The following is a 72089-nucleotide window of genomic DNA, read 5'->3' on the forward strand; positions in this document are numbered from 1 at the left end:
GACGTTCTTTATGAATGAACGAGGCAATGGGTAATGAGTCCAGTGATTGCGCTATGTATCATCTGATGCATTCAGAATTAAGCGTATGATTTTTCGTGAGATGGAAATGATCTAGGTTGATAGATCACGAGCATTTCTTGGGTTAAGTTCGCCCTAATATTCGATTCCAGTGTACGAGAAAGCTGTCAGTAGTAAGGCGCGAGTTGGTGTCAATAGACTACTAATAGTTGTTGGTGGTTATCGGGTATAGGTGTGTTGAACCAGAGTGATTTGGGTATTCCAAGTGTTGGGAATAGTAGACTTGTGGCAGTCGAGTCAAAAATATTGATCGAGCCACATAGGTTTTGATGATCAGTGGTAACCTGATTTGAGTTTCACTGTTGAGCTAAGTGTGAGCCACTGTAGAATCGATGAGGTCGATTAGTTGAGCCCAATCAGTGTTGATCAGAGTGTAGCAATTAAGAAATACTTGGGAATTATAGTGCTTAAGGGGAATTGTATCTGGTACAATCTCAGGCAGTCGGCGATTTGAGTAATTTAGTCTCTAGGGTCGCCAGAGATGAATAATTCAGGATTTCTATAATCGGGGATGATTGCAATTGGACTAGTTTGGACAAGTTAGGCGATAACTTGTCAGTAAAGACAAGCAGGGGAGTTGGTGGTTTCCCAGGATTATGCGTTCTTGTTAAAGAAGAGACTGATATTGATTCCAGAAATTGCTTAGTGATAGCAATTGCGTACTCGGGTTGAGTAACGGAGGGGATCAGGATTTCTGCTTCATGTAGGAATTTCCCAACAACAATATCAAGGATGGTCAACAAAGCATTTGATGAAGTGTTCCGGTGATGACGTCTTAATGAACTGTGGGGTTTTAGATCCAATGAGTGTTGGAAAAGCTAATGGACATTAACAAGGAGACATCAGTGGTCTGATCGTGATATGTGACATTAGCTAGGATCTAGTTCTCGGGATCTAGCAGGATGTGCCACTAATATATCAGCATATGATGCACGATGCATTTGAACAAATCGAGGTAACCGATGATTTAGTCCTCTCAGTGGTAGGGCTGATCATTCCTCTAGGGAGAGAATTGACTGTTGTGAATCCATTGGGATTTAGTTTCCAGGATCAGTAAGTTCAACCTTGTGAAGTTGGGATGGGCGACAATGATATCATCAGAGGCTCCATGGTGAGTTGTACTAAGTGCAATGACTGTCGAGTTTCAAGATGAAATAGGAAGTGTTTCCATATTTATGTGCACTGTGGAATGTCCCAGCCGAGCATATTGGTGGGAGCTTGTCTTAGTCTTGATGTGTGTATAGTGATTGCGAGTATGTATAACTACCAGGAGGATGTCCATCGATTGAATTCATGGGTGAATAACCTATGGTCGAGATGATGTAGATCATCAGAGGTGTGATGAATTCCATTGCAGTGTATGCATGGCTTCGCAGGCCAATGGTTAAGAGATGACTTAGCGTCATTAGTGGCGAACGATGATAGTTTTCATCAAGGCATAGTGTTGAGTTATACTAAGAGACATGAACTGTGATTAGTACTAGACTGGATGGTCTGAGTTCCCAGTAATTGCTTTGGGAAGCTTGTTTTGCTTCAGAGTAGCATGGGAAAGATAATCAGTCTAAGGAATCATGCGAAGGAGTTATGTTGAAGTGTGAATTTGTGGCGACTAAAATTATCTTTGGAAGAATTCGGACTTTGTTGTGTCGGCTCTGTGTTGGGATTGGTGTTTCCTGACTAGAGATGTTGAGCACTGAGAACTTTTGGAGCCATTAGATGGTTAGATTCCGTTAGTGATTCAACGAATGTCGTAAGCCGGTCAGGTTATGACTTGGTCTTCGTCAGTCTAAGATTTTTATTGGGACGACGATCTCGATTGAGTGAATGCTTGTATCCTTCGTAATCAGGGAGATCGTGGTCAGGATGGAAGATGTATCAGTGTTGAGATACATTAGTGCCAGAGAAGTTCGTTTGTCATCAAGTAACGCATCAATCTTAAGTTGGGAGAATACTAATGCGGTTCAGCATTAATGGAGCTTTTAGGGAGTTCGACAAGAGTCTGAATGTGTCGGAAGCTATTTCGACCAGACACTCAAGAAAGTGTCACTAATACGTTCTCGAGGTTCTACCCTAGATTTCGAGGATGAAATCTTTTAAGGGGGGGGGGGGGGGGGAGAATGTAGTGACCCGTATCTGAAATTAGCGATTAATGAGTAATTAATCATGTAATCATGTTTTAGATTAATAAAACATGATTAAGGAAATTTCAAATGGATTAACGGAGTCCAGAAATGGAACCAAGACACTCGAAAATATTCGGGAAGATTCCGAGTCTTAGACAGGATCGGAGGCTCCGAACCTGAGTTCGGATGATCCGAAGTGTCGAAGTTTGGAGGGCCTGAGGTTGTTCTGGAGGGTAAGTTCGGACGATACGAAGAGGGATCGGATGGTCCGATCTTCATCAGATAAGATAAGATAAGGAAATTATTTGATTGGCTGGAAGTGAGTTCGAACGATCCGAAGTGATGGATCGGACGGTCCGAACAGTGTCTCGGCCAGGTGTCCGAAGGAGTGACGTCATGAATGACGTAATATCGGGATTGGACGATCCAAAGTCCCGATCGGACAGTCCAAAGTGCTATCAGGTGACAATTTTCACGGATGCAGAGTACGGACGGTCCAAAGATAGGATCGGACGGTCCAAAGACAGGATCGGACGGTCCAAAGACAGGATCGGAGAGTCCGAACGTGTTCTATAAAAATGAGGTCTGAGCTCCTCATTTGGTGCGAATTCCGAATTCCTCCCCTTCTCTCACGTGGCTCTATTTAGGGCTTTGGGTACTCTTATTTTAGAGTTGGAGTAGGGGATATATTCTAGCATAGTCGGACAGTGTTTGACATGATAGCGGAGCAGTGCTCGTGTAGTGGAGCCGTGCTCGAGGCTGTGGAGCTGCAGCAGGGGTGTGCCCCTAGTTGCGGGATAGTCACCATCAGTGGGCTGAAGACAGATGCAGGTATAACTATGACCTTCTTAAATTATTTAGGAATATGCAATAGCTTAGTTAAGGCTTTAAGAGCTTATTGAATGATGCATGAGTATTTGCATTGTAGAGCTGATGATAGGCTTGAGAACCTAGAGTGGGACTGCTAGGAACTTCCAGTAGTAAGGTACGCAAGTACTGACTGAGATGACCAGCATGGTATATATTATATGTGTTGCATGAGTATGTGCTACTTGTTTTATATGTTTTACGGCTTTAGCACATGCATGATTTTACGGTTGACTGCATCTGGTATGATGTGAGTCATTGACAGTTTCCATCGATGAGGGGTTACTACTTATGGATTCATGTCTGGGGACACTCAGCCCTTAGTTTTGCTATCACTAAGAGTGGCCACGACGGTGGGTTTTGACGCTATAGTCGGTAGGAGAATATGGGAGCGGCACCGCGGATTAGCTATCCGGCACAACCCTGCATATTCTTGGCGCCCTGAGTATACTGTTTTACCCTGGTTTTAAATACACTTATGTGTTGCATATATTATATATATCATTGCTTATGTATTGGGCTTAGAGCACACGTCCAGTATTCTCTGTATGTCTGGACACCCCATTCCACGGGGCAGGCGTAGGTGCAGGATTGAGCACCAGGAGCTTGGAGTAGCCAGTGACCAGTGAAGACAACAGGATTAGCTGTAGGTTTTATTTAAGATTATTTGATTGGGTTGTATAATCAAATTTGTTTAACCGGTTGTATTCTGCCGGTCTGCTTTTATTTAAGTCTTCCGCAGCGATTTATGTTAAATGCATGCTTAATTTTGCTCTAACTCTGATTAGGTAGTAGATCCGGGTTGGGTCACTACACATACTCTAATCGTGAAATTGCCTTGAAGGTTATGCGAGCATTTCCCAGAAAATGGGATATCAAGACCATAGCAATGAGAGAATCAAAGGACTTAAGCAAAATAGAGCTTCATGATTTGTTTGCTGATCTCAAAGCCTACGAGTTAGAGCTCGGAATCAGAACTAAAGAGGAGCCATCTACGTCTAACCCTACTAAAGCTTTTACCTCAACTGTCGCACCTCAACTGATTAAGGAAGCACCATCAAGAAAGACAGCTGAGCAGATGAGCAATGAGGCAATGTCTATTTTTATTAAGAAATTTGGTAAGTTTATGCATAAGAATCAAACAAAGTTTAATAAACCTCACTATAAACAAGACCATACAGACGATGGTCCCTCGTGCTTTAACTGTGGCAAGAAAGGCCACTTTATTGCAGATTGTACCAAGCCCAAGAATGTTGAAAAGAAACAACACTATGAGAAGAAGAAAGGAAAAGAAGGAAGAAGAACCTTCAAGAAGAAAAAAGAACAAAGAGTGCTAGTTGCTGATGAAGGAAAAAGCAAGTGGGCAGAAACTGAATCTGAGTCATCTGGTTCAGATAGTTCATTCTGAAGAAAGTGAGGATGAGCAAGTACAGTTCCTAATGGCCAACTCTCAATAGGGAGATGACGATAATGAGGTATTTGACTTTAACTCATCTGAATTTACACGCGAGGACTTAGTACAAGCACTTAATGACATGATAAATGAGTATCAGAAGCTCTCTATATCATTCGAGGAAGTAAAAGCAGAAAAAACAAGTCTTATTGACAAGTCAAGAGAATCTAGCTTCTTGTAGCGAAAGATACTTGATAGTCTAAATACAAAGCGAAATCTGCTAGCAACTGAGAATGATAACATTAGACGATTATTCCAAGTCACTTTGAATGAAAATCAAAAGTTTCTTAAAAAAATCAACTCTTGGAATAAATCTTCTACCTCGTTAATTAAGATACATGAGAATCAGAAACAGGCAGGTGACAGAACTGGCCTGGAATATGGTTCGAATGATTGTATTTCTAATAAGGAAGGTACTCAATCGTACACTGGTAAAGACAATCCTGATGTTATAAGATTTGTCAGATCTAGTACGATATATGAACATAATGAACCAGAGATCAATGTAGAACAGTCAATACGTTATGAGAGCAAGGCTAAGCACAGAGGGCTGGGTTATGTGGAACCATAGAATCCTCGGAAAGGAGAGACCCATTTCAAACCAAAGCTGAATAAACAAAGAGAGGGAAACCGATCTAACTTTAGTCAAGCGAGGTTTGAACAAATTCAATCTAAGTACAAGAATCATTGGGTGACACAGTACCAGTACTTCAACTGCAGGCCTATTCAAAAGTGGTACAGGCTGAACAACAAAGATCAAAAGTTCAAACAACACATGGTAGTATCTAGACCACACACAAGCACACATAAAATCCCTCAACTGATTCACTTTTTGGATGCACACACGGGTAAGCCCATCTGGGTAATTCAAGTGTGGGTCCCAAAAAGACTAATCCAGTTTGGACCCAAATAAGATAAGGGTAACATATTCATATGTTTATTTTGCAGGAAATAAAATCAGTCGAGAAGAATAAAGTGGTAGAAAAGACTACATGGTATCTCGATAGTGGATGATCCAAGCACATGACTGGAAACAAAGATTTACTGTCAGAAATCGTATACTACAAAGGACCAAAAATAATCTTTGGTGATAACTCTAAGGGTCCGTTTGTTAAGGTAGTTTAGGCTGGATAATGGCTGCCAAAATTGGTTTATCATTCATTTGGTAGTATGTGAAAGAAACTAAGGTAATCTATCGTACATGAGATTGGGGTGTATGAAGGAGAGTTAAATAAACTCACGTGTGTCGTGTGTATTAATAATCTATCTTTCTATCCTCTACTTTATTCCAACAATACCCCAAACATTTTCCGCACAATTGTCGACTTCTTCTCAGATTCGTGTTTAGGGTTTTATTTCTCTCCACGATTTCAGGTAAATCCGATGCTGCGAAATTAAAATCCAAGCATATGTGTAGAAGAACTTTAATTCTCTGATACGTTTTTCTCTTCTCTTTTCTAAAATTTCTAGGAAGAGGAAGAACCTCTGCTGCGTAGATACATGTACCGATAATCTTTGTTCAAGGTATCTCTTTTGAATTTTTTGTTCAGTATTAAGCGTCATGATTTTTTCTGGGTTACAAATTTTCACAAATTATATTTTACACAACGTTTGTGGTCTCATGTCAATTTTCTTTATTTTTTGTGATCCTCTTTGAATATATGTTTTAATGAGGGTGAAATTCAAGTGTTTTTCTTTTCTGTCTACTATAATCCATCGAAGTAATGAATGATGCTGCTCACTTTTTAGATCATCTGTTACATACGCACTCTGTATTTTGGTGTATATAAAGGCACATTAGACCATTTTTGTAAAATGCTCTTCACGATCAAATAAGTGAAGACAGTGGCTAATTCATTTTGAAAATAGTCAGAGCTTTTTGGATATACCATTTTTAAAGATTTAATATCAATTTGTATAATATATATTTCATAAGCCCAAAATTCTGGTCAAAATTAGGATTTATGGCCCTTCTAAAAATGATTAAAATATTTGTGACACTTTTTTATATGACACTTTACCGAATGCATATTTTAAAGACTTTGTCTTTAAAAAATTAGAAGTTATTTTGTTGTAAATGAGCAGCATGGTTAACTTATTTTTTATTTATCTAGTGTGAAATATCTTGGAAGATTGGCCAGTATACGTAGGCATATTGTACTTTTTGTGCTGTTGCACCAAATCATGTGTCACTCAATGCTAATGTTGTTACTTTTGAGACGTTATTGAAAAAAAAAATAGCAAAACGACTCTGTGAGAGGCGTAGAACAGCAGCATTGTACAACATGACCCAAAAAATTAGTATGCAGATGAATAATTTGCACAGGATTATTAACATAGGATATGTGCAGTGTGTGGTGAACTTAAGACTGAATAGAAATGCGTTCGCACGATTATGTTACTTGCTAAGTAATGTTGGAGGGCTAGTGGAGTCAAGATATGTGCGTATTGAAGAGAAAGTTGCAATGTTTCTTTTTATTTTGGCTCACCACAAGAAAAACCGAGTGGTAGGTCATGACTATGTGCTTAGTGGACAAACAATTAGCACCCATTTCCATGAAGTGCTCCGATCAATTCTGATGTTGCATCCTATACTACAAGTAAAAGCCTCTCCGGTTGACGACACTTGTGGTTCAAGGTAACCTGAACTACCTGTTTACATTTTAATACAAAATAAATGTTCATGTTTTAATCGAAATTCATATTGTCATTGTACAGGGATGCCTTGGAGCGTTGGACAGAACATATATCAGTGTTAATGTACCAAACATTGACAAGGCATGATATAGAACCAGAAAAGGTACAATTTCAGTGAACGTTCTTGGGGTTTGCGATCGTGGCATGAAGTTCATATATGCACTCACGAGGTGGGAGGGATCTGCAGTAGATGCTAGAGTTCTTCGTGATGATTTGACCTGTGATGAGACATTTAAAGTTCCTAGAGGTAAGCATAATTTGACATTCTTAATAGAAAAATTCAGAATGTACACTTTTTGAATTAATACGTTTTTGCTTTCATTTAGGATGTTATTATCTATGTGACAATGGATACGCCAACATCGAGGGATTTTTGAATCCTTTAGACGAGTACGTTACCATAGGGATGCTTGGGAAAACCGTGAAATTGGTACACAAAATTATAAGGAGTTATTCAATTGGAGACACTCTCAAGCTCGAAACGTGATTGAAAGAACCTTTGGTTTGCTGAAAAAACGCTGGGCCATACTTCGAAGTCCTTTTTTCTATCCATTCAAAACACAAAACAGAATCATATTGGCTTGTATGTTATTGCATAACTTCATTAGGTCTGAGATGCCTGATGATCCCCTTGACGAAGCGCCCGACGAGGCTGTGACTCCAACACATGAGATACAAGATGAATTCATAGACAATTTTGAATCATCAAATGTGTGGGATATATGGAGGGAGAACCTTGAAATTTTGACGTGGAACAATTACGCTTAAATTTAATTTTCTGGTGTTCTTATGTTTTCGTATTAATGTAGATGTGAATGTATTGACTGGATTTCATTCTTCGTAATTAGTGAACTTTATGGTTGTAAATTCATAGGTTGTATTTTTAATGTGATTTGTTAATCGTAGGTTGTTCAAGTGTTAATTCATTTGTTAATATTTTAATGTGATTTGCAGCCCAAAACTATGAACAGTATATTGACTTTTGGAGTGTATTTTATGCATTCATCATGCAAAGTGGAGCCACTGCTAGGAGATGTGTACCCAAGGGAAGAAAAACTGATAAGACTAGACGTACTTGGAGTGAACTTGAAGAAGAGGTTCTTGTTCAAGCACTGAAAGATGCTTCAACGGAAGTTTGGAAGAGCGGCAACGGATTTCGGCCAGGGTACTTGGGTTTCCTTGAAAGTCGTATGAAAACAGCATTCCCCGAAGCCAGTCTGCGTGGCAATCCACATATTCACTCCAAAGTTCACGTGTGGAAGAAACTGTTTGGTTCTCTGGTGGCTCTTTTAAATAAGAGTGGAGTGGGATGGAATGATACTGAGAAGACGATTGAAGCTACAAATGAAATCTGGGAAGCACTCATTAAGGTAGTCTTTCTTACTCTCACATTTCTTATTACTTAGCACTGCCAAAATTTATTTTGAGGGTGTCTATGGATTTCTTAGGCGGATAATGTATGCACCCTTAGACACAAGAGGTGGATCTATTACCATGATTGGGCAGAAATATTTGGAAATGATCTGGCAAACGGTGTTACACGTGATAACTTTGTGAGTTCAGTTCAAGAAGTTTTTGCAATGACACCTGACATACCAAGAAATTCAGGGATGAGCCTTGAGGATCTGTTTTCTGTTGATGAGGGGGCAGCTAAGTCAATGTCTGTATCTATGACGGCCTCAGCCATGCCGACGTCTTCTGTTAAATCGAAAGGCAAGAAACGTAAGAAAGTGGATTTCTGGTTTCAACTGCAACCCAAACAACCATGTCATATTATTAACGCATATGAGAAACGTTTATACCAGAAAGTAAATGAGCAGCATTTGTATATGAGTTATTGTATGAGCTTCATTGAATCCGTATTCTGAAAATAATTATTAGAAAGCTTGCAACATATCTGAGGAACAAAAAAATAATACTAATTATGATTTCACCTAAATTGGGTAGAAGCGTCACGGTATCAAAATTGTGAACTAAATTATGCTATATTTTGCCTCCTTCTGTCATTATTCTAAAAATGGGAGCTTCACCATTACTGCGTTCACTTCTAAATCACTTCTAGTTATTTTACAAAAATATTGTGTTTTTATAAATTTCAAACACGACATAATAATTTCATTGCAATTTTCAAGACCATCAACCTAACAGATCTGAGAACCAGAGAAGATATATCATTCCTGGACATTATCGATGAGCGAAGATAATTGATTAAGAGGCTAAGAGAACCATAACCATGTAATAATTCTGCAAAGATTTAATTAACAGCTATATGAACAAAAATTTGTTCGACCACCCTGAATACGATGTGTTTAACAGCATTTCACATGATCTCAGTTACCTGGAGCAATGTTCACCACACTTGACAAAGTGATGAAGGCTTGATGTCGAAGAAACGAGAGGAATGGTAGATCTAAGACACCCTTTACAAGTGCTCCGATAATATTAGGCGAATTATTGGAAGACAGCCGACAAGTGCTCCGATAATACTTTCTCTTCCAAATGAGATATAATAATTGAGGGGCTTTATTTTAAAGAAAAGGTGTGATAGGGGCATTTTGGGAATTAAATTATTTTATATACCTATCTCTTAAATTATCATATCAACCAAATAACATACACACTAACATATGTTAATAATCATTCCAACCAAAAACATAACTATTCAAATATTATTTAAATTATCCATTACATATCAACAAAATTATCAATATCTCGATTATCCCATCTTTCCAACCACACGCACCCTAAGGGTAAGACCGTGGGTAAGGGTAAGATTATCCATGGTAATATTGTTATCAATGACGTGTTACTGGTTGATAATCTATGTTACAACTTTATTAGTATTAGTCAATTATGTGATAATGGTCATATGGTTGAGTTCCACAAACACACATGCACAATCAAATCTAGTAAGGGTGAAATCATGCTAACCGGAATAAGAGAAAAAAACACATATAGGATAAATTGACAATGAGAACAACCATCCTCCCCTACGTGTTTTGTTGCTCAAAGTGATAAGCATTGGTTATGGCATAAACGTTTGAACCACTTAAACTTTAAGTCCATTAAACACCTGAGTAAACATAAACTGGTTCTTGGCTTGCCGAAAAGAGATTTTAAAAAGAACAAAGTATGTTCAGCTTGCCAACTAGGTAAACAAGTGAGTGCTAATTTTAAAACCAAAAGTTGTATGTCTTCCTCCAAATGCTTGGACTTATTGCACATGGATCTGTTTGATCCTATACCAGTCAGAAGCTTATGGGGAATGAGATATACTCTGGTCATTGTGGACGATTACTCTCGATTTACTTGGGTAATCTTTTTGTCTTCCAAAGACCAAACAAACCACTCACTTGATTAAAATTTTAAAACGTTTGCAAAATGAGAAACGTACTCGGATAGATCGGATCAGGAGTGATAGAGGGACTGAGTTCTTAAACAAAACCCTTGGATCCTCTCTAGATGACCAGGGAATCAAGCATGAGTTATCAGTTGCTCATACCCCACAGCAAAATGGTATTGCTGGGCAAAGGAATCGCACTCTCAAGGAGACAGCTAGAACTATGATTTCTGATTCTAATGTCTCTCAAAGACTTTGGATTGAGACAATTAATACAGCTAGTTATACTCAAAATAGATCTATGATTAGTAAGAGACATAACAAGACATCTTATGATATCTAGAATGGAACAAAACCCGATTTATCATATTTCAAAATCTTTGGGTACAAATGTTTTATCCATGACAATGGAAAACATCATTTGAAAGTTTTCGATGCAAAAACATATGAAGGCATATTCATTGGTTATTACTTAGTCAGTCGAGCTATAGAGTATTCAATAATAAGTCACTGACAATAGAGGAAACTATTCATGTTATTTTTTATGAGTCTACTATACGTGCAGATCAATCTCAAATAAATCTTAAGGATCTCACAGATAGGTTTGAAACAACTGTTCTAAATGATGAAAGCGATAGTGATGAACCTCCCATCAGAAGAGTTGTACAAGAGCCCTTGACCGTTGAACCAATCATCAATGAAGACCTACTCGGCCAAGATCATGAAGAACCAGTGGTTGAGGAGGATATTGTACCACCTGACAACACAGCTAGAGTTGATGATGATGCTCCAAGAAATTAGGATACAAATCCTCTTGGACCATGTCTCCGATGGAACAAAGATCATCCACCTGAGCTGGTCATTGGTAACCCTATTGCTCCACTTAGAACAAAACAACAAATGATTGATGAATTATTGCATGCAGCATTTATATCACAGATAGAACCCAAGAAAATTGATGAAACTTTACAAGATGCTAGCTGGATTGAAGCAATGCAGGAGAAACTAAATCAATTCACCTAGAACAAAGTATGAAATCTGGTTCCTCGACCAAACAATCAAATATCATAGGAATCAGATGGGTGTTTCGCAACAAACTGGATGAGCATGTAACAATAATCAGAAATAAATTTAGACTAGTTTCTCAAGGGTTCAGACAAGAAAAAGGAATTGATTTTGATGAATCATTTGCTCCAGTGGCAAGACTTGAAGCCATTCGAATATTTTTAGCCTATGTTGCCTACAAGAACTTCAAATTATAACAAATGGATGTTAAGTCAACATTTTTCAATGGATTACTTCATGGAGAAGTCTACGTTGAAGAACCACCAGGTTTTATCAATCCGCTAACTCCTAATTATGTTTTTAAACTTGTTAAAGCACTTTATGGTTTAAAACATGCATCAAGAGCTTGGTATGACACATTATCACAGTTTATACTAAATCATGACTTTGTGATTGGAATGGTCGATAAGACCCTCTTTAAATTCAACAAGGGAGATCATATTTTACTTGTCCAAATTTATGTAGATGATATCATATTTGACTCAACTAATCCAAAACTATGAGAGAAGTTCTCTAAGCTTATGCATGAATAGTTTGAAATGAGCATGATGGGCGAGATAAATTTCTTCCTCGGACTACAAGTTAAGCAACTTGATAATGGTATCTTCATCAATCAAGCCAAATATACCAAAGAGTTTATCAAGAAATTTGGAATGAAAAATTGTTCTACTGCATCAACTTCTATCAGTGCTTCCATTAAACTGGATAAAGATGAAGCAGGAGCACCGGTATAGGTAACTATGTATCACAGACTTATTGGATCCTTATTATATCTCACAACAAGTAGACCAGATATCATGTTTGCAGTATGATTATGTGCTAGATTCCAAGATGCACCTAAACAATCTCATTACACAGCCGCTAAAAGAATACTTAAGTATCTTAAGGGAACTTCTAACGTGGGTCTCTGGTATCCCAAAGACTCAGAATTTAACCTCATTGGCTACTCAGATGCAGAATATTCCGGTTTCTAGATTGATCGAAAAAGCACTAGTGGCTCATGTAAATTTTTGGGAGATAGACTTATATCATGGTTTAGCAAAAATCAAACGTCTATCGCCACTTTTACTGCTGAAGCTGATTACCTTGCAGCTGGTAGTTGCTGTGTCCAAATATTATGGATACAACAACTTTGAGACTATGGAATCCAATCGAATGAAGTTCCTATCTACTGTGACAATACCAGCGCAATTGTTATTACCCAGAACCCGGTAATGCATTCAAGAACCAAGAACATTGATTTACGCCATCACTTCATTAGAGATCACGCCTTGAAGAAGGAGATTCAATTGGTTTTCATCTCTACTGATCAATAGGCAACATACATCTCTACTAAACCACTACCGGACGCTAAGTTTTCTTTCTTTTGAAATATGCTTGGCTTATTAGATTTAAATTAAATCTCGCATGAGTTTAGGGGGAATATTATCTCTTGTTTATTTAATTTGTGTTGATTATTTATTTGGTCATACGCAACAACAAACTTTATTCCAGAGGTAAATAACAACTACAAAAGCAAGTTTATCATTCTTCACGATATGCAACAATAGCACTTGCAATCTCTCTACCCACTGAAGAAATCCACTTGATCATCCACCTGGTCAGAGAATCCGAGACATTACATACATAATCATCAAAACAGATATTTTGTATCTCATCTCGTTTTGCTAGGAGCATCAATAGAAGGAACCCTGAGGGCTTGAGCACATCCCCAGTAGAATAATTCTTCAAGACACGCCTATAATGACGTGTCATAACCTTATAATGCATTGCAGTTTCAGAAGAACTGGGCGGATAGTCGAGAGTTAGATGATGTCAAAGCCTTTCAAGAACATTCCACACCTTCGTAACTCTTAACATGGATCTATCTTCGTACTGCTTCGTCAGGATCTCAAACTCTTCAGGAGTGCATCTTTCATATGCATTCCAGCTTGGCCCAGCAATTTTACTTGAATATATTTTTGTTTGCTAATGAATTTTGGTAACTTGTACATGGTTGTTACTTGAATTTATAGGTGAGAAAGAGAAGATGAAAAGTCCTTCAGAACCAAACGTCAGATGTCCATTCAATGCTTTTCATCTTGCAGGGTTCATTATGGAACCACTTCATCACGTGCCTACAATCACTTAATGAGAAGCGTACCAGTCTATATTGATTTTGGAGAATCTCTAATATCATCATTTTAGTATTCAATATTAAAAAAATGTTATGTGACGTATCTGTGCTCACTTAGCAAAGAAATTTAATATTTGCGTAATCACATCACACATAATCCTACATGAAATCTTTTACCTAGTATCTCGGTAATTATCTTTTGACTGCTTACTGTTTCAGAAAGAAACTAACACAAGAAATGCAGGAAAATAAAAATATTTTATTCCAGGGCCTCAAAGGCCAGTACAGCCTTTGTTATTTCCATCTCTACAGTCGTCTTCCACACCCTCATGAAGGTAGAGAGTTCCCTGGTAGATGATTGGAAAAAGCCAATATCCTTAGTCCGGATGAGCTCCAGCTCATCTCGTTCTTTGTAGTGCAGGATCAGATAGACACCCTCATAACTGATGATGTCATCGGTACGGGTTGTCAACAACACCACTTTATATTGTCGCTTCCGAGCAGCAAAGCGACGAGCCGCAACAGAGGAACATGGTGTGAATGAGCAGAAAAATGTAGTCAAAGCTCCTCCAAATCTTCCCATTCAGCAAGGACCTTCTCAGTAACCCTCTCCTCATAGTCTATCTTGCGAACTCGAGGCAAAGCATCGTTGAATTCAACAAACAAATCTCCTTTGGGACCAGACATCTTTGCTATATTCTTATTGCTTAAAATAACTGACTGTTTAACCCTTCAAACATATTTGTATTTATAGGAGCAGATTCAGAAGGTAAAGGGTCAGCAAGGTCACACCCAATCATCATATCAACCGTTCACAAAAATGAACAATCACTACTATGACTGATGACTTGCCTTACGCGCCACCCTACCCAAATATACATTAGTACATGGCAGTCATTGGGACTCGGATCAGCCGTCACTTTATACTATCTGTATAATGAATGTCCTTTCAATCATCATTAAATCCTACATGACACATAGACTTTGAAATTGAATCTCTACCATCCAAATTCATTTACGCGGATAGAACGCGAAAATTCAAAATTCAAAATTTTATATTTAGTACCGCCGTGTCGGATTATCTCTCTTACCTAACGCAAACATATATATACATATATATTTTCACATTCTTACTCTTACAGATTTCTTCGATATTTGCGTAGTTATTTCTCAAAATCATCCACAAAATCACTTGATCGTATCTAAGGTTATTTTTGCATCAAGAAAAAGATGTCGATCCAGAAGACATGTTTGGGGATTCATTTCGATGAAATATACTCCGTCAATTATTCAGAAATCACAAAGATCTTTCAAATGCTTGAAGCTTCAGGACTTCGGAAATTTCTCGAACATTGTTCTACTGTCAACTACAGTATCATGAAGCAGATCTTCGCCACCGCATAGATCAATCATGGCAGCATATCTTGTATTATCCATGGCTGGAGATTTGATTTCAATCAGCCATTCTTCGGAGACACTTTTGAGTTGCCCGCCAAGGGTTTGGCAAAATGCTCAGACCTACCAGATGGAAATTCTTCATTTTGGGCAGCATAATTTACCTTGGATGGTGCATCCATCAAAGTCAATGGACTCAAGCAAAGCTTAAAGCCCGCCAATTGATTGTTGGCGAAAATCGTTTCCAAGACTCTTCTTGCCAAGGCAGGTTATTATGACAAAATCACCCTTGAGAAATTCCAATACATGGCCTCAATTGCATCTAAGCTGAATTTCAACTGGTCATCTATCCAGTATTCCACCCTATGTGAGATGATAAAGGGTAAAGGACAATCAGAGGGGTATGCTCTGCAAATCTGCTACATACTTGAGTTGCTCGGCGTTGATTCTTCGGAATTTGAGCCACTGCACGTATCCAAATGGCTCAATGCTGTGACTATTCCCATATTTCTTCAAAAGAACAAAATCCTCGCCGATAATCTTCGAGCAATCAAGCAATAAATTGGAGCTCAACAACAAGCAGCAACCACTGGAATAGCTAAAATAAAAAAGAAATGATTAAGGATAAGCAAGCGTATTGTCAATCTTGAATCAGATGAAGCAGAGGATGATATAGACAACACTCCTCTTGTTCAAGAATTTGGGAGTTCTTCGCCCTCTCCAAAGAAAAAGGAAGTTCGTGAAGGACCTCAACCCAAAGTCAAAAAGATAAGTTGTTATCAACAGTCACCACTCCAAAGATCCCAACATCATCGGTTGAGATCGAAGAACCATTAGTGCAGACTGTTAGTTCATCGGTTGAGGTACCTATCTCATTTGTAGTGACACCTTTGTCAGCAGCAGTGGTACAAGTCTCATCGATTGAAAAAGGCATTCCGTCGGTTGAGATCACTATCTCCTCTACCGAAGTTATCCACCCATCAGTTGCAGACACCATTATATCAACCAAAACTCCATACACAGTGTCTCATGCCAGCATCACATTGTCACCACATTCTACTCAGGTACATCTCCTATAACCATGCTACCCACCACTACTGATAGCACTGCAGTAACAGTCGCAATTGTCTCATCTTCATTAATTATGGAACCGACCCTTTCTCCAGTTGAGGTGCCCACATATACTGATCAACACATCAGTGCACCTTTGGCTTCTTCTTCATTTCCATCTAAATACTGAGCCATTTGCTCAGGTAACCTCGCTTAAGTCAAACATAGATCCCAAAAACAAAGGTAAAGGTATTCTTCTACCAAAATCAAAGGCACCATCAGTTGCCAAAGTATAAGCTATGCTCCTTCTTTCAGGAATTCTTCGAGCAGTTCGGTTCAGGTTGAGAGAATTTGATGAATGGTTCACATACAGAACACATGTCTCATATTCTCAAATTCTCAAGGAAAAAAAGTTGAGCTATCTAGCAAAGATTGAATACAAGATGTTCTGTAGTAGCCCGGTTTCATTTTACAAGATTAAGTGATTTTAAACATGTTAGAAAATGACATATAATTTTAAAAGTGTCAAAACATGTTTAAGGAGTCGTTATTTGGTGAAAATAAATGGAAAATCAGATCCGAAACGTCCAAAAATGATAGGAAGGGTCCCAGGGGTCTCAGACAGTCTAGAAGAAGCAAACGAGTTCGGAAGGACCAAAGCAATTCGGAGCATCCGGACCAGTTCGGACCATCCGAACTCAATAGGAACCAAGTGTCAAAGTGGCTCGGACAAGTGGTAGTTCGGACCATCCGATCCCAGTTCGGACCGTCCGAACTTCCCTTAAGATTGAGGTGTCAAAATGCTCTCTACACGTGGAATTCATGCCCGAATCAGATCGTCCGAACCCAAATCGGACCGTCCAATCCCTGGCCTATAAATATGCATCCAAAGCTTAGATTTAGATGCAAAATCAGATGGTTTTCAAACCCTTATTATATATTTGAGTGTTTTGGGTTATATTCTCGAGGGTCGGGCACTAGTGAGGTGCTACAGGGCTTGTAGCGGAGCTGTTCTTGGATCAGGGCCTTCGACATCATTGAGCTGACGACGGACGCAGGTATAAGTCTAGACTCTGATTAGCTTTTGGGAGTAGCTATTAGCTTAGTTAAGGCTTTTAGAATAAGGTTATGATGCATGAGTACTTTGCATTGTAGTGCGGACTATAGGCTTGGACATTAGAGCTGGTGTAGCTTGCCTAGTAATTAAGTTACGTAAGTACAGACTGAGATAGTCAGCTGAATATACATGTTTATGTGTTGCATAATTATGTGTTGCATTATTATTTGTCATGATATGCATGATATACTATTCATGATTTGTATGCGGCATTTGCATACTATGTTGAGCCTGTTATCCTTTTGAGATATCCAGTTGTTCTAGGGTCGCTCAGCCCTAGGGTTGTTGTTATTGTACGATCGTGTGCCGTGTGACACCCACTGGACCAATGGGGCAGCGTGTGCGGTTTACCCAGGACGGTGATAGTTCAAGATCGGGTTTAGTATGTGTGGCACCCAATGAATCTTCGGAAGAGCGTGTACATACTGGAGGCGCCTATGTACTGAGCATGATTTTCCAGATATGTTCCCAGTTTACCCACATCATTCATAGTTCATGTTGCATGAATCATATAGACTTGTATATTCGATACTTTATGTACTGGGCGTTAGCGCTCACTTCCTTGCTTTTATCTCGAACACCCATTCAACGGGGCAGGTTTGCATGTGGACCAGGAGCGAGATCAGTGTTTGTTCGGTAACCCGGGTGTTGTTGCAGAGAATTCCACAGTTTTCTATATTAAGATTTTATCTGGTATTTTTTGTTATTTCAGTTGGGTTTTTAATTCTTTATCGGTTGTATTCTGTCGGGTTGTTAGATTTATTAAGTTTCCGTAGTTTAACTATGATTGTGCTTATTTAAGTTATAACGACGGGTTACTACATGTTCGTTCTCACCGCTACTTCGCATCTTGAAACAGCACTAGGCCGATCAAAATTTGTTTATGTACAACTTCGTGACAGCCTCGCTTGCTACATCATTATTTAAATGGAACAAAACTTCGCTTGCTACATCATTATTTAAATGGAACAAAACTTAGATTTAAATGGAACAAAACTTCAGGACTGCAAAAGATGATCGTGAAGTTATTGAAAGACTAAGGCAATCCACTGATGTAACTGGCCAATATCTTCGTGCATATCGCGTAAAGCATCACATTTCTTCCAAGTTATCAGACGAATACATTTAAACATATATGGCCAAAGCACAGGCAATGATTTCTACTTGGATACCAATGATGTTTCTGATGAAGATGAACCCATCTTCACAGCTGAAGAACAAGCCTTCCTGTCAGCACAAGATGCATCTCCACCGCTATCCTCCACTGTTTCCATGGAATTTTCAACCATGTCCATAGTACCACCCCTAGTGCTCCATCAAGAAGAAATCAACCTACTTACATCGGTTGTACCCACAGATGTTTCTGTTGAAAATCCCTTGCCTAAAGTCCATCTCACATCTGTAATTGAAGTTCTCCAATCCTTATCAAATTTTGAAGTTGTCCAAGACACTTCATCTCACATGGAGAACACAACTGCTGCATCCTCTCTTCAAACAATTTTTGAAGAAACTCCTCCAACGATTGCAGAAATCAGTATAGAACAGATTTAGAGAACAGGAGAATCTCCAAGCCAAACTGAAATATTGGAAGAAGTTCATGATGTCTCTCCCATATTGCCTACCGTTGAAGATACTACTGAAGCTCAGGCTATCATCAAACCTGTTTCTTACATTGGAAAACACATTTTGGCTACTCAAAATGAATCTCGATTAGCTACCTCCGATGACTCTCTTGAGAATGATATTGAAGATATCATTGAGAGCCTTCGGGTTACCATGTGACGCTTGGACAATCGTCTTCAAGGGCAAGACGCCGCAATTGCCGATTCACAATCTGCCATCATGTCTCGCCTAAACGGCTTATTGTCTGACCTTCGCAAATATGTCACTGAGTTGAAGAACTATAAAGAAAGGAATTTTAATGCTATGGAAGCAGTCGTCGACAAAGTAACTCAAAGTGTGCGCCACACAAATGAACATACCTCAGCTAAAAACTCTGTTCTTCAAGATGATTTAACTGCTCATATCGACTCCAGCATTGACTCTTTTCAAGCATCAGTAGGTGCTCAACTCGGAGAAATCATCTCTCATCTCAATCGTAGTGATACCGAAAAGAGGGAAGATTTGAGAAAATCTAGTGAGGATCGTCACAGACAAGAAACATCGCAGCACAGGCAAAGTGCATCTGATGTCAAAAAGAGCAGAGGTGGTCATAATAGAGGTATTAGTTGGTTCGAATGGTAAAATTTATGCACTTCTATCTTAGTAGGTGTAATAGGATTTACATTGCGTTCTTTTATTGCCTTGTAACAGTTCTGTATCAATGCAATTCATTTTTGCAATGAATTCATTATCCTGTTATTATTGATTTTTTTTTGGCGCATAGGTTTTGTCATCATCAAAAAGGGGAAAATTTTTGAATCCTAATTTTTGGTGATAACAAAACAATACATCATTGTTATACGATTGACACCATTCAAATGTAATAACAGTAACACATCTACCGATCTGAGTAATCAACCGATCTATGGATATCAACCGATCGCAAGAATGTCAACTGGTTTTATGAGAAGATATTAACTCCTCAGACATCAACCGATCAAAGTCACTAGTAGCAAGTATTGATGTCAACCGAGTAAAAGATTATATCTATTGTCTCAAGATGCCTACCGATCTTATAAGCCACAAGTATTGACTAACGGATCTTTGACATGACAACTTAAATGAAAAAAAGACAAGCATTTAAGAGCCGTCTGATAAAGGTTTAGTAGTCGTATATAGCATTTATTCTGAAGACACAATGAATGGACAAAATGGCAAATACAGTACAGATATTCAAAATTATAGCAGACTTTACTCCACTTAAAGAGGAAAATAATCTGCTAAAGTATGTGCTTGAAAAGACATTTCGTGCAACGTTGACAAAGGAACTAAGATAGAGTGCATAAATCAAACAAAAAGAGACGTTGGAATATTGAACTATATATATCAGTGGAATATGAGAAGACAACATAGAAGTGAGCCAACGCATTGTTAAAGTCTTCGATCTAGAGCACTAAGAACTTTCAACACTCTACTGCTCACCCAACCCTTGCTAAGCAGAATCAAATCTGATCTTCAAGATATCGTTTCAAGGGTCAGTCAAATCCAAGTTGCTGTTTGAAGAGAACTAACCTTACTCCAAGGATTTGAGAATCTAAGCTTCCAAAGCTTAGTCTTTTACCGGCTAATTCGGTGTTAATAAATTCTACTGGAAAGCGTACCAGGTCAAATTATAATAAAGTGGACAAATGTCCAGATGTCGAACCCACAAGTACTGTATAAATATGACTACCAGAATATGATTATTTCTACTTAATCTAGACTAATTAATAAGAGTGATTTCAGGTTTTAACTAAGAATTTAAATAGCAAATAAAATTTAACTCAGTAAAAACACAGCAAAGATTTTGGATTAAATTCAATGGATTAAAAATCTCGATCAAGGACTCACGTAGGTACCAGACAATTCATGTAACATGCAGTCAATTTAAGACTCAGACTTAATCTTTATTCACGAGAATTCTCCTAATTTTTTCATAGGACTATTTCTAGAACAATCAAACCTATTCAAATATTGACGGATTAATCTTTAGTAATTCTAATCAAATTTGAATGCATGAATAACTGTGAGAATTCAGTAAACACCTAAACTGCACATTGAGACCGAATTCTATTTCTAGTCAGTTTTATAATATGTTGATTATCAAAGTGATCGAAATCAAAACCTCCTCTGTCGAATTGGAATCAATTAACATGCAAGCAAATAACTGGCCAGGAAATTCACAAGACAAATATAAATTCGATAATCAATTAAATAAATTCAAATCTGAAAATTCTTGAATAAACCATCAAGTTTTCTACATAAATTGTCTGGCCCAATCACGTGTCCTTGATCGAAGAAAGAAAACTACTCAAAGTTCAACATCATTCAAGAACAAAAGTTTTTACTCCAAAACATCAATCCAAAAATCAAAATTAAAAAGAAAAGATGAAAGGTAGAATAGAAGATAATGTTGGCCGCCTCTTGCCTTCAAAAAAGTTGTATAACCCTCATTCTGATGAATAAACTGATATTTATATGCTCAAGGGTCTTCAAAAGATAGTATCCTTTCCGAGCAAGAATTTTATTTTTTTAAAAACTCTGCACGCTTCTCTTGCTCGAGCGAGCCTAAGTCTCGCTCGAGCGAGCACTTCTCTACTCCAAAGGATTTCTTTTCTCGCTTTGCTCGCTCGAGCGAGAAGTCCTCTGTCTCGCAACTTTTGCACGTCTAGCTCGCTCGAGCGAGCTCAAGTCTTGCTCGAGCGAGACTTGTTCTGTTCAAACTCTCTGTTTATTCCCGAGTTTTCCTACAAAATGGACCAGGAAGAGTATTATGCAGCTAAATAAATTAAACATGCTAAAACGAAATAAATCAACAACAAAAACATATGAATGCATGGAAAAACAAACACAAAAATATGCATATAAAACATAGTTATCAGTCTTACACATCATCATCCGAAAAAGTTTGATAAGAACTTAGGATTTTATCAGTGTAAATCTAGGAGTTTCATCTTAGACAGTGATAAGTCTTAACTTGGAATGGGTGTATTACAAGACGTTGTAACAACCAAAGTCTTCTAGTATATCCTTCCCGTGAGGAAGAAGGGGTGACGTAGGATATTGAGCTCCGAACATTCACAAATAAATATGTGAACATTTACGTTACTGCATTGCATCATATTTTCATTATTATCACCTAGCTTAGTGAGAGCTATTTCCGCACTATCATCTAGTACCTCTTATTCATCTAGAAAGCTGAGAAAATTTGGTTAAGTAGACTAACATTTACTTAACCACATATATTTAAAGCATAAAATTTTTAGAGTGTGTATTCACCCCCTCCCTCTACTCACGCACCCGATCCCCAACAAATGATGTCAGGATCAAAATGCTGCTGCTGGGGTAGAATAAAATAGTGAGCTGCTACTTGTTCTACTAAAAGACTTAAAAAGGCGTCTACTGGTCCAGCAGTGAGTTCAACAGTGTTAGCCATTGAACTATCCTTTTCTTTGATTATCCAGAAGTCAACCAACAAGATATGGTTGTGCGGAAAAGGCCAACTGGAAGATTTGCATCAAATGGATCTACTGTAGTATGAGAATAAGTATAAAAGCAGTAGATGACAAAAATATTGTTTCTGGATGTTTGGAGACTCAACTGCTCCTACGTCACCCCTTCTTCTGGTTCTCCCAGAAGGTACCATTAGAAAACTTTGAGTATTACAACCCTTGCAACACCCCACCTCAGCTATGACTTATTCTACTATCTACAACTGAGATTCCTATTATCTATGAATCAGTTTTCTACTGATTCTTACAACGAGTTTTTTGGTCAGTTAACACAACTGATTAGTTTACAGAGATTGTATAACTCAACACATAACACAAAGTGATCCTAAAAGATCTGTTGTATCTTGATGTGTGTGCTAGTGTTCTTCGGCTTTTGTAATGATCTTCTTTTGTAAGCGTTGAACTCTTTTTTGTTGAATGTATGTAACAACTGAAGGTGTTCAGCTGATTCTTTGAAAGTGGTGTGAGTTCTTGTAAGCCGGTATCTTGTTCTGTATGTTGTGGTCTCTCTTTATAGCTGCAATATAACTGTGGTCTTGATCAAATCAATCCATTGATTAATAGTCGTTTTCTTGTCGTTTAGTTTACTGTAGAGAGGTACACTGTGGCTGCGCAAGTCAGTGTACTAGAGACCTTTGGGTAAAAGCTTGGACTGGTTAACAAGAAGTTCTGATATGGTCTGATCTGCTTCTAATGTCTGTTATTTTCAGCTTCTGCTTCTGTTTCTGATGTTTTGAGTTTTTCTGCTTCGCGGTCTTCTGCTGTTTTGAGCTTTTCTGCTTCACGGTCTTCTGTTGTTGTTGTTAATATGCTACGTCGCTTTGTTAAAGACCGAAACTTAGGCAACTGATTTATTAACAAATGACGTCATAAATTTTTTTGATAATAATATTTAAAATTTAAATAATTAAACATATTAATTATATTATAGCGATGAAAAAATATTCAAACACTTACACTTACTAATTTTAATATTTAATTACAACATAACACTTTTGCATTATATAACTTTTCAAATTTTTATTAAAATTCAACTTTTAATCTCAGGACTATTGAAATATAAAATATTTTAATTTTAGAATAGATTATGGCAGTCAATTAAATTTTCATTTTGGTTTTCGATTATCATCTTTACAACTATTATTTCCTCCTGTTATGAAAGATTTTATATATATATATATCATGAACATGTTTGACTTCTTTTACGATTTCAACAAATTCATCATTTTGTATTTTTTTTTTCAAATCTAACTATAACATGAAAATCGATGTAAAAGATATTAGCAAATAACGTATAAAAGAACGTTAGAAATAAGAATAATTTTGGTCTTTCATAGTGGAATATTTTTTATTCATTTTCACTCAAAATAAAATTAAAATAATAGTATTGCATAAAATTGTTTTCCCAGGAATTAAAATTGTGAAATTTAGAGACAATATAAAATAATTAAGTCGTCATGCGTGTTATAAATTTAAGTTTCATGACAAAATCGAAATAGAAAATTTAAAATCCAATGAATATCAACTTTCAATGATATAAAATTTGTATAAATAATATTAGTTTCTCTTATTGATTGACAAAACTCACGATTTAGGATATAGAAATTCTAAACCAAAATTTGGTGATCAAATAGTGTACGTTTTGAATAAAAATATGTGAAAAAGGAAAAATACTGGAAAGAACTCCTAATATTTTTAAAAAACAAATCAAAATAAAATAAAATAAAACATGATCAACATTTTTTGGGAGATTTCAGAACTTAATATAAAAAAATAAAAAGCAATTAATGATAGAAAAAATAATAAATTTATTGTTAAAAATATGAATTATTGACAACTATTTGACACATTTTTAAAGAAAAAATTAATGGATGTCTTAGATTTTGCATAGATGATCAAGTAATTTTTTTTTTAAAAAAATATTAATTGAGTTAAAATAATAGATGTAATTAAATTTCATAATTTAATATTAGTTAAAGAATAAAAGGATTCTTCTGCTTAAAAGTATGTCAAAATTAACAACATTTTCTCAAACTCACAATTTTAAAAAAAAAATGAATTTTCTAGATATATATTTATATATGTCACATTAAATATTTGAAAATAAATAACAATTAAATAAATCTTAAAATTTTTGTTTAATATTGTGTTATCAATTTTTTGGGAAGAATGTGATCATGAATTTTTTATAGTGTGTCAAGATCGGTCGGAGTGCTGGCTAATGGAAATGAACAAGTAGTGAGTTGCTATTATTTTAGCACTAGCTGTTGAAGCAGTCGCCTACTATTTCTGGTAGTGAGTTCAGCAGTATGAGCCACTGAACTCTCATTTCTCTGATTCTCCAAAACAGTTAACCAACAAATATACAATTGTGCTGAATAAGATCAACTCAGAGATTGAAATTATATTAAAAAGGGTCTACTGGATGTGTGTGTGTGTTCAACAGAAAATAAACAACACAAGAATTTTTTTCTAGATGTTCGGAGCTCAATCTCCTACGTCACCCCTTCTTCTGTTTCCAGAAGGTACTCACTAGAAGACTTTGAGTATTACACTTTGCAACACCCCACCTCAGCTACGACTTACCCCCTGCCTACAACTGAGACTCCAAGTCACTCTACTGGTTTCAGCCCTCTACTGAAATCAAGTTACAGATGTTTGCAGCACATCGATTGTTGAATACAAAGTTTACATAATAACACTTAACACAAAATGATCCTAAAAGATCTGATTTACTTGGAGCTTGTGTTGAGTGTTCTTCGGCTCTGATATGATCTGTAATGAAAGCTTTGAACTCCTTTACTGGTTATATGTGAACAACTGAAAGTGTTCAGTTGTTCTAAGACATGATATGAGTGATTGTGAGTTCTTGTGAGCCGAATGGTTCTCCTACTGGATGTGGTCTCTATTTATAGGTACAAGATAAGAGTCATCTTGATTCAAATACATCCACTGGTTTGTAGCCGTTCTCTTGTCTTTTAGTTCACTATGAGAAGGTACACTTTTGCGGTTGCACAATTCTGAGTCCATCAGTGAACGAGAGACCTTGTCTAGGGTTTAACAGCTTTGACTGGTTAACAGAGAGCTTTTGTTGGTTTGCTCTTCTGCTTCTGCTTCCATTCGACTGGTCTATTTGTTCCCCTTTGTTTTGCTTAGTAGCTAGTTGAATACTGGTCAACTTTCTACTGGTTCTGTTGATTTGCTCTTCTGCTTTTCATCTACTGTCTACTGGTTCTCTTTTAGCTCTTCTGCTTCTGTTCCGCAACTTCTGCTTTTCTTCTGCTTCACAATTTGTTGATGTGCAAAGTTATTTTTCAAATAGCGAAACTTAAATATATGATTTCCTAACATATTGTATGTATGTAAGTTGATATAATAATAATAATAGTAATTATTATTATATAGTAAAATGTAAATAATTTTTATAGGTTTCAAAAATAAATAATTTTTTATCAAAAATTTTCATTTTATTAATGATATCACCTTTCAACGATATAAAATTTTTATAAATAATATAATAAAAAATATTTGTTTCTTCTATTGATTCAAACATATCACAATTTAGGATATTTTTCTTGAAATTCTAAACAAAAAATTGATTATCAAATGGTGTACATTATTAATAAAAATATGTGAAAAAAGAAAAAATAGTGGAAAGATACCTGATATTTTTAAGCAACTTATCAAGGTGAACTTTTGGTACATTGAACACCTGCATATTAATATTATATGTATTTTTAATTGAAAGTTTTGTAAAAATATTTATTCCAACAAAGATATCATATTTTGATTATGATAGATCTAATGTCTCATGATTTGTCACGTTAACAATATATCATTAATTACGCCTATGTGTAAAAATATGAACCATCGGATGATGGTTAGGGTATTACTCATATGCTAGATTCTCATTAATCTTGTATCATACTCAATGATAATTGATAATCAACATAAGTCTGAACCAATCATTGTCATTTGTCTCATGTAGAACTTTTTCGAAGCACCCGATTTTAGTAATATTCATTTGTATCTTGATTTACGAATCACAAGAGTCTAAAAAATTTGAATATTAGGGATTTTAGAACTTTGATACATAATAAAAATAACTAAAAATATCAACGATAAGCGTTGTATTTGTGAAATTTTTTAGGATTTTGAAATTAATTTTTGTTTCCAGTTGTACGGATTATGATCAATTTATTTGTGTTTCAATTATTTATCCAAAAATTCAAACTTATTATATATTTTTTAATAACTTATTACATAAAATAGCACGTGATGCACGACGTGGAATACTAGTAAAAGTAACATAAAAATATTACAAAACAATATGTTAGAAAACAAGTAATTTAAAAGTTCCTAAGAATCCAAACTTTAACATACTGATTCCTGTACGCAGAACTGTGTACAAAGCTAAATCTTTCCACCAAATAACCAATGAAGGACAAAAGATGAGCAATCAATCACCAATGATCTATTCACATTGAAGTATTATATAATCTTCAGGAAGCACACCTTACAGTTAAGAAGTTCCGTCAACCATCGGCTGTGTAAAGACGAATAGCAAATTTTCCGGAAAATTCATCAAGTCCAAATGCATATGTTACCATTCTTGTCCGAGGTAGCCAAAGGTTTTCCAAGATTATTCCAAGAACAGGACAACACGGGAGACGTATGCTCCTTCAGAGTGCTCACCGTTTTGGCATTTCCTACCGACCAAACATGTACTGATCCATCAGCAGAGCCGGCAGCAACATAACCATCATCAGGACTAATACAAGATCTGCTCCAATTAGATGCTACTCTATTGCCGTTTGCTCTCAAAGTGGCACATATTTCAAGAGTACGCATATCAAATAAATTATGCGAGTTGTCTCTTCCACTGGACAAGATTGTATTTCCACTTCTAGACAATGACAGAGATGTGATAGCATTTGCATGGGCAGCAACCTCACTCAGAAGTTTCCCCGTCTGAATATCCCATAGTCGCAGATTCCCGTCCACATGGCCGGAACAAATTGTTTGTCCATCAATGCTAAAACAAATGGCGTTGCAGTTGCTATGAAATATTAGTGTATTGACACAGTATCCCTTTTGAAGATCCCAAACTTTTATAGTACGGTCATACGCAGCACTCACGACATTGCGGTTTGACACTCGGCTCACATCCACGGCACAGACCTTGTCTACATGGCCAGTGAGTGTATGTTGGACCCGACCTGAATTTAAATCCCAAACACACAAGTTATTTGCACTACTGGCTGCAATGACAGCTTTGTTATCGTGGGTCACTGAAAGATCAAGAATAGAGCCCAGACAACCATAAAGTGTGCGACTTAATGACCCTGTATTTGTATCCCAAATTTTAACGGCTTTGTCCTGACCCCCACTAACCAATTTACCAGAATTATACTCGAAAACTATCGAGGAGCAACCACCTTCGTGGGCCGGGATTCTTCGCTTGCATGTAGTGGGAATCACCGACTCAGCATAATACTCAGCACCTTCTTCACTTTGGCGGACAACACCATCCACTTGTTGACGGGCGATTTGTTGTATATTGTTTCCCTTCATGTGATCCAGGATGTTTTCATACATGGCATTTGCCTAATATAAGATTTCAAGAAAGGCATGCTATTAAATATACATAAATAAGTGTCAAACTCAGTTGGAAGGAAAATAAAACCCTGAAAGAAGCAAGTTTGGTATGTTGATAATAGAACATAAAAACAAACCTCACTAGTTATCAAAACACACAAGTAGTTGGAACAAACTAAGTTTCGATGATAACAAAAATATTGACTCAGCTGGATGAACCTTCCTTACTGAGACAAGAACAGATAAGCTAAGAACCCAGCTTAAGGACTAAGTAAATAAAGGGACATAATCGTACAACATTCTGGATGATTAAATCAATTGAAATATCAAGTGAGCAAATATTTATAAGTTTTAGAACCGCTAAGCTAAGCACTAGTGAAGTATTACGCTGCTAAAATAAGATAAAATGAAATTTAGTTGATTTATCAGAAACTCTGCTGGACGTATATTCTAAGTCAAAGTTAAGGTTTCTACACTGCAGTTTGTCTCTTGTTACTCGTCGTTCGAAGTACAGTGTAACAGAAGCCATTGGAATACATATTTAGTAAATATGCAGTTCTGATCAGAGAACATTAAATGCACACAAGTACTATATATTGAAAGGAGCCAATAAGCATTTAACGCTAGACAAAAGGAACCCAGCAAAAGTTGGTTTTATGCACACATGTAGGGTATGGCATACACCTTTCCAAGGATTCTAACATTAGAGTCTCAAGTGTTTAAGAATGAAATCATCAAAGTATCCAAGACACTCGACAATTTGAACATCACGAGCATAAAGTCTTCATGCATTTAACTCACTTACCCTGCTGATTTGCTCATTCTCAAGCACAACTTGTTCAATATGATCATTAAGGATAATGTGTATCTTGAGCTTGTTGAGAAAGTTAATAATTATTGTAATTGTCAGATAGTTTATATGAACAGCAGAACAGATTTGTGAGTGGTAACACTAGGAGTTTCATTTGAGCAGGGATAAACCCAAGCTAAAGTGGGTTTGCATATACAATTGGTAAAAATCAAAGTCTTCTAATTGATACCTTCCTGAAAAGAAAAAAAGAAAAACGAAAAATTATTTAACCTTTGAACTTCCATAAACAAATATCGTCTCATTTACTTTACTTTTTTATCCTTTATATTTGCCATCGGCAAGGCTATTCACTAAGCCTAACAAATTTAATACTCATTTTATTAAAATTAATTTAAAGTTATTTGTGAAGCCCAACTGAATGAGAATCAGATTTTTGCAGTTAAACTAGCTGAAATAACGCTTGTCATTTGCAAAATCTTAAAATCTTCAGAGGTATCATTCACCACCTCTCATAACAACCTACCGATCCTAACACAAGCATTTTTTAAAGTTTAATTGCATTAGTAAAAACCAAGAGCACGAAGTCAAGACCTAACGGGCGAAATTTTCAACATTTCTATCGAGCATTTAAGAAGCACATCGACAGAACATATACCATCGACGGGAATACGAATTGATCCAGATACCAGAAGTTACAGCATTGTGATTTGAGATTTGACTAATTTGGAATAAAACTGATGAACTGAATTTTTTAGGTCCTAAAACTAGAATATTAAATACATTATAATAATTTGAAATCAATTATAGAAAGAAAGATGATACAATATTTTCCATTAAGTAGCCTGGATGGAAATTATCAAGTTTTCTCATGAAGAAACAAGAAAAAAAGTTACCAATGAAAATAAAAAAAGAACTACTCTACAAAGTGTGCAAGAAAATAAAACAGTGAACATCTCATATCAACTATAAAATTGCTGACAAAAATTGTGTACGTGTCTTTCGATTAATTTAAAGCCGGTAACACATCCAACTAAATCTAATAAAACCCAATAAAACTCTTTGTATAGGACATTAATCATACTCCACACAATATAAAGGACAAAGAACAAAAATCTAAGCTTGAAAATAACATTGTTATACCTCATTCATGCGTTCAGCGTCTTTCATTTTCTCCACAAGCCAACGATCAATTAATGTCTTATTTTCTGCTTCGGCGTTCTCAGCTCTTAGAGTGGTTGCTTCGAGTTGTTCTTTAAGATCCTGGTGCTCAGATATCAACAGTTCTAAGGCCCTTGTCTTTTCTTCTAACAGAGCAGCTAAACGAGAGCATTCATCCCTGCGAACAATAAAGAGTTAAGCTGAGAAATAGATTCGATAAAAGCCCAGGGAGGTTAGAGTGGTGGGGGTGATTGCCAGTTTTGGGGTTACAAAATTTATATTTTCGGAAATATTACAAGTAAATTTGAATAACTTTTTGTTTCGGCGGCAATCACACTCACTGAGTCTTCCCCTGGATATACTCGGCATTGAAACTCATACTTGTGCTGTTACGGCCAAAAACAAAAAAAAACATGGAGTACAAATGAGAAATTGAAACCTTGACTGATTAACCTCATTTTGCAATTCAGATATCATAGATTCTTTCTCTTGCAGTAAAGCTTTTGAAGCTCTAGTATCAGCCACTTCAATCGCAAGTTGCTCTGAAAGTCGAGATTGCACTTTGTAGCATTGGTGGATCTCAACCTGAAGATTTTCAACTTTTTCTTTCCACTCCGAGCCCTTCAATTAAGACATCAAAAGATTTCAACCCAAACACAATTTCGAGGACTAGAATACCTATACAACCAAATAAACTCGTTCTTTCCTTCCTGTCCCCTTCACAAAGCATCATCAACAAAATTAAGAGCCTAAGAAATCCAGAAGATCAAAGAATTCCATAATGACGGATTGAAAAAATTAATAGCAAGAAGTTTGGTTAAGTAGTCCAACTTTGATCATTGTGTATACATTGACAAGCTCAAGGAGAAAGAACAAAGGACCTCACTTTCATTCAAATATATAAAGAACACATACATAATCTCATTTGTAATCAATCAAGAACACAACCTGTGACAGAATGGGGCGAGACAGCGCGCCGAAAGCCGGGGAATGAGCGCCTTCTTCGAGCAAATGCCGCTTTTTGAGAGCCCGTAAAGCATGTTTTATTGCTTCCACTGCTATTTCTTCTTGCACCCTATCAGAGCAGAAACAGAAACAAGAAAAGGGTCGTCAATAGTACAATTAACAGAGAAGAAGAAGAAAGAAAAGGCTAAAACAATAGAGACCCAGAAACCCCAAAACCCCAAGAAGATCGAGAAAAACGGAAATCATGTGGTCGCCGCTGAAGGTTACGTCAACTGCTAGTTCAAAAAATTACATTTTCGCGACGTTTTTGTTCCGCTGGTGTGATCGTCGAGTCGCTGTTCAGAGATTCTACTCAATTGTTTCGGGGATATTTCAAGCATTAGATTTAGCGGATAATCAATTTAATTTAAAATAAAAAAGAAAGTAATATAAAAAGAAAAAGATACTCTTGAATTTAGAAATTAGAAGGCTTCAAGAGCCCCACGGTGCTGTGACGCTGCACGGTCACGGTGACTATGGAGTTTACGTGAAGACACTGTTTTTAAAATGCAGATTTTTTATTCGTTTTAAAAATGCAAATTTGTTACAATCAAAAGTTATAAATAATTTCTAATCTACTTATATCCTTGTTATTTATTTATTTATTTATTTTTGTTAGGATCGAAAAACGTGTGTAGAAGAAGTGAATATACACTTTAAAATTTTTTTCAATACTCGATATTCAATCATGCTGAGTTACCAGCTCAATTGTAAAAAAATTTCTTAACAAAATTTGCTTAAAAGTGTTACAATATTATGGATGTCAAGATAATCAAAGATTGAGTTATCATGGAGTTATATTCAAATCCCAAAGAGATAATATAGAATCGTGATCAAATCAATTTATTTGATCTTATCTCCAGTTTCTTGTACCTATAAATAATCACTCGTGTAACACATTCAATACATCGAATTTGCTTGTTTTCTTTGCATATTTCTTTGCATATTATTTGGTTACTTTTTCCTTTATTTTACAGCACGTTATTAGCACGATTGCATGATCGTTTTATCTATGATCACCGACTGTTAAATATTTTGTTCTTCATTCACATCGTACTTTTCTTTTTGCGATTAAATACCTATGGTATGACACATATCATGCATCACCGTCACTCGCACGATTGAATATTTTTTTGCCAAGTATTTCGTCTCCTTTTTCAGTTGACATTCATAATTTTTCCGTATATTTTAAATTATGAAATTAAAGCATGATTATATTAATAATATTTAATATGTGATATGATGATGAATGTTTTAGTTGTTTCTTTTCAATTCATCCACGACCATGATGACATGCACAATTATTATTCGTTTTACTTTTTTTGTTTTGTTCGATTGGTTATCATGTATCACATATTAGACGTAATCTTCCCAACTATTATTAGTTTCGAATCATGTTTTTATTGTATGTCATGTACATTTTAAAATTCGGTTTAATTAATGTCACTAATTTATGATTTTTGTGAAATATAGATTCCATCATGTCGAATATCTCAAAGCTTGAATTTGTCGCTCTTGATATCTCCGGCAAGAATTATCTCTCTTGGATACTAGATCCTGAAATACATCTAGATGCTATGGGTATTTGAGATACCATCAAAGATGAAAATAATGAATCACCACAAAATCGTGCAAAGGCTATGATATTCCTTCGTCACCATCTTCATAATGGTTTGAAAATTGAGTATTTGACGATAAAAGATCCGCTTGATCTTTGGAATAATTTGAAAGAGAGATATAGCCATCAAAAGACGGTGATTCTCCCAAAAGCACGCTATGACTGGATGCATTTGCGCTTACAAGATTTTAAGTCTGTAAGTGAATATAATTCTACATTATTTCGCATCAGTTCACAATTGAAATTGTGTGGAGAGAAAATAACTGATGATGATTTGTTGGAAAAAACATATTCCACGTTTCATGCCTCTAATATTCTCCTGCAACAGCAGTATAGAGAGAAAGGTTTCAAAGAGTATTCTGAATTGATTTCATGTTTGCTTGTGGCTGAGCAAAATAATGAATTATTGATGAAAAATCATGAAATTCGTCCCACTGGAGCCAACCCATTCCCTGAAGTGAATGCGGTAATGCATGATGAAAAGAGTAAACAAAATAAGACCGAATTTGGTCGTGGTCATGGTCATGGACGTGGATGTGGCCGTGAGCGCCGTCGAGGATGCTTTCATCCGTATAATCATGGGCATGAAGAGCCACGTGACTATAGTCATAGCAATCAAAAGAATACAAATTACCAAAAATGGGATAATGACCAAGGAAAGAAAGTTAAAAGTGATCAAAATAATAAGCCAAAGAAATCAGAAAATGAGTGCTATAGATGTGGAATAAAAAGGCATTGGTATCAAAATTGTCGTACGCCCAAACACCTTGTTGATCTCTATCAAGGATCAAAAGAGAAGGCAAAGGATACAAAGACCAATTTTATTTATCTAGGTGAAGATTTAAGCCAAGTCCCATCTTTCTCAACACCTTTCGATGTCTCTAATTTCTTTGAAGACCCGGATGGGAGAATTGATCATTTGATTGGAGATGGCAGCGTGCAGAATTATTAAATATTTTATCTATCATTTAGTTATATGTTTTGATTTATTTAAGTGTAATGTTTTTGAGTTATTTTTATTTGAGACAATATTAAGTTGGTTTAATTGTTTTTATTATGAATAAAAGTTATTTATTCAATATTGTCTTTATTATGAATATTTTTTATTCTTATTAATTTTATTATTTTGAATAGAATATGGACTTTGGACATGAATTCAATGATGGAGATTTATGTCTTGTTGATAGTGCGACAACGCATTCTATATTTAAGAAGGATAAATATTTCTCATATTTGCAAATAAGAAAAAGTAATGTCAAATCAATTTGTGGTAGTAAGCATTATTGAAGGCTCCGGAAGAGCAAATATTATATTACATGGAGGGACAAATTTTGTTATCAATAATGAATAATTCTCTCCTAAGTCTCAAAGGAATTTATTGAGCTTTCAAGATATCCGACGGAATGGATATCATATTAAGACTGTAAGCCAAGAAGGAAAAGAATATTTTTTATTACGAAATAAATGACGGAAAAGAAATACATTGTTGAAAAATTATCGATATTTACTTCTGGCTTATACTACACAAAAATAAATGTAGTAGAGATCAATGCCATAGTTGACCAGAAAGTCATTGATATGAGTACGTTTATGACTTGGCATAACCGTTTGGGAGATCCTGGTTCTATAATGATGCGAAAAATTATAGAAAATTCACATGGACATCAATTAAAGAACAAGAAGGTTCTAAATTTTAAAGAATTCTCATGTGATGCATGTTCTCAAGGCAAATTAATTATTAGGCCTTCACCGACTAAAGTTGGTATTGAATCACCTACATTTTTGGAAAGAATACAAGGTGATATTTGTGGACCAATTCACCCATCATGTGGACCATTTAGATATTTTATGGTTTTGATTGATGCATCAACAAGATGCTCACATGTATGTTTACTATCATCTCGCAACTTAGCGTTTGCTAGATTATTGGCTCAAATAATTCGATTAAGAGAACAATTCCCAGAATATCCTATTAAGAGGATTCGTCTTGATAATGCCGGTGAATTCACATCCCAAACTTTTAATGACTATTGCATGTCAAATGGGATAATTGTTGAACATTCTGTTGCTCATGTTCATACACAAAATGGTCTCGCTGAGTCATTGATTAAACGTCTCCAATTAATAGCTAGACCATTAATCATGAGAACGAAACCCCCAACGTCAATTTGGGGACATGCTATTTTGCATACAGCAACACTTATACGTATCAGACCAAGCAGTTATCATGAATTCTCCCTTTTACAATTAGTTTTTGGCCAAGAGCCTAATATTTCCCATATAAGATTTTTGGGTGTGCGGTGTATGTTCCAATTAGTCCACCACAACGCACTAAAATAGGTCCTCAAAGGAGATTGGGAATATATGTTGGATATGATTCTCCCTCGATTATCAAATATTTAGGGCCCACGATGGAAGATATTTTCACGGTACGATTTGTCGATTGTCATTTTGATGAAACAAAATTTCCAACATTAGGGGGAGAAAATGTAGTAACCCGCATTTCTAATTAGTGATTAATGAGTAATTAATCACGTGATCATGTTTAGATTAAGTAAAACATGATTAAGTAAATTCCAAATGGATTAACAGAGCCCGAAAATAGATTCGGAATACTCAAAAATAGTGGGCATGGCTCGGGAGGTTCGGACGCTCCAAACTGGTGTTCGGAGGATCCGAAGAGGATCGGAGGCTCCGTCGGTGGGATCGGAGGACCCGAACAGGGTTTAGGCTTACGTCATCAATTACGTCAGCAAGGTGACGTGGATGACATCACTGATGGGACTTTAGAGGACCCGAAGTAAAGATCGGATGGTCCGATCGTGTTCGGACGATCCGAAGTTATGATCGGAGGATCCGAACCAGTTCGGAGGGCCCGAAGCCAAGTTCGGATGGCCCGAACGTCGTCTATAAATAGAGGAGCCGAGGCTCATTTGTGACTCACATATTTCCTCTCTTCTCTCTCAATTCCTAAGCCTTCTAACTCAGATCTAGGGAGATCTAGGCATCCTACGGGGAATCCGGAAGTGGCTTAGTGATCTAGACGTCGTCGCGGAGCTACGACCTAGTTTTGAGGCTATCGTCAGCAAAGGGCTAACGACGGACGCATGTATAGTTTTGACATCCTAAAAATATTTAGAAGTATGCAATAGCTTAATTAAGGCTTTTAGAGCTTAATTGTTGATGCATGTATATTTGCATTGTAGTAGCAGTAGACTGGACTAGTAGGCTTGGAGTCTAGGTCAGTGGAGCTAGGTTTGACCAGCAATGTTAGAGGTACGTAAGTACTGACCGAGATAGCCGGCATGATATATTTGCTTATATGTTGCATGAGTATGTGCTATATGCTTTATCGTGTTTTAGCATGTTTTATCGTCTTAGCACATACATAATTTTACGTGTGACTGCATCCGGAGAGATGTGAGTCATTGACAGTCTCCATAGGGAACAATGATCTCATTTTGGACTCGAGTCAGGTATGACAGTTTCCATATGAGGCTTGTATCCTGTTTGGATTCGGGTCAGGATGGGGTTGGCTCAGCCCTGATATGGAGTATACGAGTACCCCGCGGAGTAGCTCTCTAGCCGATACTGTATATTCTCGGTGCCATGAGAAAGTGTTTTCACTTGAGTTTTAAATCATCTGTGTGCACATATTTGTATTTATATCATTGCTTCGTATTGAGCGTTCTAGCTCACGCCCCTGTGTTTGGGTATTGTGTACCTTGTGGCGGGGCAGGTTTGAGGCTGGACGGTCCAGGCGGCTCTCAGCAGGATTGAGCTTGGGGAGTGCGAGGTTGTAGAGGGTAGGGATTTATTTACCCTGAACCTTCGATTTGGTTGTATAATAGTATTTATACACTTGTGATAGCGTCGGTTGTATTCTTCCAATTGGATTTGTTGTATTTTAATTATCCGCACTTTACGCTTTAAGCTTTTATTGCGTGCGCTTTTACTATAACTCTGATTAGGTAGTGGATCCGGGTTGGGTCACTACATTTTTGGTATCAGAGCGACGCATTGCACTGGGAATATCGTAAAACGGATTAAGAAATTATCTGTTCTTATGTAACAGATGGCAGATTACGACGAGAGTCACGGTAGCGTAGACGGCAGTCGTTGGGGCGATTCGGACGATCGTAGACGTCGGGGACAGCCCGAGGAGCGCAGGCGAGTGATCATGCGTAGATTTAAGGAAGTTAGCCCGAAGCCTTTGATGGGTGGTGAGACAGCTGAAGAGGCGGAGGATTGGATGGAGAGGATGGAGCAGTGCTTCCAAGAGTTCTGTTGCACGGCTGAGGATAGGATGGAGATTCTTGCCTTTATGCTTGAGGGCAGAGCTAGGAAGTGGTGGAGATCTACTTCCGCACCGTTCATAGCAACTAGAGGTGCAGCTACTTGGGTTGAGTTCCGTACTGCTTATCAGAGATTTTATTTTTCTCCAGCTCTTCGTCAGGCGAAAGCCAGTGAGTTGTTGAGTTTGCGACAGGGGATGATGACGATCGAGGAGTACCAGTAGAAGTTCTTTGATCTGCTACCCTTTTGTCCTCATATTTCTGATAGTTCTATGGAAAAGTTTGATCATTTCCTTCAGGGTTTGAACCCCGACATTCATCGTATGGTTGCAGTGGGCGGCGATGGGACTTACGAGGATTTGGTGGACCGTTGTCGCCAGGCCGAGGATAGTATTCTGAGGAACAGGGGACTTTACTCTTCTTCTTCCAGACCAGCGAGCTCTAGTCCTTTGGGTCCGAAAGGACAGTCCTTCAAGAAGCCAGGAGGTACTTCTTCTTCTTCCTCTGGATCTGGTGGAGTGCATCGTTTTGGTGGACAGAGATCGAACCGGTGTACTCAGTGCCGATGCAGACATCTGCCAGGGCAGTGTGGTCGATCGACCACTGCATGTTTCCAGTGTGGCCAGGAGGGTCACATGAAGAGAGATTGTCCTATGCTGATTGGGGCAGCGAGTGGTTCCGAAGGTTCTCAGGCATCTGTTCAGCCACCTCAGTACCAGCAGCCACCTTTCCAGCAGCAGTATTCGCAGCAGCGCCAGCATCCGCAGCAGTCTTAGAGACAGCCTACTCAGACTCCTTCTCGGGGTCATTCTTCGTTGAGGCCACGTACCCAGGGTCAGGTCTTTGCGCTTAACCAGGAGCAGGCAGAGGCTGACAGCGATCGGATGATTGTAGGTATCTGTAGTTTATGTGGTTTTCCTGCATATGTTTTAATTGATACCGGTGCATCGCATTCTTTTGTCTCAGCACATTTTGCTAAGAAGTATAGATTGCCGTTTATTCCTTTAGACGTGTTGCTAGTAGTTTCTACTCCTATGGGGAGCGAGGTTTTAGCCAAACGTCTAGTTGTGGGTTGTGTTTTGGATTTCGAGGGACATCAGCTTAGTGCTAACCTGATGATTCTAGCAATGGAGGATTTCGATTGCATCATTGCGATAGATCTATTGACTACCTACCGAGCGATAGTGGATTGCTATCAGAGGTTTGTTCAGTTTTGTCCAGAGGATGACGAGTCATGGTATTTCTGTGGTGAGGGAGCGCGACCCCCGATGCCAGTGGTTTCAGCTCTAAAGGCCCGGCGTGCTTTAGAGTCTGGCGGGGAAGGCTACCTTATCTACGCCATTGACGCATCCTTAGGAGAGCCAGATATCCAAGAGATACCAGTGGTTCGTGACTTTCCAGATGTGTTTCCGGAGGAGATTCCAGGTTTGCCACCAGTAATGGAGATTGAGTTTGGCATTGAGTTAGTGCCAGGGACTGCACCGATTTCCAGAACTCCTTACCGATTGGCACCGTCAGAAATGAAAGAGCTACAGAAGCAATTGCAAGATCTTCTTGATAAGGGTTATATTCGACCTAGTTTTTCGCCATGGGGAGCCCCAGTGCTGTTTGTCAAGAAGAAGGATGGTTCGATGCGGTTGTGTATTGACTACCGTCAGTTGAATCAGGTGACAGTGAAGAATAAGTATCCTCTTCCGCGGATAGATGATCTCTTTGATCAGTTGCAGGGTACTTCTGTCTATTCGAAGATTGATCTTCGGTCTGGGTATCATCAGTTGCGAGTTTGACAGGAGGATGTTCCTAAGACAGCATTTCGTACGCGGTATGGACACTATGAGTTTCTAGAGATGCCGTTTGGTTTGACGAATGCTCCAGTTGTTTTTATGGATCTGATGAACAGAGTTTTCCGCAACTTTCTGGATAAGTTCGTGGTGGTGTTCATCGATGATATTTTGGTGTATTCTCGCAGCATGGATGAGCATGCCTACCATCTCTATACTGTACTGCATGTCTTGAGGGAGAGACAGTTGTACGCAAAGCTGAGTAAGTGTGACTTCTGGATTGACCGAGTTGTGTTCCTTGGTCATGTCATTTCTCAGGATGGCGTATCTGTTGATCCTAGCAAAACAGAGGCTATTTTGAATTGGTCACGACCGACTACAACTTCTGAGATTCGTAATTTCCTTGGTCTAGCAGGATACTATCATCGTTTTGTGGAGAATTTCTCTCAGATAGCTAAGCCTTTGACTCAGTTGACGAAGAAAGAAGTTTCTTTCGTTTGGTCTGATGCTTGTGAAGACAGTTTTCGTGAGTTGAGACGTCGTCTGACGACAGCTCCAGTTCTTGCCTTATCATCTGGATCAGGTGGTTTTGTAGTCTTCACTGATGCTTCTCTCCAGGGTTTGGGGTGTGTGTTGACTCAGAATGGCCACGTGATCGTTTATGCTTCCAGACAGTTGAAGACTCACAAGGAGAACTATCCCGTACACGATTTGGAGCTAGCAGCCATTGTCTTTGCTCTTAAGATATGGCGACACTATTTGTACGAAGAATGATTTGAGATCTTCACCGATCATAAGAGTTTGAAATATCTGTTCACTCAGGCTGAGTTGAACTTGCGGCAACGTCGTTGGATGGATCTGTTGAAGGATTACGATTGTGAGATCAAATACCATCCAGGTTCTTCAAATCCCGTTGCTGATGCGCTTAGTCGCAAAGTTTATGTGAGTTCCCTTCGTACCAGTTCGATTTCGAAAGCAGTGGAGGAGTGTTGTTCTTTGGGATTCACGTTCCATCATAAGAAAGAACAACAATGGATTCGTGTCTCTTCTGTGCTTGCAGAGCCAGCGCTATACAGACGAATCCGGGAAGCTCAGAATTCTGATCTGAAGACTCAGAAGTTGGCCCGGCAGGCTGAGGGTGATAACACTTCTGGTTTCCATTTGCAGGGAGACGGCCTGTTGTGTCTTTCTGGTCGAGTTGTGGTACCCGAGAATCCTACTTTGAGGGATGAGATCTTATCCCAATCTCACCGCAGTCAATTCTCTGTACATCCAGGAAGCATGAAGATGTATAAGGATCTTCGCACTCGATTTTGGTGGAAAGGGATGAAGCGCAGTGTTTATCAGTTTGTGTCCTGATGCCTTGTGTGTCAACAAATCAAGGCAGAGTTTAGATGACCCAGAGGGTTACTTCACAGCTTAGAGATTCCTGAATGGAAGTGGGAGCATGTGACGATGGACTTTGTCACCCACTTGCCTATGTCTTCCATGATTTGTGATGCTATTTGGGTTGTCGTGGATCGGTTGTCGAAGTCAGCGCATTTTATTCCCTATAACCGCGATTACACCTTTGATAGGATGGCGCAATTGTATGTGCGGGAGATTGTGCGATTGCATGGGATTCCGTTGAGCATTGTCAGCGATAGAGATCCGAGATTCACCTCGAGATTTTGGGGTAGTTTCCAGCGAGCCCTTGGTACTACTTTGAGCTTGAGTACAGCTTATCATCCAGAGACGGACGGACAGTCAGAGCGTACTATTCGCACTTTAGAAGATATGCTTCGCGCGGCGGTGATGGATTTTGGTCCAGCGTGGCATGATCATTTACCCTTGGTGGAGTTCGCCTACAACAATAGTTTCCATCGCAGCATTGGCATGGCACCATTTGAGGATCTTTATGGATGCCGTTGTCGTACACCTTTGTTTTGGGATGAGGTTGGCGAGCGTCAGGTTGAGGGTCCTCAGATGATTCAGCAGATGATTAATGCAGTAGAGTTGATCCAACGCAGGGTTAAGGCAGCCCAGGATCGACAGGCTAGCTACACGAACACCCACCGCAGGCCACTTCATTTTGAGGTAGGAGAGTATGTTTTCTTGCGTGTGTCACCTTTCCGGAAGGTGATGAGGTTTGGTCGCAAGGGTAAGCTGACACCTAGATTTATTGGTCCTTTCGAGATTCTCGAGAAGGTTGGGGATGTGGCTTATCGTTTGGCCTTGCCACCCGATCTTTCGGAGATCCACGATGTGTTTCACGTGTCCTTGTTGAGGCAGTATGTGACGGACGAGTCGCATATTTTTCATCCGACCGAGGTAAATGTAGATCGGGATCTATCGTATGTGGAGAAACCCCTGCGGATTCTTGACAGGAAGGACAAGGTACTTCGTAACAAGAGCATACCATTGATTATGGTACAGTGGCAACGCAGAGGGACAGAGGAAGATACTTGGGAGTTGGAGAGCCGGATGTTAGCCGAGCACCCCGAGTAATTTTGAGATTTTGTACTTCTTTGTATCGAGTTATACTTGTTCAGTTGTAATAAAGAACATTTGGTTGGCTATTTATGTTTTCCTCTAAGACTTAAATTTCGAGGACGAAATTTTTTAAGTGGGGGAGAATGTAGTAACCCGCATTTCTAATTAGTGATTAATGAGTAATTAATCACGTGATCATGTTTAGATTAAGTAAAACATGATTAAGTAAATTCCAAATGGATTAACGGAGCCCGAAAATAGATCCAGAATACTCAAAAATAGTGGGCATGGCTCGGGAGGTTCGGACGCTCCGAACTGGTGTTCGGAGGATCCGAAGAGGATCGGAGGCTCCGTCGGTGGGATCGGAGGACCCGAACAGGGTTTAGGCTTACGCCATCAATTATGTCAGTAAGGTGACGTCATGGATGACATCACTGATGGGACTTCGGAGGACCCGAAGTAAAGATCGGATGGTCCGATCGTGTTCGGACGATCCGAAGTTATGATCGGAGGATCCGAACCAGTTCGGAGGGCCCGAAGCCAAGTTCGGACGGCCCGAACGTCGTCTATAAATAGAGGAGCCGAGGCTCATTTGTGACTCACACATTTCCTCTCTTCTCTCTCAATTCCTAAGCCTTCTAACTCAGATATAGGGAGATCTAGGCATCCTACGGGGAATCCAGAAGTGGCTTAGTGATCTAGACATCGTCGCGGAGCTACGACCTAGTTTTGAGGCTATCGTCAGCAAAGGGATAACGACGGACGCAGGTATAGTTTTGGCATCCTAAAAATATTTAGGAGTATGCAATAGCTTAATTAAGGCTTTTAGAGCTTAATTGTTGATGCATGGATATTTGCATTGTAGTAGCAGTAGACTGGACTAGTAGGCTTGGAGTCTAGGTCAGTGGAGCTAGGTTTGACCAGCAGTGTTAGAGGTACGTAAGTACTGATCGAGATAGCCGGCATGATATATTTGCTTATATGTTGCATGAGTATGTGCTATATGCTTTATCGTGTTTTAGCATGTTTTATCGTCTTAGCACATACATGATTTTACGTGTGACTGCATCCGGAGAGATGTGAGTCATTGACAGTCTCCATAGGGAACAATGATCTCATTTTGGACTCGAGTCAGGTATGACAGTTTCCATATGAGGCTTGTATCCTGTTTTGGATTCGGGTCAAGATGGGGTTGGCTCAGCCTTGATATGGAGTATACGAGTACCCCGCGGAGTAGCTCTCTAGCCGGTACTGTATATTCTCGGCGCCATGAGAAAGTGTTTTCACTTGAGTTTTAAATCATCTGTGTGCACATATTTGTATTTATATCATTGCTTCGTATTGAGCGTTCTAGCTCACGCCCCTGTGTTTGGGTATTGTTTACCTTGTGGTGGGGCAGGTTTGAGGCTGGACGGTCCAGGCGGCTCTCAGCAGGATTGAGCTTGGGGAGTGCGAGGTTGTAGAGGGTAGGGATTTATTTACCCTGAACCTTCGATTTGGTTGTATAATAGTATTTATACACTTGTGATAGCGTCGGTTGTATTCTGCCGATTGGATTTGTTGTATTTTAATTATCTGCACTTTACGCTTTAAGCTTTTATTGCGTGCGCTTTTACTATAACTCTGATTAGGTAGTGGATCCGGGTTAGGTCACTACAGAAAATATGAGATCACCAAGTAAATTAACTTGGAAGGCATCACTACGTCATTTTGATAATCGGACAAGTGAATGTGAACTTGAATTTCAAAGAATAGTCCATTTGCAGAATATTGGAAATAAATTATCTGATGCATTTAGTGATGTGAAAAGGGTGACTAAGTCATACCTACCGGCTGCTAATGCTCCAGCACATATTGATGTTCCCAAAGCAACATCAAATGATGAGTCAATTGCTAGACTTAAGCGTGGTAGACCAATTGGGTCCAAAGACAAAAATCCACGAAAAAGAAAAAGGAGCAAAAAATATGAATCAACATATTGAGATATCTGATTCATTGATTGATAACTTTGAAAAAGTTGATAATAAAATCCCCAATGAAGTTCAAGTACTTGACAATGAAGAGATCTCGATAAATTATATCAAGACAGGGAAACGCTTAAATCGAGCAGAAATTATTGTCGACAATAAGTTTGCATATGCCATGGCATTTGATGTTGTTATTGAAGATGATGATCTAGATCCTAAATCTGTTAATGACTGTTGTAACAGACATGATTGGCCGAATTGGAAAAGGGCAATACAAGAAGAGTTAAACTCACTAGCAAAACGTGAGGTTTTGGGACTTGTGGCCCAAACATCACAAGGGGTAATTCCTGTGGGTTGTAAATGGGTTTTTGTACGAAAACGAAATGAGAAAAACGAAGTGACTAGATATAAAGCTCGATTAGTAGCACAAGATTTTTCTCAAAGACCCGACATTGATTATGAAGAGACGTACTCTCCTGTGATGGATGCAATTACATTCCGATATCTTCTTGGCATGGCCGCACAAGAAAGACTTGAAATGCGTCTTATGGATGTTGTTACTGCATACTTGTACGGAAAACTTGATAATGATATTTACATGAAAATCCTTGAAGGATTTAAGATATCAAAAGCATTTGCTTCAAATTTTGCAAATGTTTGCTCCATTAAACTACAAAGATCCTTGTATGGACTAAAACAATCTGGGCGCATGTGGTACAAGAGACTTAGCGACTATTTGTTGAAAGAAGGCTAAAAAAATGATCCAATTTTCCCATGTGTTTTTATTCAAAAGAATGGATCAAAGTTTGTCATTATTGCTGTATATGTCGATGATTTAAATATCATTGGAAGTCCTGAAGAACTTGAAAAGACAGTTGATGTCTTGAAAAGGGAATTTGAGATGAAAGATTTAGGCAAAACAAAATTTTGTCTGAAAGAGTGGGTGCCCAGTGAGCCAACTTGTGGCTAAGGGCTTTGATGACTCTTTGTATAAACAATCTTTTGTTTAATATAATTTACACTTTTATTAATGGCAATGACTTTATCTTTCTTCATATTGTTATATTGTGATATACTATTGTTGTTTTGATAAAGACCTTGAATATACTATAGTGTATGTAAGATGTGGTAGAACATGGAGATGTCTATCATGAAACACATCTTATAGTCACTGTATATTCTAAACTGTTCCTAGTCGATTGAGCCGTCCGATAATAAGGATAAGGATCGCTCGAGTTTGAGACTAGCATTTGCGATGCGGAGTACCACGTTTCATTGGTAAGGAACATAGAGATGTTCGAAGCATGCAAATGGATATTCATATGATGAATGATCGAACTACCCTATCCGGACTTTCCAAGTGGTTATCACTTATCGAGTGGATAAAGTCCGCGGTTTTGGTTGTACACCATTAGTCCTTATTACTTGAAACATCATTGAGACTCTATATGCTAGTACTGTGCTTTGACTCGTTTACCGACTCTATTGGGGTCATCAGGTGTCGGGATTGGGTACAGTTACAACACATATAGGAGTCGATGCTTTGTTGTCAAGGATTCACCACATACTTGCGAGTGTGGATATCCTATGCGATCTGAGGAGATATTAGTGTGACGAATCTCTGGCCAGAGTACATGATGTGATTTAAGAAATGGTTTCTTAGTAGCGCATGCGATGTCACTATTTGATCTTCAAGATGCATTGCATAGTTATCGAATCTCGAGCGACTCTCGATATACCAATGGTTGTTGATTCGATCGGGATATTTGGATGAAGGGACCGTACTGTACGCTAACCAAAATCTACTGGTTCTTGTAGGCACTATCAGTGATACCTAGGGAATCATGGGGCGATGTTGCTAGGCGCTCATACCATGATTCGATGGGCAAGGAGTTGTGAGCCCACGGCTAGCTGTATCCCTGAACCATTGAGGGTCACACAGTGTAATGGATTTTTAATCTCCGTTGAGATAGTTAAATTTAAAGAGTTAAATTTAATGAACGAAGAAGTTGGACTTCTTATTTAAGAGTAGAGGAGTAAGATTTCCTAAAATGACATAGGGATGGCCATTTTTGGAAATCACTGAATTCGGATTCAGAAAAATTTATCTTGACTTTAAAAGGTGCAGAAATGGTTTCTGTGCACATTGGTGAAATCGGTTTATCAATCGGAGTCACGATGAATTTTATATTAATTTCTGAACATGCGGGCTTTGCTTGTCGGGCTTGAACTTATGACTAATGGGCCCTAAGCTGTTAGTGGCCTGCATTATAAATAAGTTATTGCAGTACAGAAATTACACACAACAGGCACAAAATTTTCGAAAACCCTATGCTATTTTTCTTAAAGTGGCCGCCCCTCTCCCTCTCTCTACTCGAGAAAAATTCCAGCCTGTGATTTTGAATTACAGTCTGGTTTAACGGATCAAATTCGTTAACTCTCTTCGTAGAAAAACTTCTGATAGATTTTCTAGTGCAATCTATCAGAGGGATTAAATCTCTATTCGTGGACCTGATTGAAGAACTGTTCGTCCATCGGTTCCAGGGAGATACAACAAGAGCAGAGAAATCTGTTGGTATCCAGAATCTCGATTCGAGATTAAAAGGTAAAAATTTTATAATAGTTATTTAAATTTTTACACACACAATTTAATCGTAAAGATTTGATACCCAATATGGAATCGTTCCATATAATAAAAATTTTAAACTTCCGCTGCACCGGGTATCAATCTTGTTTGATCTGAAAGCCGCGTTTTCCAACAGTGGTATCAGAGCCAGGTTGCTCAGATCAAGCGATTAAATTAATCGATTGTACAAAAATTTTTTAGGCCTCGGTTTTTGAAACAAAATAAATATTTTAAAATAAAAATATTTTTCGGGCAAAAACCCGTGCAGCGATTGGATCGCTGCCCGGGAGGGGCAGCGACGGCGCTGCCCCGGGCAGTGCACGGCGCTGCCCTGCGCAGCGCTGTGCGCTGCACAGGGCGGCGCACGGCGCTGCCCAGGGCAGCGCACGGCGCTGCCCGGCGCAGCGCTGGGCGCTGCGCAGGGCAGCGCTCGGCGCTGCCCCTGGGCAGCGATGTGATCGCTGCCCAGGGCAGCGCCGTGGGCAGCCGGGCTGCCCGGCCCGGGAACGTCCCGGGCGGCCCGCGGGAAAAATTATTTTTAATTTTTTAAATTAAATTTTAATATGTTAAAATTCTATTTTTGGTCCGATCGAAAATTGTTTTGATTGTTCCACGAGGCGTCGGATCGAATTGTTCGAGTCCGAAAATTTTAAAATTGATTTTTGGATAAATTTGAATTTTTGGAAAATTTTAATATTTTATCCTTTAATTGAATTTTGAAATTAATTAATTTTTTGTACAATTGATGATAAGATATGATCTTATGGATATATTGAGTAAAATATGATTTTATGTATAAAATTGGATTTTATAGATAAAATATGATTTTATTTGATAAAAAGATAAAATATGATTTTATATGTAAAATAAGATTTTATGTATGAGATATGATTTTATCTTTTTTAAATTTAAATTGCCATTGCATGTTATCCAATAAATTAATTTTGAATTAAATGTTATTGGATAAGGATGATCGATTGCCATGACCAATTTTGTAGGTGTATGTTAGGAATTTACATTTGTTTTATTGTTGTTGGTTTTATTAATGGGCCTGGTTTATGGCCCAATATGAATGTCATATGTAATAAAAGTGGGCTTGGTTTATGGCCCGTTCCCACCCCTTAAAAATGTATCCCCTACTTGTCATTGTTATTTATTGTAAATACATTAGATTTAGTGGGAGATCAAGATTTGAAGATGGAGGTGGGCCCAGCAGACAATAAAGACAGAAGAAATGTAAATTGGAAGCAAATGTAATAGGATTGCATTGCATACTGCATATTACCTAGGATTGGACTAAGACTCGTGATTGGCAACCACGGGTCGATTAGAAATGGAATCGATCATCCTATATAATATGTGATATTATAGTTGTATGCATGTTTTAGACAAAATTGTGTGAATCCGACAAGCATACAAAATTTTAAAAAAGGATGAGACAAATTTTTATAATTAAAAATCCCTCATTTTAAATATGATTTAAAATTGATATCAAGATAAATAAAGGAAATTTAAATTTGTTTAAATGTTCCTACCTTCCATCAACGATCAATGTATGAGATGCTACCCGCGGATACGGTCCGGCTCATATTATTGGGGGGGCCCGTTCGTCGGAAAGCTGTACATTGGATCGACACATGTTGTAAGTTGGGTGGAACTCTCATGGGATCGGCTCATATTATTGGGGGATCCACATGGCGACCGTCCATCACAACTTAATATTGATGGGTCATCTTGACATGTCACAATAATCGGCGTCATATTATTGGGCCCTTATTGGACATGAGGTAAAAACGTGGAGGTTGCTTTGGAAGCAATTGGGCTCTACCTTTTGAAAATTATGGTTGGCTGATATTATTCGGGACTATAAGTTTGTCAATTGGACTCCATGTTCTCACTAAGAAAAACAGTTTTCCGTTTTCACTAGAGGGTAGTGAAATCGTTAAAATAGTGGGAGTGAGATTCATAAAATAAATTTCGCCTATTTTATGTCTTAGTAAATTGCTTAAACAATCACTGATATTTGTCTGTTTCTTTTCAGTATTTCATACAATGAATTCGCGTAATCCACTTTTCTCGATCCTCGAACAAAATAAGTTGACTGGCGCCAACTATACGGAATGGTTCCGCAAGTTGAAGATTGTCTTGACTTCGGAGAAGATGCTCTACGTGTTAGAGAAATCTCCTCCGAAGGAAGCACCAGCTGACGTAAGTCCGGAGGAGTTAGCCAAACTTGATACATGGTGGGACCATGATATCAAGACCAAATGCTATATGCAAGCCTCGATGTCTGATGAACTCCAGAGGCGATTTGAGGACACCGTGAATGCTGCTGACATTCACGTTCAACTCAAGGAACTTTTTGGGGCTCAATCGAGGGCTGAAAGGTTTGCTACTGTAAAGGAGCTAATGACGTGTCGTATGCGTGAAGGGACTTCGGTCCGTGATCATGGGGTACGAGTGATTTGGCTCATACAGAAGTTGGTAACCCTTGATTTGGTGTTGGAGCATGAACTCAACGTGGACTTACTACTTCTGTCTCTTCCTTCTTCGTTTGACGGATTTGTGGTAAATTTCAATATGAACAAGATAGAGGCCTCCCTTGAAGAGATGGTCAATATGCTTGTGACATATGAATCCACATTAAAGAAGGATAAACCGGCTTTCTTGGTAGGCTCCTCTTCTTCTGCTAAGAAGGGGCCAAGTACAAAGGGTAAGAAACGTTCTGCCCCACCCAAGAAAGTCGAACCCGAGAAGAAGTACAAGACAAAGGCTTCAAACATGGAAAAATCCAAGGATGTTTGCCATTACTGCAAGAAGCCCGGTCATTGGAAGCGTAACTGCAAGGAATATCTAGAGCAGTTGCGAACTGCAAAGGGTATGTTCTATATTGAAATAAATATTTCACTTAATACTACTTCTTGGGTATTGGATACCGGATGTGGATCTCACATTTGCAATGATTTGCAGGTGATGACAAGAAGTCGCAGGCTTAGGATGGGTGAGACCCAGCTGAGGCTCGGAAATGGTTCCAGAGTTGAAGAAAAAGCCGTGGGAGATGTTTATTTAATTTTGCAGAACGGTTTTAAGTTACTTTTAAGAGATGTTTTATTTGTTCCGGATTTAATTAAAAACATTATTTCTGTTTCTATGCTTGATAGAGATGGTTATTCTTGCAATTTTGTGAATGGGATTTGCAATATTTACAAGAATGAATGTTTAATTGGAAATGGACAACTTGAAAACGATCTATACAACTTAAAACTAAAAGACGTTCCAATAAATTATGTTGATAAACCGGCAACAACAAACAAAAGGAAAATCGATAGCCAAAACCCGGCAAACCTTTGGCACGCTAGGCTAGGTCATATTTCCTCAAGGAGGATGAACAAGCTAGTGGGAGAGGGCATGTTTGATATGTCTGATATTAACTCTCTACCTACTTGTGAATCCTGCCTAAAAGGAAAAATGACTAAATCTCCTTTTAAGGGGAAACCTGAGCGAAGTCAAAATCTGTTGGATTTGATCCATACAGATGTTTGTGGTCCATTTAGAGTTGGGACTCAATATGGCCACACCTACTTCATTACCTTTACTGATGATTATTCAAGGTATGGGTATTTATATTTAATGAAATATAAGTCTGAAGCATTTGAAAAGTTCAAAGAATTCAAGGCTGAAGTAGAAAACAAGCTAGGTAAAAGTATTAAAGCACTTAGATCTGATCGAGGTGGAGAATACTTGAGTACCGAGTTTTTGGACTATCTGAAAGAGAATGGGATTCTCTCTCAGTGGACTCCTCCTATGACACCACAGCTGAATGGTGTATCGGAGCGTCGTAATCGAACTTTGTTGGACATGGTTCGATCCATGATGAGCTTCACTGAGCTTCCACCTTCGTTTTGGGGCTATGCGCTTGAAACGGCGGTATTGTTGTTGAACAACGTCCACACTAAAGCAGTGAACAAAACACCATACGAGTTATGGAATGGCAAAGCTCCTAAGTATTCGTACTTAAGGATTTGGGGATGTCCTGCTTACGTGAAGCGGACAGTGGGAGATAAGTTGGATAGTCGATCCAGCTTATGTTATTTTGTAGGGTATCCGAAGAATTCAATCGGATATTATTTCTATTATCCTGCTGAAACAAAGGTGTTTGTTTCGAGGAATGCCACCTTCTTGGAGAAGGAGTTCTTATTGGATAAGAAAGGCGAGATGATGGAACTCGAAGAAATTCGAGAAGAACCCGAAATACAAAATAACGATCCTACACCTCAGGAACCATTGATAGACACGCCTGTACCTAGAAGATCCGAGAGGACTTCTAGACCTCCTATTCGATATGGTCTTCTTCTTGAAGGGGATCAAGATGAACCCGATGTTGGATGTGATCCAAGAAACTTCAAGGAAGCAATTTTTGATGTGGATTCAAATTTATGGCTTGAAGCTATGCAGTCGGAAATAGATTCGATGCATACAAACCAAGTTTGGTCTTTAGTAGATCCTCCCGATGGAATTGTTCCAATAGGGTGTAAATGGATCTACAAGAGAAAGCTTGGGCCTGATGGTAAGGTATTGACCTACAAGGCGCGATTGGTGGCAAAAGGTTATACTCAAAGACAAGGAGTTGACTATGATGAAACCTTTTCACCAGTTGCAATGTTCAAGTCCATAAGAATCCTTATTGCCATAGCAGCATGGTATGACTATGAGATATGGCAAATGGATGTGAAGAATGCTTTTCTTAATGGAGACATTAAGGAAGAAATCTATATGAAGCAGCCTGAGGGGTTCGCATCCATGAGAAGCGAGCATAAGGTATGCAAGCTTCAGAGATCAATTTATGGTCTAAAACAAGCATCAAGAAGTTGGAACCAAAAATTTGATGAAACAATAAAAGATTTTGGTTTCATCAAGAATCCGGAGGAACCATGCGTGTACAAGAAAGTAGTTAAGGATGCTGTGACATTCTTAGTACTTTATGTTGATGACATCCTACTCATTGGAAATGATGTAGGGATGTTGCAGTCAACAAAGATATGGTTATCAGGTAGATTTTCGATGAAAGATTTGGGTGAGGCATCCTATATTCTTGGGATACAGATCTATAGAGATAGATCTAAGAGAATGATAGGACTCACTCAATCAACCTACATCGACACCATATTGAAATGGTTTTCAATGGATGGGTCCAAGAGAGGACATCTACCCATGTGTCATGGAGTTTCTCTATCCAAGTCTATGTGTCCCAAGACAGATGAAGAGATAGAGAAAATGACACATGTACCATATGCGTCAGCCATAGGTAGTATCATGTATGGGATGATATCTACCAGACCGGATGTAGCATTTGCTCTGAGTGTCACGAGCAGATATCAAGCTAATCCTGGTCAAATGCATTGGAAAGCCGTGAAGGACATTCTTAAGTACTTACGAAGGACTAAGAATATGTTCATGGTATATGGAGGAAGAGAACTAAAATTGGAAGGCTATACCGACTCTAGCTTCCAAAGTGACGTGGATGACTCGAAGTCAACCTCTGGATTTGTGTTCATGCTCAATGGCGGTGCTGTCTCTTGGAAGAGTTCCAAGCAGGACACCACAGCGGATTCCACCACTGAGGCTGAATACATTGCAGCATCAGCTGCTGCTAAAGAGGCCGTTTGGATGAGGAATTTCGTCCAAGAGTTGGGCGTCATTCCTGAAGTTGTTGGTCCAGTCCCGGTGTACTGTGACAAAACGGGTGCCGTTGCTCAGGCAAAGGAACCAAGGTCTCATCAAAGATCCAAACACGTACTGAGGAAATACCACATCATCCGGGAGATTGTGGAAAGAGGAGACATCACTGTCGAAAGAGTGGCCTCTGCAGACAATATCGCTGATCCACTTACTAAGCCCTTGCCAGGACCATTATTTGACAAACATCGCGAAGCAATGGGTCTACGTAGTATGACTAGTTGGCTATAGGGCAAGTGGGAGATTGAAAGAGTGGGTGCCCAGTGAGCCAACTTGTGGCTAAGGGCTTTGATGACTCTTTGTATAAACAATCTTTTGTTTAATATAATTTACACTTTTATTAATGGCAATGACTTTATCTTTCTTCATATTGTTATATTGTGATATACTATTGTTGTTTTGATAAAGACCTTGAATATACTATAGTGTATGTAAGATGTGGTAGAACATGGAGATGTCTATCAAGAAACACATCTTATAGTCACTGTATATTCTAAACTGTTCCTAGTCGATTGAGCCGTCCGATAATAAGGATAAGGATCGCTCGAGTTTGAGACTAGCATTTGCGATGCGGAGTACCACGTTTCATTGGTAAGGAACATAGAGATGTTCGAAGCATGCAAATGGATATTCATATGATGAATGATCGAACTACCCTATCCGGACTTTCCAAGTGGTTATCACTTATCGAGTGGATAAAGTCCGCGGTTTTGGTTGTACACCATTAGTCCTTATTACTTGAAACATCATTGAGACTCTATATGCTAGTACTGTGCTTTGACTCGTTTACTGACTCTATTGGGGTCATCAGGTGTCGGGATTGGGTACAGTTACAACACATATAGGAGTCGATGCTTTGTTGTCAAGGATTCACCACATACTTGCGAGTGTGGATATCCTATGCGATCTGAGGAGATATTAGTGTGACGAATCTCTGGCCAGAGTACATGATGTGATTTAAGAAATGGTTTCTTAGTAGCGCATGCGATGTCACTATTTGATCTTCAAGATGCATTGCATAGTTATCGAATCTCGAGCGACTCTCGATATACCAATGGTTGTTGATTCGATCGGGATATTTGGATGAAGGGACCGTACTGTACGTTAACCAAAATCTACTGGTTCTTGTAGGCACTATCAGTGATACCTAGGGAATCATGGGGCGATGTTGCTAGGCGCTCATACCATGATTCGATGGGCAAGTCGGAAATTGTTGTTCCGAGTCACAAAGAGTTGTGAGCCCACGGCTAGCTGTATCCCTGAACCATTGAGGGTCACACAGTGTAATGGATTTTTAATCCCCGTTGAGATAGTTAAATTTAAAGAGTTAAATTTAATGAACGAAGAAGTTGGACTTCTTATTTAAGAGTAGAGGAGTAAGATTTCCTAAAATGACATAGGGATGGCCATTTTTGGAAATCACTGAATTCGGATTCAGAAAAATTTATCTTGACTTTAAAAGGTGCAGAAATGGTTTCTGTGCACATTGGTGAAATCGGTTTATCAATCGGAGTCACGATGAATTTTATATTAATTTCTGAACATGCGGGCTTTGCTTGTCGGGCTTGAACTTATGACTAATGGGCCCTAAGCTGTTAGTGGCCTGCATTATAAATAAGTTATTGCAGTACAGAAATTACACACAACAGGCACAAAATTTTCGAAAACCCTAAGCTATTTTTCTTAAAGTGGCCGCCCCTCTCCCTCTCTCTACTCGAGAAAAATTCCAGCCTGTGATTTTGAATTACAGTCTGGTTTAACGGATCAAATTCGTTAACTCTCTTCGTAGAAAAACTTCTGATAGATTTTCTAGTGCAATCTATCAGAGGGATTAAATCTCTATTCGTGGACCTGATTGAAGAACTGTTCGTCCATCGGTTCCAGGGAGATACAACAAGAGCAGAGAAATCTGTTGGTGTCCAGAATCTCGATTCGAGATTAAAAGGTAAAAATTTTATAATAGTTATTTAAATTTTTACACACACAATTTAATCGTAAAGATTTGATACCCAATATGGAATCGTTCCATATAATAAAAATTTTATACTTCCGCTGCACCGGGTATCAATCTTGTTTGATCTGAAAGACGCGTTTTCCAACATTGTCTTGGTTTACAAATTGAATATCTGGCGGATGGAATTTTAGTCCATCAATCCACATATACAGAAAAAATGTTGAAGCGATTTTATATGGATAAAGCCCATTCATTGAGTTCGCCCATGGTTGTTCGATCCCTTGATGTGAAAAAGGATATTTTTCGACCCCGTGATGAGCAAGAAGAACTACTTGGTCCAGAAGTACCATATCTTAGTGCAATTGGTGCATTGATGTACCTTGCTAATAGCACTAGACCAGACATAGCATTTGCTGTAAATTTGTTGGCAAGATATAGTTCTTCTCCTACACAAAGGCATTGGAATGAGGTTAAACATTTATTTAGATATCTTCAGGGCACTCGTGATTTGGGTTTATTTTATTCTAATGCTATTAATTTGCAATTGATTGGTTATACAGATGTTGGATATCTCTTTGATCCACATAAAGGAAAATCACAAATTGGGTACTTATTTACTTATGGTGGAACAGCTATATCCTGGAGATCTACGAAGCAAACCATGGTTGCTACCTCATCAAATCATGCAGAAATACTTGCAATACATGAAGCTAGTCGAGAATGTGTTTGGTTGAGATCAATGATTCATCATATTAAAGAGGAATGCGACTTGTCTTCTACTAAAAACATGGCGACAATACTCTATGAAGACAATGCAGCATGTATTGCTCAACTGAATATGGATACATCAAAGGCGATAGGACGAAGCATATATCTCCCAAGTTCTTTTTCACCCATGATTTGCAGAAGAAAGGTGATGTTGAAGTTCAACAAATTCGCTCAAGTGATAACCTGGCCGATCTTTTCACAAAATCATTGCCCACATCAACTTTTGAGAAATTGGTGTACAAGATCGGAATGCGGCGACTTAGAGATTTCAAGTGATGTTCGCAACAGGGGGAGTTAATCCAAACTGCACTCTTTTTCCCTTGTCTATGATTTTTCCCAAGTGGTTTTTCATGACAAGATTTTTAACGAGGAAATTTAGCAATAACGAGGGATGTTGTACTCTTTTTTCCTTCGCTAGGTTTTTATCCCATTGGGTTTTTTCTAGTAAGGTTTTAACGAGGCACATCCATCAAATGACATCCAAGGGGGAGTGTTACAATATTATGGATGTCAAGATAATCAAAGATTGAGTTATCATGGAGTTATATTCAAATCCCAAAGAGATGATATAGAATCGTGATCAAATCAATTTATTTGATCTTATCTCCAGTTTCTTGTACCTATAAATAGGTCACTCATGTAACACATTCAATACATCGAATTTACTTGTTTTCTTTTCATATTTCTTTGCATATTATTTGGTTAGTTTCTTCTTTATTTTACAACTGAAAGATCTTATCTGGTCAGACGAAAATAATCTAACTCACGAATTGAACTATATAGTTTAAGGCAGACTAAATGTAAATAGTGTAGTAAATAAAACGTAATGAAGAAGAGATTTTTTTTGGATGTTCGGAGATAAATCTTATATGTCACCCATTATTCTGTTTTCAGGAGAATTTTCACTAGAAAAATTTGATTTATATAACAATTTGCACAAATCTGATCCAATTAACACTTGAAAGGAAATCCTAGCAACACACTCTCAATTCAGAACATTTTCTGATTGAGTTACAATGAATGCAAATGCTACAAACACTTGTGTGATTGAACGCTTCAATTGATCTGGTGTAGCAATTGTGACAGCACTTTGATCTGATATATGACTGCTTAGAAAGATGATGAACTAAGATTCTCGAAATGTGTGCCCACGTTGATGTGCATCATCGGATATTTATAAAAAATTTGTCCAACGTTCAAAAATATATCCGGTGAGCATTTGATCCACAAACGTCCGAAATCTCTGCAAATTTTACCACGTGTCCTCGTACCCTTTCCAAAGATAGTGGAACAATTTGAATGTTGTCGAGTATGGAATGTAACGTCTTTATTCCAATTTGGCTTTATCTTCAACAACTAAAACTGATTGTGAGAAGTTCTTGGTCTGATCTGGTTTATTAAGTGATCTGGTCTTATGATATTGGGGATACATTCTGTTCTCAACATCAGACCGAATAACATACTTGGTTTTAATTTGATCTGCTATAGTTGTCATCACCAAAATTAAAATATTGCTTTATCAATTTTCTCCTTTCTGGTGATGTCAAAACCAAGTAAATTTTCCATTGATAAAATTAACTACAATACAGACAAGTGACAATCATTCTGAATAAGCTTGGAAACCATTTATCTTCTGTAAGATTGATGAGATGAGTGGCTCCGTCCTCTTCCACTTCTGTCTTGATTTCCCGATCTTCTAGGTGAGGAAGAAATCTTTCGAGCTGAGGAAGTTGATCCATTTTTCCCTTTTTGGCATCACCAGAATGCTGAAGGAAAATCATAATTTCAGTGAGTTGCGAGCCAAAGGTGGATCTCACCTCCTGAAATTGTGCTTGCATTGAGGCTTTAACTTTGTTGATATGGAAGATCGTATCAACATTGCCTCGCATTTGAATTCGGTGAAATTGTTCAATTTGGGAAGAAAAATTTTCTATCTGATACATCACAAGTTTCTTGAAATCTTCAGTATCTGATGCAGTAGTAAGTTTGTCCGTCTGAAGAGTTGAAATGGTTGCAGTGAGTGTCCCTAGAGCAAAAGTAAGTAGATTGACTTGTTGAGGAACTAATTTAGATGAAAATGCGGCAGGCTCAGTTGAATTGGTGAGTGAAGGTTCAACCAAATGAATCTCTTCAACCGCAATAACAGACTAAATTGGTAAAAAATTATGAATCTTTAAGTCTTCATGATCAGGCACAAACACTTCTTTTGTAGTTGTTTCTTATGTGTATTTATTCTGGTTTGGAACAGTGATTAGTGCAAGCCCATTGACTGTTTCTTCAGGATAATCAACAGATTCTTCTGGTGGTGTGATTTTCAACATTTGAGGAATGACATGACAGATGGAATGAAGAGGACTTATTCAGGAGAAATGACATCATCGATTGATTTGAGCATCTCGTCGATCGAAGTAAGTCAGATTTAGTCCCCTTAGATTGATTGGCCTAATCTGAGTGAAGTATAATAGTGCTGGATCAACTTGATCTAGTTCTGTTGAAGCTTGATTCTCACCAAGTGTTTTTCGAAGACATTTTATTCAGTGGGATGGTCACCAGACGAAACACTTTCATGAGTATTTATGTAATGGTCCGGGTGTATCCCTTCATAGCTCAGGGGGCCCGCAACCATTTTGCTACTCATGACCTTCTCCCCACCTGGCTAGGGGAGTTTTTGCCCTCCCTTTTTGTAATGGTCCGGGTACGTCCCTTCACAACTCAGGGGGCCCGCAACCATTTTGCTACTCATGGCCTTCTCCCCACCTGGCTAGGGGAGTTTTTTCCCTCCCCAGGGATCGAACCTTGTACCTCTAGGCTTAAGTACAAAGTCTTCTGATCCCTGGGGAGGGAAAAAACTCCCCTAGCCAAGTGGGGAGAAGGCCATGAGTAGCAAAATGGTTGTGGGCCCCCTGAGCTGTGAAGGGACGCACCCGAACCATTACAATTATGTGGGAAGTAATCATTGTACTATGATCTTGTAAGTTTGAATGTGAAGGAATCTGCTCTGAGTCTTTCTCTGGTGGAAAAGAAGATGTTGAAAGATCGAGTGGCTCAGATTTTGATAGAGACCCCTCAGTTGGTGGTAGTTCTTGTTGTGGCACCGGATCTAAAGACTCAAAATCTAATCTCATGGAGTTTGAGCATCCATTTCGAGCTGAATTATAAAGGCAGAGTCATCAAATACGATTGGACTGGTCGGATTGAAGTACTCTTTTATATCTGAGAGTTTGTCTGAGAATTCTTTCATTCATCAAGGTTGCAATGAAATTTCTTCGTTGGATAGCTAAAAATATATCCGTGGTCTTAGCCCATTCGAGTATCATCTGTTAAAGAGCAGCAAGATTTTGGAACATTTTCCAGGACGTGATGTTAGAAAAATGGATTTGAGTCCTGGAACCTTTACCATTTGTCAAAGATCTTCATATTTTCTTCAACTCGATATCAGATTAGCCGAAGTTTCAGATTAATAGCAGTTTGGAAACTACTGGACATAAATTCTGATGAGATGTTCTCGCTGTTCTCAGTTGTCTTGAATTGAGTCAGTCTCGAGTCCAATGAAGTAATGCGAGTTTATACTACTGGAATTGTAGCAAAAACTTTGGATACATGAATTGCTGGTTGATAAGTATGTCTGGCAGATGTCTTTTCCATACAAGTCCTTTTCTTGGTATGGAATCTTAGTTAAGTAGGCAGAAATCTAGCCAGTGGAATTCGATCTCAGTCTGATTTTTCTTCTTCAAATTCATCAGTGATAAGCTTTCGCTTCACTCTCTTATGTTTTTATGCAACGACCTTTGGTGAAGCAATGACTAAGGCTTTGGACTTGTTCTGATCTGATGGTTCTTCTACTTCATCATCTTCACTGAGATCCTTCTTGGAGGTGATCAGTTTCTTTGTGCGGTAGACAACAATAGCTCTCTCATTTAAAGTTTTGTGCACATGCAGTGCAGAAGTTGATCCCAAGTTGAGATTAAGTGTACTCTACATGTAACTGATTTGGAACGCAAAGCCTTGAGACTGAATAAAAGGAATGGTGATCATGGCAGTAAGAATTTTGAACAGTACCTAAGAACAGTGGATTTTTTTACCGGTGGAGATAGCTTCCATGACGTCAAACTTTTCAACTTTAATAGCATCGAAGGACCCTGCTTTAGCCAGGAGAGATTTGGCTACAATGTCATGAAGAATCCTTAATTCCAGCTCGAGTTCCTTCTTTTTGCAAGGAATTTTGATCGAAGATGCAGTAAATTTTGATCGAAGATGCAGTAAGGGAATACATAAACTTCATCTGAATCCGTTGTGCATTAGAAATGGTAAAAAAAACTTTGTCAGTCTTGAGGTAGGCAGACCAAATGCTGTGGAGAATATGTCTTGAGAGATAGTGATAGATTCTCCTACAATAGTGCTTTTAATCAAACCGTCGATAATAGTAAGGGCTTGAAAGAATTTAGGCAGAGCTTGTTTGAAAATGTGACTTCCGCAACTCAGAATTTTCAAAGACCAGAGGCTTTGAGAGTATGGAACATCTCCACCAATCCTGGGTCTTGGAGATCATATACTTTGTGAAAATCTACGAGAAGAACATTCTGGGTAATCGGAGACATTTTTCTGCAAAAATTGAACAAAGAGGTGAAAAGCAAGGATGTGACGCCCGGGGCTGAAGAGGCAGGGAGTGATCGCCGGTGCCAAGAGGTTGCACGGACAATGAGCGGCTCCTGGTAGGCTTCTAGGCGGAGGGAGACATGAATGAACCGATCCCGTGCCGAAATGAGAGGGGATTCTGAGACTGTGTAGGTATGGGACTACATAGTTGAGGAGAGTTTAAAAGATTTCATATGTACTGCTCATATCAAGAAGGTGCATCTTCTTTTCGGAAGCTCATCACATAAGAACTCCAAAGTTAAGCGTGCTTGACTTGGGGCAATTATAGGATGGGTGACCCCCTGGGAAGTTTTCAGGGTGCGTGTGAGTGAGGACATAAGCACGCTGAAAAGACTCGTCTTGATACAGTGGGGCGTTACAAATGGTATCAGAGCCGACCTCTCTTAGTACGGTATGGTTCGGGGACGAACCAAGCGGAAGCTGGTGGGCATGTGACGCCCGGGGCTGAAGAGGCAGGGAGTGATCGCCGGTGCCAAGAGGTTGCACGGACAATGAGCGGCTCCTGGTAGGCTTCTAGGCGGAGGGAGACATGAATGAACCGATCCCGTGCCGAAATGAGAGGGGATTCTGAGACTGTGTAGGTATGGAACTACATAGTTGAGGAGAGCTTAAAAGATTTCATATGTACTGCTCATATCAAGAAGGTGCATCTTCTTTTCGGAAGCTCATCACATAAGAACTCCAAAGTTAAGCGTGCTTGACTTGGGGCAATTATAGGATGGGTGACCCCCTGGGAAGTTTTCAGGGTGCGTGTGAGTGAGGACATAAGCACGCTGAAAAGACTCGTCTTGATACAGTGGGGCGTTACAAAGGATGCTCGAAAATTTCTAGGGTTTTCAAAGTTATGTGATGAAGAGGAAATAAGATAGATATAAGCGAGATATATACAAGATTGCTTTTACAATAAGTTTTCTTATGTGGCACTTTTTAAATTTTGAATTTTAAAAAGTACAAAATGTACATACACATCGGAAAATAAAATAGAGACAACCTAGAATATGCAGATGGATTAGTGTGTACTGGTCCGGAGTAGTTTTTAATAGATCCGCACTAGAGCCCATTTGGATAGCATATTTGTTCGCTTAATTAGAAAATTAACTCATAAAGTGAATCGTCTTTTTGTCTTCTTCTTGAAAAGATATGAGAGAAGCTAAATAGCCCAAGTGACCTTTCGAATGCCAAAATTTTTCCTATAAATAAAACATAATCTGGATTGATGTTACTACACTAAAGCATTAAAAATCAAATAAAAATAGGAGAAGGACGAATGGATAAGGCAGGATCATCGTATGTACCACCGGAGATGACCGAGATGATCGAGCAAGTGTTGGTGGAAGCCCGAATGAATATGTACGATGATGTTGTTTTCAAGAAGACAATGTCCACTGGGCCAAGGTGGAGGAGATGCAAATGTACCATGGTTCTCCGCTCCCACCTCTCCATCTCTCTAACGCTAGGAAGCTGGAGTCAAGAGAAGAGAAATATAGAAAAAGGCTTAGATGTATCCGAGCTGAGCTCATTTTCTGTGAGGAAAATGTTATCTATCTGATGCTCCAAAAAGAGTATCAAACCCTCAAAATTATCTCCTCCTCTCATGAGTTTTCCAAATAGATTGTATACGTTCAGTCTATTTGGATGAAAAAATAGATTCTGGAGGTAGAGAAGGAAATAAAATAATGTAATTTTGTATATGAGTTAAATGATTTCCATTAAACTCTGTTGTTTATATTATGCACAATAAGTTGATGCACACTACAAGAAAAATGGCAAACGACAACGCTTTTTCCGCATTGTTATTGTAACGAAAAAGCGTTGTCGTAGCCAGTGTTGTGAAAGACCGCGGTCAAAGACAACGCGGAAAAAGCGTTGTCGTTTTGAGCAAAGACAACGCTTTTCGGTCAAAGACAACGTGGAAAAAGCGTTGTCGTATTGAGAAAAGACAACGCATAAAAAGCTTCGTCTTTGCTCAAAACGACAACGCTTTTTCCGCGTTGTCTTTGACCCGGTCTTTCACAACACTGGCTACGACAACGCTTTTTCGTAACTTTAACAACGCGAAAAAGCGTTGTGATATTTAAAAAAGACAACGCTTTTTCCGCGTTGTCTTTTTTAGCAACGACAACGCTTAAACTACCTACGACAACATTTAAAAAGCGTTGTCTTTTCTCAAATAAAAAACAAAAAAAATAAATTTTAATTCACAAATTTTCAATATTATAAATCACTCAATATTCAAAATTTTTGAAAATTAAATCTAATATACATTATTTCAATGTTATAAATTATTCAAATATAACAAAAATCATTCAAATATAACAAATAATCGAATTCTTCATGTTCATCTCGGCCATGTGCGCTATGCTTTCTGCCTCAAACTGGAGTCGGCGATCAGACCAACTCTCAAAATGCTAAATCCATTTGGAGGACTGGGAATGTGCTGAACAATAGGAGCAAACAAGAATAAAATTTCAAAGCCATGGTTATGAATGGCACAATAAATCAAACATCAAAGAAGAAAATTAAAATGAAAACAAATACATAATCCGCATACTGAAAATGTGCTACTCATCATCCGAAAGCTCCAACCCTGCATCATTTCAAGCAACCTTCTCTTTCTTCCTCCTAATACAGAAATATATATAGCTAAAACATTAATGCAATACATTAACCTTCAAAATTAATGTTACTTTAATCATAAACTACAACCGAATCTCTTGTTACACAACTCTACCATCCATTGAAAAACATGTGCTTCTACTGGAGATCTAAGACCAATTTGTCGGTCCACCAACATTTGTTTATGCCTTTAAAGCTCTAAGCTCTAAAACCCTGCAATCAAGAGTAGATTTATTTCTTGAAGTCACGTGTAGCGTATTATATATGTTGGAAAAAATATGTGCTGGAAAAACAAGAAGGATAAGGAACATCATGTGCAACATGTGCAGAATTTTATTGCTAATGTGCTGTGACTTTTACTACTGGACCACCACCTCAATTCATGTTTCTTGATGGCATTTATGCATTTCCTCCTAAATAGGTAGAAATAAACTAGAAAAGGAAGAGAGAACTTTAAATGATCAAACACAAAATACATCAAGATATCCTGAGCATGGTCTGTAATCCCAACAATAGCCATAGAGCCAATTACCTTCTTCAGTCAATCTAAACTCCTAGCTAGAGACATAAGCATAAATCTCTATCACTATCACTAATAAAGAAATATTTGGAGTGACAGTTACGTTGCATAAGTCTACACCAATGAATATTTCTTGAATAAATCAAGGTTCTGTCAATCATTTGGAAACAAGATTAAGATTTACAGCCTACACGTTTCTAACAAATTTGAGGATCCTTCAAAATATTGTGTAGATCAAAATGAGGAATTACCGGTGTTCCATTCAAGAGTCTAGCCACTGCCACTACATTGCAAATCTGCAGGCACCGTGACAATAATAAGGAAAGTTACATATTCTTATCTGTAATTGAGAAGTCAAGTACACTGTTAGAAGCATAAACCAAACACCTTGTGGGCTGAAGTAAGTGACCTGTGCAGCAGCAGTGCAAGGGAGAAATCTACCGCAAAAAAATGTGAAAACACCACCACAAGACTCTAACAGACCACCAAAACCCACGCTCAAGCAAAAAAATGCAGCAGCAAATCAAACAATAATCGTGCCCTGCACAACTTTTAGCTCCTGCAAAATGGCAGCTCACAGCGATTAAGCCCAGGAACAAATGGAAAAAATTGGCTAATGTAGTGGAAATCAAAACTCACCCTAGTCAAAGAAATCGCAGATTGTGGGTGAATGAGACCTGTCAAGATTACCCAAGACAAATGACCATATGCACGCATATATATCACAAAAGTGTCCAAATCAAGTAAGAGTTGAACAAGTTATATATACCAACAAACTACTCAATTTGCATTAAAAACAAAAGGTTAAGAATATTGGTACGAATATGTTATAGGAAAACAAGCTACCCACCCATTGACCATATCAGAAACCATTACTATCTCACAAATCTTCACAAATTCACTCCATAAACCAGTACTAATCTCTATTCTATTTAGTATAAAAATTATGTATCTAAAATTACAAAATCAATTCATTTCTCTTTGAAGAAAAATGAATTTCAGTAAATTTGTACGTAATTCACCTATAACCAAGATATCTAATCAATTTTTCAAAATTATTAAAATTGCTAAAATATTTTGTATATATCCAGATTTGTACTTTTAAACAATCCTACATCACTTATGCATAAAAAGAAAATATTATTACAAAACCATAAATTTTAAAAATAACAAAACTTTATACACGCATACATATATGCAATCGTATTACAATATCAGTCACCTTATTACAAACGAACTTCAACTCCAGAGGCATACATCTGTAAACAGTCGTAGAAAAACCACAAAAGAAATAAATATAAACCATTAATTTTGGCATTATCAGTGATTGGGGTTAACATCCTGAGCTTATCTGTGCCACCTAACAGAAGAAATACTGATGGAGAAAGGCAAACTATCGATTTAAGAGTGTTAAAAAGAGTAGTTTGTACCCATCAAAGCACTTAAGAAAGGTGAGCGAGGTGGAAGGTGAGCTTATAGGTAAGGGCATCACTGATCTTCTTGCGAAGATGCCAAATAAAATAAGATGCCCACAAAGAATCTGGTAATTAACCCACAAATAAAGCTTTGATCTTCATCACCATCAATAAATTATTTTGAAATCGCTACTATCTGTTATTTTATTCAATATTAAATTTATTCATTTAACATATGTTATTCAAGATAAACAAGTCTATTTGAATCTTACTTGAGCCAGCAACGAACTTTTTACAAATCTGATGCCTTAATTTGATAGTGAACTAGAAGCTGGCACAGGCCACAGGATCACATCCAGCCTTTTATCTCTTACGGGCGAGCTTACTTGGGAATCAAGTTCTGATTAAAGCATTAAAGAGGGAAAAATAAGAGTTCAGTAAATGAATACTTAATCACTTGATGCGCTTTTATATTTTTACGATGATATAAACACAAATTTATCAAATCTGCATGTCAAAGCATGTAATGGTGGTAAGCGACACGAAGTAATCGCCTTCGAAAAAAGATGATCATTTTCAATTCCATGCGATTTTCTATACAAAAATTGCAAGTGACCAAAACATAAGTTAATCAGGTACCAAATCACGTCGGTCCCTTCAAATAAACTTCATGGAGAGAAAAAAAAAAAAAGAGAAGAAAACTTGACCACAAGCGAGGAAACTCTTAAAACCAAAGTTTCACTGTCACCCACCAGTGAAGCCTTATCTTTCAAGCAAATTTTCATTCCCAAAGAAACAAACCAAGCGAGGAAACTTAAAATTTCGGACTTTCGAATCAAACTCCAGAGATACAATTTGTCCTGCTTTCAACATATATTTATCATTGATGACATTTCAACCTTACATATATAGATTGCTACTACCATAACCAAAAAAAGAAAAAGTCCAACAAGGCTGTAAATTTGTAGTAGTAGTTGCAGTAACATTGTTGCAAAATTATCTAAGACCAAGTCCTGTCTAAGTCCAACCCCCCAAAAACATATCTCCCTATACAAACAAGAAAGCCACATAAGAACGAATATATAGGCTTAAAGCTTTGAATTTTCAGTGGCAATCCCATGAATAATTGACAACCTCTGAAGGAATAGATCAAATTCTTCATCCCTAGCCCGCATGCTTATTCTAACATACTCTTGATCACTCCGGAATCTCCTCCTGATTCTCGCAAAATCTTGTGCCCTATTCACAGTTTTTCACCGTCAAGGCCCTCCTTGAATTTCAACCATGCAAAAGCTATGGAATAACCATACATAACTTAGCAGTACATGTAACATGTTTCGTGTTTTAGTAATTCATTTTTCGAAATAAGTATGCTACCAGGGTATGTTTCAGTAAAGTCTATGGTGAAATGGCAGTATTGTAGAGGGAACTTTGGGACACAAAAGAGTTTGTTGCATATTTTTAAAAAATATGCAGCTTAAGCTATAAATTAATGATATTCTATATAAATTATAAATTAACGAATTGTAACCCAAATTCAAGAATTACTTGGAAAAATATCACAATTAAACTATAAACAAATCAATCAAGTTCGAATCCAAACTTTAAGTTGAACGATGGTTTCGTTCCAAATTGTTTATTTTAATCTCTAATATGCTAAAAGGAGTAATTTACATAATGATTCTTTTGTTTACATCGAGATTGTAGAATACCTTCAGTATTTTCTCGGTGGTGATCTTAGTTGATGGAAATGACGCAGTGACTGGAAACATCGGACTTGGTGGCTGCATCTCTACACCTTTAATTTCCTGCTCAATTAAAACCACAAACCATAATTGTTCTGATTAAAGCAAGAAAAATAAAAAATAAAACAATGTACAGTATGAAACCTTAAAGGATTTAGCAGAAATCAGATTTCATCTAAAGACAATATACAAGAGAGGCAAATGAACAATCTTACCCAGCGTCAAACCAACTACGCAATCGGTAGTTTTTCGGCGGCTAATTTCAGAGAGAGAAACACAGAGTAGAGGAGAAGATCGATTGAGTCAAGGGGAGAGACGATCGATTGAGAGAAGCGGAAAAACCAAGAAATGACCAGAAATAGCTCAAAGTCGCGAAAGAACAAGAAGACGCGCAGCTCCAGCCGCGAATGGGGCTCGACCATTTTGAGCCTTGGTCCGAGATTCCTCAATATTTTGGTATTAAATTGAAGACAAGTACGACCTATTACCTTTTATAGCTTCAATCGGTAGATTCCCGGTGGCTAGGGTGGCGAATCGACGACATGGAGTTGCTGCTAGGGTTTGGGGAGAAAAGGGATCGCGTGAATGGCTTTTGGAACAAGAGAGAAGGAAACTTATGTGTATGTATCTATTCAATGTATATGTTTTTTTTTAAAAAAAAAATAAAAAAAAAATATTCAATGTATAAGTTTGTCTCTCTCTCTTAAAAAACACGCTTATTAACAACGCTTCAGATAAGCGTTGTCGTTGAGCTAAAAATAGCGGTCATAGACAACGTTTTTATTAAAAGCGTTGTTGTTGACAAAAAAAAAGCGCTCATAGACAACGCTTTTAATAAAAAGCGTTGTTAAAAGTCAACAAACGGCATTTAACAACACTTCCACGATCAAAGCGTTTTTGTATCTATGTTGTTGTTTCCATATTTTCTTGTAGTGATGGTTCATAATAAGCATAACTTTAACCAAGAAACATGCCAGAGAAGATAAAAAGAACAAATATTGCAAGGAAATTCCCCCTAAATTAATGCATATTAACTTAAGCCAACTAATCCAAGAATATTTCAGAAACAAAAAAACTTAACGTCAGGAATAGGCTTTGTGAAGATGTTTGCAACTTGTTGATCAGTTGAAATATACTCTAGTCTGATATCCTTCTAGAGAACATGGTAGTAACCCGATTTCCATTTTAAGTAATTTAGTATCTAAGCACGTTAGAATGGTTAAAACATGATCAAGGAATCTTAATTTGGGTTTTATTGAGTAGAAAATTTGATTCAGGACGCTCGAAAGTGGTCCAGAAGGTTCCAAAGACTCGAGTGGTTCGGAAGGTCCGAACTTGTGAGCTAAGAAGATTGGTGGTTCCGAAATGTTCGGAAGAAGTGATGTAGTTCGGAATAAGAGTGTGAGATCAGAAGCTCCAAATCCACGATTAGAAGTTCTGAAGTCCTGCATTCAGACATGGTATGAATTTTATTGGGTGATTGGACATGTGACAGCTCGGAAGCTTTGAACTATAGTTCGGAAGGTCCGAACTATGTCTGCATTAGTAAGTTTTCCAATCAGGGACATGTTTTCGGTGGACAGTGATCGGAAGGGCGATCGGAAGCTCCAAAGAGCGTTCGGAACGACCGAACTGGAAATCGGAAAGACCGATCTTCATCTATAAATAGAGGCGAGATTTCTTATAGTTAGTGTGTGTTTTAGGTGTGGGTTTTGAGCCAGTGTCTATTTCTTAGTGTTTTAGTTGTCTTTCCGAGGGCAGGGCGTTAGCGAGGTGCTATGGGGCTTGTAGAGGAGCTGTACTTGGGTCAGGACCTTCGACATCAGCGGGCTGACGACGGATGCAGGTATAAGTCTGGACTCTTAATAGCTATTGATAGTCGTGTTTTGTTTGCATATTTTAATATTATTTTGTTAGTAGTTTGCATGCATTTATTTGTTTTTGTTCATGTTTTATCTTAGTTTTGTTTTATTTATGCATTTAGCTACCTAATCTACTCCTGGGTTTAATGTGTAGGAATTATCAAGTTTTAAGAAGAAATCAGATTTTTGCAAAGTTTCATGCGCTCGATCGGATATACTCATAGGATCTAGCGCGACATCTGAAGATTCAAGGCAGTAGGTAACGCATTTTTCATGCGCTCGATCCAAGGAACTCACGCGATCGAGCGCGGTCGAGGAAATTCAAAACAGTGGGTCTGTAATTTTTCATGCGCTCGATCCAAGGAACTCATGGGATCGAGCGCGCTAGTCTGTTCAGGAAAGATTTTGTAATTTTGGAAACTCTTTTATTTCGGACTCTAGTTTTTATTAGGATTTTATTCTGTTTTTGGGAAATGATTATTAGACTTTGAAATATCTCTAAGGCGGCTAGGTTTTGTTTTACAACTCTCTCTTAAGATTTCTTCCTTTCTTTTGAATTTTTCTTGAGTTTTTGATGTATCGTTGTAGCTAAAATTTTATTCTTGGTTGAGGGAGACGAAACCTTGATATAATTTATTCATGAGAATCGATTTTCAGTGTTTAATTCTTATTGAGTATCAATAGTTGATCTGTTTTATTTCATGTTTGTATGCGAAATTTTCAGATTGGCCATCTTAGGATTTTGCTATGCAAACTATAGCTAAATTAGAATTCAAATCCGTAATTGTTTGAATTAACTAATTTGCGAAGCAATTACGTTTAATATTTTCTGCTGTTGAATTTATTAAATCGTAGGAACAACTTTTGACTAGATTAAATACAGCCGCTGGTGTATGTGTTATCTAGATTCGTCAGTTTTACTTGTTTGAATGCTACCTTAAATTTAAATCTAGATCGCTGGAATCCGGGTTAATTTATTGGTAAAGGTTAATCTAGAACGCTGGTGTCTAATTAACTAAGATTAAGGTGAAACAGAAATTTGATTTTCAATGATGAATATTTGATAGGATTAATTATTTTTAGGGAATCGATGATTGAATGAATAAATATCAAGGGTTTAGTTGACCGATACCAAGGCTTGTCTCTTATTGATCTCTCCAGTTAAATTTTCATTCTTGCATGCTAGTGATTATATTTATCTTTAATTGCTTAATTTTTAGTGTGGGGGAGGGGTGTTTCATGCATTTTGTGCGCATTCATGCATTTCTTTTGTTTTTGTTACATTGTTGCATTTCGTTCATGTTAGTATCATATCATTGTGTTGCATTAGTATTGAGTTAAGAAAGAAATAGTAGCCTGGCCAATGATGAAGAATTCTTTTTGTTGTTCAGTAACTGAATCACATTCCTATCTAACCAAAAATTTTGAACTGATGGAAATAAATAGACGGTTGAACTCTTATACACTCGGTGAATTATGCTTAAATCTGAACTTTGAAACATACAAACATAGATAGGATTGAGGCATTATTTGCATGTTTGGGCTTAAAGTTTTTTCGTGAATTATCTTTAGAATCCCTGTTGAGCTTTCACGTTTACATGAGCACATGAGGTGTGTAATTCTGAATTTTGTGCAAGATCATCGTTTACTGTTGATGATTTCTCTTTTCTGCACTGATTGAAATTTGTATGAATTTACGGTGAATTGAGACATGTCTAGAACAAGTTCGGACAACCCTCGAGGAGCAATACGGGTAAATTGTGACTTAGGAATGATGTAGGCAATTTTTCTGAATATCGTTTGAGCTTTTCAAGCCACCCACTGAATTATTTATCCCTATTACCTTGTTTGAGCTTAATTGAAAAACGAGTGGCACGCGTGTAAACGTGTGGTAAACTCCCATTCGGCATTGTTTCAAGGTCCTACAACTACTACCTATAGCCTAAACACTATTTTCTACCTTTAAGGGAGTAAGTTGAATGTCAAAATTATTTTAATGCTCCTACGTTGTTTTGTGAATATGGAATGGTGTGATGAAAAAAAAAGAAAAAAAAATTGGGTAGTTTCGGGAAAAAAAAATGAATGAGAAAAAAAAAGTGGTGAAAAGAAAAATAAAGAAAAAAATTATTTAGTGAAAAGCAATAAAAAGTTTGAATATCAATGAAGCGCAAAGAGGTTGAAATCCGAATAAAAAGGAGTGGACTTTAGAAAAAGAGCATAATTTACTCCCTCTTTGAATACTTTTCCTTCATTTGTAGCCATAAGCCAAGCCTAACATTGCAAGCTGATTAAGAACTATTGACCGAGTCACAGTAGCCCAATATACTAGTGGAGAGGGGTTACAAGAATCTTGCCTATGGACTGCCAATTGACACTTTCAATGAGTATGAATTTTTGATTGAAACACGCACACACTAGAATTATTTGCATTTGACCAATTGTGAGTGTGTTGATTTGATTATCTATTCATTTTGATCCTATGATACCTTGAAAATTCCTCATGATCTATGAATGTATGAATTGAATTTGGAAGAGAGTGTTTTGAATATGAGTTGCGGATTTTATAAGTTTGTGCGGTGAAATTAGTCCGTGTTTTAAAAAATTTTCAAAATAATGTTAGTGAGTTGGATATGGTTGGATGTGAAAATTTTGAAAATTTCTGAGGCCGGTGCTCCGTAGTATTTCTTGATTCTTGTTTGTCCTGTTTCATTCTGTTTTTGCATGACTTGCTCGAAGGAGAGCAAGGATTAAGTGTGGGGGTATTTGATAGTCGTGTTTTGTTTGCATATTTTAATGTTATTTTGTTAGTAGTTTGCATGCATTTATTTGTTTTTGTTCATGTTTTATCTTAGTTTTGTTTTATTTATGCATTTAGCTACATAATCTACTCCCGGGTTTAATGTGTAGGAATTATCAAGTTTTAAGAAGAAATCAGATTTTTGCAAAGTTTCATGCGGTTGATCGGATATACTCATAGGATCGAGTGCGACATCTGAAGATTCAAGGCAGTAGGTAACACATTTTTCATGCGCTCGATCCAAGGAACTCATGGGATCGAGCGCGCTAGTCTGTTCGGGAAAGATTTTGTAATTTTGGAAACTCTTTTATTTCGAAATCTAGTTTTTATTAGAATTTTATTCCGTTTTTGGGAGATGATTATCAGACTTTGACATATCTCTAAGGCGGCTAGGTTTTGTTTTACAACTCTCTCTTAAGATTTCTTCCTTTCTTTTGAATTTTTCTTGAGTTTTTGATGAATCGTTGTAACTAAACTTTTATTCTTGATTGAGGGAGACGAAATCTTGATATAATTTATTCATGAGATTCAATTTTCAGTGTTTAATTCTTATTGAGTATCAATAGTTGATCTGTTTTATTTCATGTTTGTATGCAAAATTTTCAGATTGGACATTTTAAGATTTTGCTATGCAAACTATAGCTAAATTAGAATTCAAATCCATAATTGTTTGAATTAACTAATTTGCGAAGCAACTACGTTTAATATTTTCTGCTGTTGAATTTATTAAATTGTAGGAACAACTTTTGACTAGATTAAATACAGCCGCTGGTGTATGTGTTATCTAGATTCGTCAATTTTACTTGTTTGAATGCTACCTTAAATTTAAATCTAGATCGCTGGAATCCGGGTTAATTTATTGGTAAGGGTTAATCTAGAACGCTGGTGTCTAATTAACTAAGATTAAGGTGAAACAAAAATTTGATTTTCAATGATGAATATTTGATAGGATTAATTATTTTTAGGAAATCGATGATTGAATGAATAAATATCAAGGGTGTAGTTGACCGATACCAAGACTTGTCTCTTATTGATCTATCCAGTTAAATTTTCATTCTTGCATGCTAGTGATTATATTTATCTTTAATTGCTTAATTTTTAGTAGTTAATCCCAAAACTCAAAAACCCCCCTTTGTTTTATATAGAACACATTAAATTTCCCTTTTCTCGTGGGAACGATCCCTACTCACACTACTATATATTCTTGGTTATCTGATTGAGTTGGGTAATTTGGGCGTGATATGACTTAGCGCTACCAGCTATTGGGAGTAGCTATTAGTCTAGTTAATATTTTTTAGATAAGTATTGGTGATATGTTATAACCTTGCCTTGTAGGCTTGGACGGTAGACAGTTGTTCACCTAGACCGATAGTTGAGGTACGTAAGTACTGACTGAGATAGAAAGAGAGTATGCATATTTATGTGTTGCATTACTATCTTGCATGAGATGCATGATGTTACTCTTCATGATTATATGCAGCCTGTTGTTCTAGGGCCGCTCATTCCTAGGGTTTCTTTGTATGATCGGGTACCGTGTGACACTCACTGTATTGATGGAGTAGAATATGCAATTTTACCTAGGACGGTGATAGTACAAGATCGGAGTTCAGTATGTGTAGCACCCACTGTATCTTCGGAGCATCGTGCGCATAGTAGTGACGCCTTTCTTCTGAGCATGATGTTCCAGATCGTGATCCCAGTGTACCAGAACATTCATTATTTCATGTTGTATGCATTATATAGACTTGTGTACTCATACTTTGTGTTTTGAGCGTTAGCGCTCACGTCCCTGATTTTATCTCGAACACCTCATTTGATCGGACATGTTTGCAGGTGAATCAGGATCGAGTTCAGTAGTTGATCAGTGATCAGGGCTTGATAGAAAGGGATTACCAGAGGTCTCTAGTTTTAGATTTTATTTCGGTATTTATTCGATTGGGTTGTGTTAATTAGGTTCCAGTGATTTACCGATTGTATTCTGCCGAGTTGTTAGATGGTTTAAGATTTTCGCAGGTTTCACTGATTGTTGTTGTTTAAGTTTTAATTTTATGCGTAAGAATTTTTAAGTAGGTGATTCTCGAGCGGGTCGCTACATTTATTGGTATTAGAGCATGCTTTAGATTTTGGGGTATAGAACTTTCTATTGGGATTGATTCCTATTGTGTCTTTGTAGAGATGTCTATACATGACGATGAGAGTAGTTATGGCAGTTTCGGTCGTTGGGGGGGGGGGATG

General features: G+C 37.9%; 3 protein-coding genes across 3 annotated transcripts; 2 read left to right on the forward strand and 1 right to left on the reverse strand.

Moving 5' to 3' along the window:
• Window positions 1-26750: 26750 nt before the first annotated feature.
• On the reverse strand, window positions 26751-31383 carry LOC140882805 (autophagy-related protein 16-like). Its single transcript, XM_073289010.1, has 5 exons — window positions 31280-31383; window positions 30970-31096; window positions 30461-30642; window positions 30004-30199; window positions 26751-28061 (listed from the first exon to the last, which is right to left on the reverse strand). Coding segments are annotated over exons 1-5 (1530 nt in total). The 5' UTR covers window positions 31282-31383; the 3' UTR covers window positions 26751-27038.
• A 1283-nt stretch (window positions 31384-32666) lies between these two features.
• On the forward strand, window positions 32667-33596 carry LOC140877410 (uncharacterized). The gene has a single exon (XM_073280945.1). It carries the CDS (start codon window positions 32667-32669, stop codon window positions 33594-33596), a length of 930 nt encoding a protein of 309 aa, XP_073137046.1.
• Window positions 33597-53740: 20144 nt separating this feature from the next.
• On the forward strand, window positions 53741-54519 carry LOC140877411 (secreted RxLR effector protein 161-like). Its single transcript, XM_073280946.1, has 2 exons — window positions 53741-54328; window positions 54382-54519. The coding sequence occupies exons 1-2, from the start codon at window positions 53741-53743 to the stop codon at window positions 54517-54519; spliced, it is 726 nt and encodes a 241-aa protein (XP_073137047.1).
• Window positions 54520-72089: the final 17570 nt, after the last annotated feature.

The sequence above is a fragment of the Henckelia pumila genome, chromosome 2, assembly GCF_033568475.1.
Source record: "Henckelia pumila isolate YLH828 chromosome 2, ASM3356847v2, whole genome shotgun sequence".
Taxonomy (NCBI): Eukaryota; Viridiplantae; Streptophyta; class Magnoliopsida; order Lamiales; family Gesneriaceae; genus Henckelia; species Henckelia pumila.

Coding starts and splice junctions, on each gene's coding strand:
- LOC140882805 (XM_073289010.1), bottom strand. Junction 30,643..30,969: donor CTCGCCCCATTCTGTCACAG/GTTGTGTTCTTG, acceptor TCTTAATTGAAG/GGCTCGGAGTGGAAAGAAAA. Junction 28,062..30,003: donor ACGCTGAACGCATGAATGAG/GTATAACAATGT, acceptor ATCTTATATTAG/GCAAATGCCATGTATGAAAA.
- LOC140877411 (XM_073280946.1), top strand. CDS start 53,741: ATGGTTGTTCGATCCCTTGATGTGAAAAAGGATATTTTTCGACCCCGT. Junction 54,329..54,381: donor TGAATATGGATACATCAAAG/GCGATAGGACGA, acceptor CATGATTTGCAG/AAGAAAGGTGATGTTGAAGT.
- LOC140877410 (XM_073280945.1), top strand. CDS start 32,667: ATGATATTCCTTCGTCACCATCTTCATAATGGTTTGAAAATTGAGTAT.